Below are 72,089 nucleotides of genomic sequence, written 5' to 3' on the forward strand. Positions count from 1 at the left end.
GGCTGCAAAATATTGGTATCAGGCTCAAAGTAAGCAGATGCTGTTACAGCATGTTGATGCATGCCTCCAGCCTCAGGACTTTACATCTGCATAGTTTAACTACTTTCTCCTCCAAGAGATAAGAGATCCTTAAAGTAATTGGTTTTATCTCTACAATTAGAGCAGGTAAAAAAAGAAAGTCCCATTGTAACTTCTGGCTATATCTTAAATTAACACTGGTGTAGCTCACTCTCTGCAGGGAGGGAAAAGGGGTCTGTGTGCATCCAGAGTTTGGGTTATAAAAGACAGAAAGGTGAAAATCATTACCCTACCAGCACACCCACCAGCAGCCTGACGCTCCTTCCCCCACCACATGATGACTGCTCTTGCTCTAGAGGTGATCAGCCCATTCCCTCCTTCAGCTGCTGTTTGCAGGTTGCTAAATGAAATCACCTGGGAGAGAAAAAGCTCTTCCTGAAGTTTCAGGTGTCAGCAGGGGCACTGGCCAAGGCATAGGGGAGGGGAGTCTGGATGCTTACGAGCCAAAGGTGGTCAGATGAGAGCCCCGCTGCAGGGTGCTTTAAAAAAATGTGAAGCCAGCAAAGACTTATTGACCTCTGAGAGATGATGAGGAGATGATAACATGAAGGGGGAGAGGCAGGGGAAAAAAAGAATAGTTAACAGCACATTAAGCAGATGTTCTGCCATTGATGGCTTCATCCATGATTCCATTTCTCCTACTTAACCCCACCTACTCCAGGCTGATCCATTTTACCTTTTTATACAAAAGAAGAAAAAACCTCAAGTTTCTGGCTTATAACATCAGCACAAAGAACAGTAAAATCCCCTTCTAGATCAGGTTTGTTTGATGGAGTCTACCCCATACAGCTGAGAATATCTTCAGTTCTGAAGTTAAAGGGACAGTAACAGTGGGTTTTTTTTTGCTTTTCAGTGTTCTGAATTGAGCACAGATTTCCTCCCACTTTCCCAAGCATTTTCTACACGGACAAAGGGAAAAAAAGGGTGTCTGAGGAGAGCTGTGCATCGTGGCCAGCTTCACCTGCACTCCATCAAAAGGCAATAGAATCCAAATGGTGTCAGTGCCAAAGTCTTAGGAAATTCTGATCCATAAATCCTGTGTTGAGGACACCATCTGCAGTTCTCTCCCTAGGTCCCATCTCACCAGATGCACTTTTGTTTTGAAAACAAAGAGTTTGAACCATAATTAAAATGGCACATAAGGAACTACAGAGCTAGTTTCATGAATATCCAGCCATGGCTGCAGGCCAACAGCAAACAAGAGCAAGTGATGTCTCACAAAGTCTCTTTGGAGGAGCAGCCTTTAAGGTTTCATATTGAACTCTGAAGACATTAAACTTATGAATGCTCACAGAGGGTGCCATGCAGAGGGGGTGTTAGGGTAGCTTCTGCTCAAGCACTACTTGTGATGTCAATGCCAGGCTACGATGCACCATGGACAAGCAGTCTTTGCTTTTACTGGATTTTGTAAACTCAGAAAGATAAACCTTGAAGCAAACAGCAAAGCCAGATAGCGAGAAAGCCAGTTGCTTCTGACTGTGTGCCTCAGGGCTCCCTGATAAGTGCAGATGGAGATACAGAACAGTGAAGGACACATCCTTGGAAGGATAAGGGCAGGGAAGAAATGTTTAGAGCAAGGGAAGCAATGCACAGGTGGTGAGCAGGGATGCTATCAGCCTCAAACATGCACAGAGTAAATTGCAAACAATAGCCAGAAGCATCTCTGCACAGCACTCTGCTGCTTTGCTTTGCCCAGGCTGGCCCTGCCTCCTCTCACCAGAGGTAAAGGAGAGGTGACTGGATTGATGTTTTGAGATAGATTTTAGGAAAATGAAGCTCCCACTCTCCCCATCCATCACATTCAGGTCTGTAATTGTACTTTGAAAAGACTCAGACTACCCAGAAAACCCACACCAACAGCTTCCTGCAGTGTGAGATTTTCATAGATATGATTTCTGGACTGTGGGTTGCAAAGGTATTAACAGACTCCAGCGGGAGTCTGAACACCGACTTCACCTCAGTCCCTGTTCATCTGATCGCCTTTGGTGTGCACATCTCCCTCTGTTTTTCCTTCAAGGCCTTCTGAAAACATACCTAGGAAACTTGTAGGATGTATATCTGGGTCATAAATAAAGCAGCAGCATTAATACTTAAAGTACTTAATAACCAAGATATGGCAATAAAGTAAATTAATACTCCAACGTTCTGATTTGGATCTCACTTACATGGGTGTTACAGCACTAAAACTATTGGTTTCAGTTGTGTCATTGACACTCATAACTGAGGTTAGCCTGACCTTGCATTGCTCCAATAAATACATTACAGTAACAACAGATCTGGAGTCAAAAGGAGTTTGCCACTGCTTGCAACAGTAGCATAGTGTAAATAATACATGGATATTAGAAAAGCAATTACATTCCAATATCAGAGCCCATATCATGAGCACAAACTCTTCTCCAACACAAGCTGGCTCTACTGGGACAAATGCCTTTCTAAATTACAGCCCTACAGACCAACTATATGCTCACTTTGTTCCTGAAGTTATGCAAAACAGGAGGCTGCTCCAAGTTTAAAGTCAGCCTGATTTTACTTTATTTTTAAGGACATGAGTTCATCTCTCAGGGAAAACAACATCTAATCTTGGCCTTGGATAGGTGCAGGATGATGTCTCTGTTTAGCTCTAGTCCCTCCAGGTCAATACAGAGGAGGGAGAAGGAAGACAGGATGGGGCATGCTCAGGAAAACTGCCATCAGTCTGATGCTGTTTTGGAGGAACAAAAGTAATACCTGTCCTAAGGTGGTAAATTTGGAGTGTGTTTCTAGAAACAGAGCCCTGGCAGGAACTCTCCTGTAGGCTCCACGGTGGAGATCATAGAATCATATGATTCTATGACCTCCACTGTGGATTCTTAAAATTAGGAGAGATTCATTTTACTCCAAGTATTGCTTCTTTGGTTTTTTTGCAGGAGGTGCTGACTCAACTTTTTGCTGTCTCTGATTTGCCATCTGTAAACTGAGAAAACAAATAACAGACAGTTAAGTTCGTGAATGCTACTCAGGCTGTTGGACACCAGTGGCCAAAGAGACGTGAGAAATTCTCACCTCTCCATTTGTTAGGGCTTTATCACTTGTGGTTGGTTCTTAAATGGTCAATAAGCAAGACTTTGCCCTCATCTTTGAACACAGCCATTTGCTACTTGTCAGAGATCTCATTGCACACTGAGACAAGCCACATTCAATCACCTTGTGCCAACAGCAGGCTTGCTCTTAAAAAGAGATGGTCTGGGCTAACAACTCAACTAGACCCATTTATGTGATTTACAGTTGGATTATTGGGACATTTTTACACATAACTGTCCTTCATAGAAAGCCCCTTTAAATAACCAAAATCATGGTGTAAAATGATGTCATGGACAACTTTAAAAAGTCAAAACAATATTGGCTAAGACAAGGGGGCAGGGGCAAACTATTTTAAAGCCTTCTGAAGCATTCACAGTAAAAACATATCGTTGAATGCCTCATGAATGCAACGTGGTAAATTTTCTTTCTCACCATCAATCAAAGAGGCTACTCAATTAGTTTTTCACATAGTGAGACAGGGAAATCCATCATTGTTCCATGTCAAGCAAAACTTCTGGGAGAGTTACTAAGGCTGTGATTATAGAATCATAGGATCACAGAATGGTTTCAGCTGGCAGAGACCTTTAAGATCATCAGGTCCAGCCTTTGTCCCAGCGCTGTCAGTCACTAGACCATTTCCCCAAGTGCAACATCCACCTGTCTCTGAAACCTCTCCAGGGATGGTCACTCCAGCACCTCCCTGGGCAGCTGTGCCAATGCCTGACAACCCTTCAGTAAGGAAATTCCTCCTCACATCCAGCCTGAACCTGCCCTTGAGCAACATGAGGCCTTTTCCTCTTGTTCTATTGTTTGTTAATAGGGAGAACAGACCTGACACTCACCTCACTATAACCTCCTTTCAGGCAGTTGTAGACAGAGATAAGGTCTCCCCCGAGCCTTCTTTTCTCCAGGCTAAACAGCCCCAGATCCCTCAGCTGTTCCTCATATGAGACATGCTCCAAATCCTTTCCTGGCTTGGTAGCCCATCTCTGGATCCTCTCCAGAGAGCATCTCCAAGTCCTTCTTCTACAGAGGGGCCCAAAAGCGGACATGGTATTCGAGGTGTGGCCTCTTGCTGACAACACTGTTCCTAATCCAGGCCAGGATGCCCTTGGCCTTCTTGGTCACCCAGGCATGCTGCTGGCTCGTCTTCAGCCACTGTCAGCCAACACTGCCAGGTAGCTTTTCCAGCCACTCCTCCCCAAGCCTGTGGCACTGCTGCGAGTTGTTGTGGCCCAAGTGCAGGATCCAGCCTTGTTGAAACTCATGGCATTGGCCTTGGCCCAACCATCCAGCCTATGTAGATCTCTCTGTAAAGCTTCCCTACCCTCAGGCAGATTGACACTTCCACCTAGCTTAGTGTCATCTGCAAACTTACCAAGGGTGTACTCTATCTCCTCATCCAGATCATTAATAAAGATGTTAACCAGGAGTGGCCCCAGCACTGAGCCCTGGGGGACACCCCTCGTGACCAGCTGACAACTGGATTTAATTCCATTGGACCCAGGTATCTCACCAGTTTTTCACCCAGGGAAGTGTGTGCACATCCAAGCTAAGAACAGCCACTTTCTCTAAGAGAATGCTGTGGGAAACAGCATCAAATGCCTTACTAAAGTCAAGGTAGACAACATGTACAGCCTTTCCTTCATCCAACAAGTGGGTCATCCTGTCATAGAAGGAGATCAGGTTTGTTAAACAGGACCTGCCCTTCACAAACCCATGCTGACTGGGCCTCATCACCTGATTGGCCTGCATGTGCTGCATAATAGAACTTAGGATGATCTGCTCCATCAGCTTCCCGGGCACTGAAGTCAAACTGACAGACCTGTAACTTCCCAGATCATCCTTCCGTCCCTTCTTACATATGGGTGTTATACTGGCTGACTTCCAATCAGATGGGACCTCCCCAGCCAGCCAGGACTGCTGAGGAGTGATGGACAGTGTCTTGGTGAGCACCCCTGCCAGTTCCCTCAGCACTCTGGGATGTGCCCCATCTGGCCCCATAGATTTGTGCACATCAGTGTGGAGCAGCAGGTCACTGATCATCTCCTCCTGAATTGTAGGGGGAACATTTTGCTCCTCGCCCCTGTCTCTTGGCCTGAGGGGCTGACCTTCCCCAGTAGAAATGCTGCTATTACTAAAGTCTGAGGCAAAGAAGGCACTAAGCACCTCAGCCTTATCCTTGTCTTTTAATACCAAGTTTCCTTCTGGACCTAACAGGGGATGGAGGCTCTCTCTGCTCTTTCTTTTGTTGTTAATGTATTTATAGGAACACAGAGACGCATATAAAACAACAAAAAATCCATTCTCAGTACACAGTACTTCATGAAATACCCATAAGAGGAAGTCAAGAACGCCATTAAAAGGAGCACATATCCTTTATTTATCATCCACCACCACATGTTCATGGAAACACTGGAAGAGCATGGTGTTACAGGCTCAAGTATGTTATTTTATCACCTGATGGCATTTGCATTGAGCAGCAAAGATGGAAAATTACTTGCAAAATTATCAGCACCTCAGCACTTCTCGAGGGAAATGAAGTGCTTAGGAACACGGATGTTGCCAAGATTAACTTCCACTGCCTGAAAGGCATTTGCCTGCCTGACCTTACCGCAGCACACAATTTTATCAAGTGCTGCTAAGCAAACAGGCAGAGAGATGGAAACACTCCTGTGAAGCTCCAGGCATCAGCTCAGCATTTCATTCACCTCGTCTGGGAAAAGGATGAACTTCATTTTCCAAGAACTGGCTCTAAGTTCAGCAAGGCAGAAAGGCTGCTAAATGTCATGGTGACACAGCTGTGGCTGTTAGTACATCTGTCAAGATGTATTCCTTGCAAAAATAAACTGAAGGTGCCCTGTGAAAGGAAAACAGTGGATTTTAGCTCTTATTGTTTCTAAAGATGCAGAGAAGGCCAGAGAAATCTTGGTTTTGCTCATTAATTTTGTCATGCTCTATCAGACCAGTTCAACCTGGCCTGGAAGCAAACCTTGCATCTGGGAGACTTTTCATATACCAATGTGTCTGTAAGTCTCAAAAGGCAGCAGTGAATCCCAGGAATGGGGATGGAGAGGTCCAAAGATCCTTTTCCTTCCAAGGGAGGACCAACCACCCCAGCAAGAGGAAAGGACCTCTCTGTAACACAATCTGTGACCCACCCATGACAGATAATTCAGTGACTCTTCAGGAGAGCATTTCCAGTGCCAAACCCTTCCTACCTTTCTGATAAGTCCCTGCAAGGCATCGCCAGAGGACGTGGTGTTGCAGGCAAGTGAGAGAACAAAGATGTCCCCATCATCCCCGGGGTGGTGGATGTGAGCAGAGAGGGTTGAGCACCCAGAGGTGGGAGGATATCAGTGCCAAGGTGTTTTTCCACACCTCTGGGCAGAAAAGAGAAGGCCAGGGGTACTGGATCTCCAATCTGACCTCCACGAGTTGCAAGGAAATACAAAACAAAGCTCTTGCTGATGAGGTGAAATGTCTGCCCATTGATTTTGCAGCTTTGTGAAAGGATTTCCGACACATCTGAGAGAGACAAAGACTCTGTACAGAGAGAAACTGTGGGCTTAGGTGATAAGGGTAATTTGAGTGTGTTGGAGGATGTGTACATCACTCTTTCAGAAGCAGAGTAGCAAAAGGAGTGTTTTGTTAATGATTTCAGAGTTCTCTTTTGCATATCTGTCTTTCTGCCTCCAGATGTCAGGGCTGTCACAGTGCCCAACAGACACTACCGAGACTCTCCCTCAGCACTTCTGTTGATTCAGTGGTAGGATCTGAGGTCTGCATTTCTGTCTCTGAGGTCTACATTGCCTCAGTTTTTTACACCCCACCTCCAATGAAATAGTCACGCTCCCACCTCTTGGTTAAGACCTGAACTCGCTAACTCAATAGTTTTCAGGTGCAGAGGAAAAGCGTGAGTTTTTACACATGGGAAGCTTTGACACTGACATCCTCCTAACTGGGGTTTCTCCTCCCCCTGACCCACGGCAGCAGCTGTACACACATGATGGAATATGTTCCCTCTCTGTGATGAACAAGGTCTCTTTTATGGATTTAAATGGTTCATTTCTCTCATCAGATCCAATGGGAGGGCTTTAGGGATGACTGAAGCCTCAGAGCAAGAAAACAACAAAGTGATAAAAACTACCTGACTGGTAGCATTCATTGCCCCAGGAGCAGATCCCGGTGGAAGGTGCTCAGCACAGCTCTAGAACTGACTGGAAAAAAGAAGATAATTGGAGATTCATTAGCTTTTATTCCAAGAGGTGATGGCTGTGCTGGGAGAAGGTTCAGTATCTGCCCTGGCTCCACCTAGCACGTCCCACAAGCTGTAGACATCTTGCTGGGTGCTCTGGGAGAAAGGAGATGTTCCCAAAAGCAAAAAGGAATCACTCTGTCACACACAAGAGTGGAGGTAAAATCTGACACTCGGTACCACATAGCACTGCTGAGGCCAAACATACTACCTGGCAGTACGAGTCTGAGGGAATTCCAGCGGACGGGCCATTTATTACTCTCCTTATTTCTTCTGCTCTTTCCCTAAGTATCCACTCCTGGGCAGTGTGAGAGACAGACTGTGGTGAAACATCTCGGTAAATCACCACGGTTTTTTATTGAGACTCTCTCAGAGGAAAGGCTGCAAATGCCACTGAGGAAAATGACGGATGCAGCAGTCGTTAGGAAATGAGCCATTCTTTGATTGCTTGCTTAGCTGAGCAATTTGAGGTGGAATAGACAGCAATTATACCATCCAGTGTCAATTTGTCTATTCATTTTTGCTTCTCCACATGTTTCCTCATCTTGATTGAATAATCACTAACAATAATCACAAGCAGCTGGGGGAAGGAAGTACATCCATCAGTTTTGTCAGCAAGAATGAGAACTGATTTCTCCAGCATTCACCACAGCTCTGCATCTTTGAGGTCATTTACATTTTCCTTCTACCAGCGCTAATATCAAGACCATGTTATTTCTGTTACCCACTCCTATTTCAGTGTATAATCTAGGAACAAAAAAAAATGCCACAGGAAAACACCCAATTTAAAGAGAAAATGTGGTTGTTTCATCTGCCACTCTACACTCCTACAAATATTTCTATGTTTGGTTTTTAATTGCCCTGGTACTGAAAATATTGATGGAAATTTTAGTCTAGAAAAGAGGAAACTGAGGAGGGATCTTATTAATATTTACCAACATCTAAAGGGTGGGTGTCAGGAGGTTGGAGCAGTATTTTTTTCTATGGTATCGAGCAACAGGACAAGGGGTGATGGGATGAAGCTGGAACACAAAAAGTCCCATTTAAACACAAGAAAAAACTCTTTCACTGTGAGGTGAGGGAGCCCTGGCCCAGGCTGCCCAGAGGGGTTGTGGAGTCTCCTTCCTTGGAGGTCTTCAAGACCCACCTGGATATGTTCCTATGCGACCTCATCTAGGTGACCCTGCTCCTGCAGGGGGGTTGGACTAGATGATCTCTAAAGGTCCCTTCCAACCCCTACCATTCTGTGATTCTATGATACGTAACATAGACCAGACCCAAGGACCCTGAGTTTATGTGAAGGGTGAGGTCAGTAAGAGACAGAACTGTTAGGAAGGTATGAGCAGGCAAAGCCCAGGAATAACAGGATTTTCAAAGCTTGTCTGCATACAGTTTGCTGCTTCTAGCAGTAACTTACCTGCCTTACTGTGCCCATACATACATTGTAGGCTACAACCCAGAATGTAACACTGAATGTCTGATGATAAATTCTCAACTTATATCACCACAGAATCATTTTGGTTTGAAAAGATTTTTAAGGTCATGGAGTCCCAGCCCTCCCCTCACCCTGCCAAGCCCAGCACTAACCCATGGCCCTCAGCACCTCAACTCCATGGCTTTGCAATAGCTCCAGGGATGGGGACTCCATCTCCCTGGGCAGCCTGGGACAAGGGTTGACAACCCTGTGAAGGAAAAAGTTCTTCCTCACCACCAATCTAAACCTCTCCTGGTGCAACTTCAGGCCATTTATATATACTTCTACACATCTACATACATATATCATGTAATTCTACAGTGCTACTCTCTAGTTATACGAATCAGTTTCTACCAGCTGGGCTTCCAGCTCTCTCTTCAGGGACACAGAACAATAGAAAACACAAAAATGAGTCTGAAGGCGCAAAAAGTGGCCCAAAGTTTTGCCTTTCCCATAAAACTGTTAAAGTGGTTTATTCAATAGAATGAAATAATCTTTCAAACACAGTGACACAGACCAAAAAAAATACCCTGATTACTGTTTTAGTTATGGCTTACATCAATTGATAGGCTTCTATTACAACCATAATACAGCTACAGAAACAGTAAGCAAAAATTACAGGGTGACAGGTTGGGAAAAGAAGGGTGAGTCAACGGACACGATGGATTAACAACAGCGTGACACCACCATGACCCTGCCCGGAGTTCTCTACCCCCACCGTCACCACCTCACAGAAATAACAAACATGAAACAAGCTTTGTTGTTGTCATAGCCCAAGCTCCCTTAACGTGAAGACACATAGTTTTTCTCCAGTATTACCAAAGCATCTGTTTCCCACCACGTGAACACAGGGGATGTGTTCAACCAGCAGCAGCTCTTTGATACAGTTTACATGGGCTGAAGGCAGAGGTTTGATCAGGGACCTCCCAGCTGACAATAAGGAGGACCCAGAAACGAAGCAACAATCACCATGTCCCATCCCAGAAAGAGCAGGTACAGGCAGTTTTCCTTGTTTCTAAGGCTCTAGTGTCCACTTAAATGTGTATCACTTGGCCAAAACGAGGTTAACAAACAGGGATTAAGTCAATTCTGCTTGCTGCCTCCTGCCATATGGAGTACTGGAGATACTTCAGTGTCTTGGTCCATCACAGAGTTTCAGGCAGAACAAACATTTTAAGAACCAGCCAACAGAGCATCTGATTTTGCTAGCTTGTCACCATTTCACACGTTAACACATTTCACAGTGATTCACACACTTAAAAATGGACATCAACTCACCCAAAGTTCAAACACCAAGAACATTTATGGCTTCTAAAGGGAAAACCAGACAGGGTGGTAACATATTTACAGCTTTCAATCCTTGAAGCACTGAGGCAGATTTCCAAGTTTCCCACGGTGGCCCAGACCCTCGTTTCTCACATTTCTCAGATGCTCAGGGCTTCAGCAGCACTGGGGTGTTCACAGCCTGGGGCTCAAGCTCTCTTACTCCAACACTTATCATACATTTGGATTTCCCTTGCATTTGTTTTAAAAAGCACTTAAGTACAATTGCTTGTAGATTTCAAACACCACACAGACAACACAGGGATGCCCAGCAGCCTCATCCACATTAGACAGGACAATAGTAAGACATAAAATAGTCTGGGAGAGGTTTTTTTTGGGAGATACAGGTTATTGGCTTGATTCACAAGCACTTGACCTGTTGGGATTTTTTTTCCTATTGAGGCCAAACAGGAATGTTGTGCTGGCTTCAAAGGGAAATGGGTTGAATCCTGCCTTGAACACCTACGACTGAGGGATTCCATGCTGCTATTTTAAAGCAAGCAGAAAAGAACTCTTTTCTGGAGGCGTGAGGTTCGCGTACACAGGGTCAGGTACAGAGGGTTCAGCAGTAACCTCACACGGTGGGTCACACAACCACGATGAAATGCTTTGCATAGATGAGTTTGAAAAGATGAAAAGTGTCGTGATCTGGAAGGCAGAGTGGCAGTCACAATGTTTCTGCTTCCAGGTAACTTTGTTCTTTACTCACACCGTTAAAAACACAGTATTGCTACTGCACCTTGTCCACAATGCTTTAGAAAAACGTATCTGAAACCAAGTGAGTAAGAAACAAGAGGCTGCTCTTCCTGCCCACGATCAGGACCTGCTTCTGGAGGTTTGCTCTGAAGTACAATGAACTTCCCACAGACTTTGCTGGATTTCAGAAAAGGCCCTAAGCATAAATACTGACTCCTTTATCCCTAAAACCTCAGGTCCTTCCAGAACTTCCCAGGGAATCTAGTCCTTAGGGATTGCCAAGTGCCTCTGTGTCTTCCATTCTCACTGCCCCAGCTTGTGCTCTCTACAATCAGAGCTTTGCTGTCAAACCTCCAGACCTCAGAAGATTAAAACGGACAGATTCCCTCAGTGGTTCATCCACCTCAGTTCCCCTCCCCATGTAAACAAGAGACTGCTCCTCCCTGCCATGGAAAGCCGAGCATGGGCACTCGGCTCAGAGCTTTGTCACAACCACTTGCATTTGTCACAACCACTTGCATTCAGGGCTGATTCGCTGAACCCCCACGGAGTGGACTGTTTTAGAGACAACTCCCTTCCATTTACTACATCCAACCATCTCAAGTGATTACCTTTAACTTATCAATTCAATCTGCATGGGGAAAGTTTTTGTCAGGGATCAGGGGAGCTACTCTTGAGCACAGCAAGCTGTGAAGCTTTATCATTTCTGTTGTGTTACTGCGCAGTGTCAAATGCTTTGGATCAGAGCTGTGGCTATAATCTCCTGTACCCGCTTTACATCTCTTTTCCAGGCCACCACAGACCTCCTCACCACGGTGTGCCCCTGCCTGAAGTTACAGCGGGAGGAGCTGCCATGGCATGGCTCTCCCTTTGCAACTCATGAGCTGGCTTTGACAGCTGTCAGCACAGGAAACATGCTAAACTGTTTTAATGGCCCTATGACCAGTTAATCCACTCTGTCCAACAGCAAAGCTGGATTTCAGAAATCAGAAGCAAGCAGCTAAACCATTTCAACTAAATACTTCCTCCCCTTCGATGAAAGTGATGGCAGATCCATAAGCCTCCCCTGTTGACCTGACAATAAAGGAGAAGCAGTCCTAGTTATGTTCTTTCCCTACTGAATTTGCACTGCCAGTATATGCAGATCTCAGGAACTTCTTAAGTGATTCTCCTAAATACTATGAGGAGTTGGGTATTAAACCACAACAATTTTCTCTGTTTCTATCTCAGACTTCATATCTTCAGCAAGAGAGCTGGGATTACAGCTCAAGCTCAGGATGTGGTACCAGATAGCTCACAGCAGTTCCTCTTGGGCAGATCAGACTTTTGTATTGGGAGATTTCTCTGGAACCTGCAGCATTTTCTGTGGGAAAGCACAATGTCACATTTGTCATAACAGCATGCAGCAAACACATCCAGCGTCCTGACAGTCATTTCTTATCACTCGGGTAACTCATCATTCAAAGAAGGTTAAGATTGCAGTTAAGATCAAGAGGAGAGAAAACAGCCTCAAACACAGACTTCAATTCTTGAAGCATGGCAGAAAACAAGGAAGGTCTTTCTGCAACAGCCCTTCTTTTTGTCCATTTAAGCAGGACAGGCAGAAGCTCAGGCTGGCCAGTGCTGGCTCACCCACCACACAGTGACATTGCACAGGTACCTTTGTGTAACTAACAAACTCCTGGGCAGTATTTATTTGCCACCCATGGAGAACAGAGCAGCAGGAAGGGTCCATCCCCAGACCTTGCTCCTGCAAGTTGCCACCACAACCATTTCGGCTCCAGCCTCGGCCCCACAGGTGCTGCAGGACAGCAGCAGGAACCTGATTTTCTAGTGCCCAGTGCAAGGTAAGGAGGCCAAAAGATATCTGAAAGCTTCTGCATTTGGCATTTTTGACAAATGCCACCATTTTTCAATCATTTATCTGAGCAACACCTGAAAAATGAGTCTTAAAGTAAACACATTGCAACATGCATTTCGTCTCAAGGACTATTTTATATGTATTTCTTTTAAGTATCTTTCTGGCTTGCAAATCACTCCTTATATCTAACTATACACCTATGTACACCTTCACAGACATGCCTGGGCCTGTTTTTGCAGTCCCTACACAAATAAAATACCCATCCTTTTGAATGGGAACTCTTTTTCTGATAAATGTGGCAAGACTGGGCCTTTGGTGCATATGTGAGAGTATCCTGCACACACATTTTAAAATCACTAAAAAAATATAGTAGCTCTAGATCTATAACCTGAACACAATGAAATCTGAACACAGTGAAGCTGCACCCACTACCGTATAGCTTGGGTGAATTTACATTGCTCATTTATATGAAGCAAAGGAAAGCGAACATCTGTGACTCTCTAATTACAGGTTAACTGTAACTGCTTTTTGCTTATCTTTCTGTCCGTCCAAAAAAGTCCAGAATGATTTTTGCAACTAAAAAAGAGGGATTTTCACCACTTCTGTCCAACACAGGGATCTTTCTCGAGTGCTGTCCCATCTTTTTTGAAGTATCTCTCGCCTCACACCAGGCTCCTTTTGGTTGCTTCTGTTCACTTCAATCACCATAGCAAAGAAAAATCCCTTACCAAAGAAGGAAACCTTAGCAAAGCAGCAGCAGCAAAGCAATACTGAAGTCACTACTAGTTCCATACTCAGGCAGAAAAAACGAGCTAAGGCTCTAGGTACTGGCTTCAGCGTCATTCCCCTTATCATAAAGCTTAATGCACAGCAAGATGGCCAACCCATGGGGGTCACATTGCTCTCTAAATAGCACTTTCATTGCAGCACTTCATTATCAAAGCCCTTTGCACATAAATTTACAAAACACAGCAAAGACAAAGACCTCTTTTGCATATTAAATCAAGGAAACCATTTCATCTACAAGTCCATTCTTAGTGTGCCTGGTTGACAGACAGTTGACACAAGGTGGTGCTCACTAAAACACATAACTCCAACACCAAAAGCACTACCACAAAGATACACAGTGGTTAAGCGCAGGTCCTTCACCTACCCTGGGCTCCTATGTCTCAAGTGAGCTCTGAGACCTTTATCAAAGATAAGTGTTGCTTTTAAAGTAATCAGACCTCCGGAGTCCAGCTTATAGCGAAGGAAATACACTCTCTGTCCAGGTCACTGCTAGTCAGTAGGGACTTGAGATGGTGGCCATCATGCTTCACTTTCTTTTCCATCATTTTATCTGTAGCATGAACAACTTCCACAGCTCTCAGCATAGCCCAGGGGCTTTTAAAAGCAGCTTTGTGCACTCATGCATTACACAATCCCCACCCCCCACCCCCCAAAAAATAGAAGTATTCCTCATATAGAACTAGCACTTTAAACTCCAAACCCTTGATCAAAGATATTGTAATCTAAGTAAGACAAGACAAGGCACTGGACAACAGCCCAAGTGCTTCAGACTATGAACATAGACAAGGGAACTCTGTTCATTTAACTATGGAAGCACAGATGAAGCAGCAAACCTCAGCCCCCTGTGTACACAGCCTACTACACAGTTCAGCAGCCAGAAAAAACTCCAGTAATATCTGGCATCTTTTCTGCAGCAGGATTCTGACAATTTAACTGTACCAGGTGAAAAATTTGGCTTGGCATAACTGACAGAGCTACACTGGTAACTTTTTAAACAATACACCAGCCCTTTTACTATCCCAATAACATTCTCAACGTACAAAACCATCATATTAAGACATCTGACGTCTTGAGATGCTTAATTTTTTAAAAAGCATCATAATTCAAGCAACAAAGTATCTTCACTGTACTTCGACTTCATTTCCTGCCAGTACTTAGCACAGATACCTGAAAGTATTTAACTCAACCTGCACAACCTGCACAATCGACATTCAGACACTCCTGCCAAGTCTCTAGTAAAAATCAAAGAGGAAATACATTTTTCTATCAAGTGCTATGATGCTTGAGCCAAATAAAATCAGCTCAGAAAATATAATCTCCTCATTATTCAGACCGAGAAAGCTTGCAGAAGTACAGAGGAGTATGTTTCTACAATAAGGTCTCCAGTCTGAAGCAAGGATGGTCACTGTAGGAGGAAGTACACAAGTTGCTCATGCACTAGCTAAGAGGAAAGTATTATAGACAATGACAAAACACAATCAGTAGAGGAGATCAGAAATATGATACACAAGAAGGAAGATGAAAGAAACTCTAAAACAACTGCACACCATGATCAACACCACGATAAGTTATCTGTTGCCATGAGTGGGAGTTTAACTTTCTCTTCTACTCTGGCTGAAAAAAAAAAAAACTCACAAATTCATCATGTTTGTTCCCATCACATCTATCTCCTATTTTTCACCCTTTGTGGCATTGCAGAACAAAGACCCCAAGTTATATACTTCCCTTTAGAAGTATAATGCTAAAGAGTGTTTTCAAAAACCCGAATGTTAGAGAACAGTGTTTTCAATAAAATCTGGCAATGCCCCAAGGTACTCAATGCAGAAAACTATGTTGAGTAACACGGTTAAAATTATCCTCACAAGTTTGGTGCTTTTCTTCATAGTGAAATGATCAATATATTAATGTGCTCTGTTTATCCCTAAACCTATTGGAAATGTGTTTCTTGTCTGAATTGTTTTCCAGGGCTGTGAATGCCCTGGAGTATTCAGAGGAGTTTTACTTCTCTTACACTGTTATGGACCTAACTGCTAGCAGGAAAGATGCTGGTATCCTAGATCCTAGGGGATGCAATGCCTTGAGGAAATTTATATCAAACAATTATTGCATAATCTCAGGGTGTAATAAAACCTCCTACATCAAATACAGGCATTGACTTTGTGTTATGCTTTTGTGTTACAGGAAAAAGTGTCCATGTCAACAGCAGCTACAGGTTCCAGTATGAACCCGTAGGATCCCCTTGCTGTGCATGTGGAGGAAGTTAAAGATTTCTGAGGGCATAGCGTGAAAACCAGGGCGAGGTTTCACATTGTCATAATAGTGGTGAGTTATAAAAATCCCTGAGGGGTTCATGGGGAAGGCCCAGAAGCCAAAAAGGTGGACCTCCTCACAGAGCTCCAGGGCAGCGGTCACCAGGATTAGCCCGGTGCTAATCCGCTTGGCCCGCACCCCTTGGCCCAGCCAGTAGCGTGAGACATTGATGAGATACTGGGGATGAAAGTAATAAACAGCTTGCTGAGATTCAAAATCATCCAGAACGTATTTGACTCGGATTGAGACGTCCGTGTTGCGAGTGTTGTAGAAAGCTGGCAGCAGCACGGAAGCGTTCTCGTAGACCTGGAGCACGTCGTAGAAGGGTTTCCTCCATTTCTCCAGCTTCTGAAATCTAACAGGAAAAAAGTGCAAGTGCTGGTTAGACCAGTACAGACTTAGTTTGCACTCAGCAGACAAGAAACTTCCAATGGGCTTTTGCCTAAACATGGCTAATGGCATCCTGGGATGCATCAAGAAGAGTGTGGGCAGCAGGTCAAGGGAGGTTCTGCTCCCCCTCTCATCTGCCCTGCTGAGGCCTCATCTGGAGTCCTGTGTCCAGTTCTGGGCTCCCCAGCTCCAGAGGGACAGGGAAGTGCTGCAGAGAGGCCAGTGCAGGGCCACCAAGATGATCAGGGGACTGGAACATCTTTCATACGAGGAAAGGCTGCGGGACCTGGGGCTGTTTAGTCTGGAGAAGAGAAGACTGAGGGGAGATCTTATTAACATTTATAAATATCTAAAGGGTGGGTGTCAGGAGGTTGGGACATCCCTCTTTTCTGTAGTAGACAATAACAGGACAAGGGATGATGGGATGAAGCTGGAACACAAAAAGTTGCACTGAAACATAAGAAAAAGCTATTTCACTGTTGAGGTGAGGGAGCCCTGGCACAGGCTGCCCAGAGCGGTTGTGGAGGCTCCTTCCTGAGAGGTCTCCAAGACCCACCTGGACACGTTCCTGTGTGACCTGATCTAGGTGACCCTGCTTCTGCAAGGGGATTGGACTAGATGATCTCTAAAGGTCCCTTCCAACCCTACCATTCTGTGATTCTATGACTTCTGACACAGAGACTATTGGAATGATGTGTCAGTTAACAAGGGGACTATATCCAGATTTGTAGCTAAGGCATCAGTATGAAATGCACAGCAAAATAAAGATAATGCGTTTTGTCCTACTAGAGCCCATGGTCCTGTCAGGAAGGTGGTATTAAGGTATTAACACATTAAAATCACTCAGTCAATCCTGGCTACAAAGCTTAAACGGCATTTAAAAAAAAAAAGCCCAGCATATTACAATGTGTGTAACTTCATTCAAGCATTTAGGGTGGGATCCAGTTGCTTCCAACCTGAATGTTTCTGGGACATTTTCCTCAGGCTTGCAAGCATGATACACGACTTCCAGGGGAAGGATGGTTCTGCTGTTATAATTTTAGCTCATCAGCTTCTCACTTTCTATCCCCAATGTGCAGGTCTAAGTGTTTAACACTTTTATAAGTTGTTACTGATGACATATACCGTATAATTCAATTCTGAATGAAAGCTGTGATTCACATTGTCAGTTTAAAGTAATAATAGCGAAAAACATCTCTGCAGTAGTCAAAGTCAAAGGTAGATTTGGAAAAACAATAGAGATGAAAACACACAGAAAAACCCAGAAATTACCTCTCAGTAATTATACTGGGATTGACAGTCACCACATCTGTCTTTACCCCGACGTCCGTGAAGTATTTCTCAGATATAGGAGGCAAGTTGCATCTACAAAGGAAAGAAATTAGTAAGAAAGTTAAAAAATTCCTTGTGCCTTTTCAAGACTAGAAAGAAGAAGTGATTTAAGCACTTCTTCCAAGCAACAATTCTAGAAACAGATTGAGAACTTAAAATGGTATTAAAACATGCTGATGCCCAAACTGTGCATAAAAGTAACAAGTTGTTAGGGGCTGCACAAAGACCTCTCTTCCTCTCCAAGTCTGTCAGAGATTACCCCTTTTTGCAGACATAGTCAATGCTCATCTTTTTGCTTCCTCAGCTATTTACTTTGGCAGTTTAGGATGAGAAATTGGATGAAGCAACAAGGAAAATCAGCCTATAAAATCAAAGACTTCCTCAGCAACAGCTGAGCTGTATTCAATAATTAATAGGTAAACTATATCTACAACATTGCCTTTAACATGCTTTGGTTTATACTCAAGAGGATTCAAGAGAAATGCTCTACAAGAGACAAATGTGTCCAGTAAATTAATAAAAAACTATCTGGTCTTTTATTTTTCCCTTTATAAGTATCTCCCAGTATTGTGTAACAGCATCAATTCTGACTCTACAGATTCACCAGAGGCTACGAAAGGTATTAGCAGCAAATCTGTGAAGATCTGTAAACCTTGACTTTGACCATCCTCCACTCACCTTGGCCTTGACCTAGATTCACTGACTCACAAAATTCAGAGCATCCCTCAAGAGATGCTGAAATTACTGGAACAAACACACACACAGGCTATCACAGCAGCTTCATTTCACAGGAAACCTAGCTAAGAAATAAAGCTTCAGTGTATGTTATCAGGGGCAACATAAGTGGCCTTGCAACTGGTTCTAGCTCAGTTTAAGATCGTGTTAGATCCTTGCTGACATTTTGAAAATTCTATGAATAGAAGCTGCCATTGTTAAGATCCCCACATCTCAAAGATACTGCTGTGCCACATTCCCAAACATCTCTGCATTTCTGAGGCTGCACAGGAATTAAAAAAAAAAAAAGGTATTTAGCATAAGAGATGCTCAGTGTTTTCACAACACTGGAATTCAGCTGTCAGCATCATTTCTCAGTCACAGGGAAAAGGTGAATGGGGGAGCAGAAGAATATACAAAACCCCTTCAAAGTCCTTCTCAGACTTGGGAAGTTCATGTCTGCCTTCCAGAGGGTCCCTTTTTATCAGGTCAGAGAATTTTATTTTAGCCACTTCATCCTTCTCATAGGCAATTATATTTCCAGCACTTTTCTCTGCTGGGTCACACAATGTCCTTTGTGAAGTGTTCTCTAGCATCCTCAATTCCAGCTAGCACTGGGCACAGTGCTTGTTAGATTACATTTGATCATAGGTTTTTGTAACAGAATTATAGAATCATTTAGGCTGGAAAATACCTTTAAGATCACAGAGTTCAACCATTAAATCATGAGCCAGTTTCCTGATTCCTCTCCATCTGGGAGCACAGTGTTGAGGGAATCACTGAAAACCTAATCTACACGGGAATGCAGATAAGCAGGCACTTCTTTATCATGCAGCGCTGGGAAAACACAGGGGATAGCTCCTCCATACGTGCTTCATTGTTAGTTACCATTTTCAAGGCTTTTATACACTTATCAGTCTCTTTGTTTTAGTAACAGCTAAGGTAACAGCCAAGGTAACCTAACAAATACATTTACCAGGGTAGCAGATGCCTATTAGGTGTAGTATGTAACTCTTGCAGTCTGATCCTTATGTGATTCAAATGAATACTTAATCAATGGGTATTTGAGTTATTTGCAAGTGCTTAGCAAATTGATTGAACTATTACTAGGTGACTAACAAGTGCTTAACAGGTGCTTGTCTACTTACTGTGATGATAAGTTGTTAACTAAAATAATGGTGTATCTGCAACACAGGTTAGTGTTACTCCTCTGGAATGACAGATTACTGTGGGTGGGCAGAAAGCTGCTCTACATCCTCTCACCACTTGCTCCTCTCAGCTTCAATATTTTTGAACAGTGAAGTTCAACCAGGATTAAGAAAGACTGAATTTTTTGAAAGTGATAGTTCCTTATAAAAATTATATAAACTGTACTTTTGTCATAAGATCCAAGAAATCCATCCCTGCAAAGACGCATCTCCAAGTGCACCCAATGTTCCGTCACAAATCTCCACTCTGGCCAGTAGATGGAGATCGACAATAGCAACTAGTAAATGTGTGTTTTATGTCTACTTTTGTACTACAATTAACTGCCACCAGAATTTATTTGATAGGAAAAAATCCTGGTTGCCTCCTGCTAGCTTCAAGCCTCCTGACAAGAAGAGATTTCCCCAGGTATCCTAAAGGTATCACCGAACATTAGCCGTGCTCCATAGGTAGTTCTCAAAATATGTTAAAGAATTATTTAATTGGTGGCCAAGATGATGATTCCTGAGAGTTTGGTCAACCAGTGTGAAGACTGGAAAGTGGATGTGTTCAGACTTGACCTTAAACATAAGTTTTACTTTAAAATTGATGTCAGCAGACCTTTGTGTGTGATGCTGGTCCCACATGAGACAGTGAACCAGGGGTTTCCTTTGCACAAGTACTGATTATTCTTATTTCGATTCTCATTAAGCCTCTGTTAATTACTAGTAACAAAAGCAACCCAGTTTCTAGGTTCTGAAGTGATCTATCTGCTCTTTATAATCAATTTTGGTGCAGTTCAAGGAAGAGTAACACTGGTAAAAAGGGACCTCCACTCAAATTCTTGTATGTAAATGACAGCATTTACTGCCCATATTTCTATTTCCACACAACAGCTTGTTGCCTCTATGTGCAGCACATACCACTGCTTTCAACCATGCTGATAGCTGTGATCCAACACAATAGAAGGGAATTTACAACGATTATTTCATGCATGTGAGGTACACTAGGCCTTTAAGAAGCAAATAATGCAAAGTCTGGAGTGTTTCACAGATCAAAACTAAGAGAATAGTTTTCTATAAAATGGGCACCAGAGGCAGACACGAGGGTCTGAAAAACAATTAATAGTGAAGTTAGGACCTGCAAGATTTTATTTCTCATTCAATCCCAAATTAAAATAAGAACTCGGTGAGCCAAAATCTGACCTATTTTTTGTTGGTATGAAATCAGAGAGAGTAATTGATTTAAGCACAGTCATTCTAAACTGACTACAACAAACCCAAGATCAGAAAATAGGCCAACAGATGCAAAAAAGATTTCTCTTTTCTACAGAATAGGTCATGAGTCTGTGAGCTAGCTGTCATACCCTGTGACCCAGGCAAAGAGCTTAACGGGGTTTAGAGAGCGATTAGTCATGCATATGAATATTAAAAAAAATCCTTCCCATATATATTAAGGACGGTAAAAGTGCTGCTCCGTTATCCAGAGACAGTACCTACAGTACATACAGTCTTTTTTCCAGGCACCAGCATCCCCTGGAGGAGTTCTAACTCTAAGCAGAGAGAACTTGCCATAAACCATCACAGATCAGGGGTGGTGAGACAGAAATCACAGAATAATTACGGTTGGAAAAGACCTTTAAGATCATTGAGTCCAACAAGTCACCTCACACTACCAGGCCCACCACTAAACCATATCCCTCAGCAACTCCTCTCTATGTCTTTTGAATATCTCTAGGGATGGTGACTCCACCACCTTCCAGGCAGCCTATTCTAATGCTTAATCCAGAGATACAAGTCATGGAACATCCCAGTCTATGTAAAGCCTGGATAACCCCACATGTGGTGGGGAGCACAACATGGAGACAATAAATCTTTTAAGTTATTCAAGTGTCTCTGCACATCCTGGAGTCCACAGTACTGACTACTGCAACTCCCTTATCCATCACTTGGGGTCTGCCCTGCTTCAGAAATGCACCTCTGAGGCAGGTGAGCTATTAAGAGTTGGCTAAGCTGCTTGTCATGCAGTAGAGGTTGTACCCCTGGTTCAAAACTGCCCCATAAAATCATGGTCACATTCATAGCACACTGCTTATGCATAAACATCCACAGAAGGACAAATCCATAACCTGAGTGACAGGTGTCCTGAAACAGGACATCAAACTTTGTCAATGACTAACCACATGGAGCCAGGGAGAAATAACTTCTCAAAGCATAGTTTTTCAACAAATACTATATGTGGAGATGTTTTCTTCAAAACATTGCTTTTTGTGCAAGAAGCAGGCTTGATATGGCCATTTTAGCAAATCCATGTGGCATAGAATATCTTTGTGATCCTTCATTTGTCATTAAAATGAGCAAAAAGGAAAATGGTGCTGTAGTGATTACCGAAACACAAAGTCTGCGCTGTCAATCTCCCGACCACATCTGCTGTTCTTCAGAATCCCTCCGTTCCCAACTACCGCACACTTCTTAAACTGAGAGCGGTGGTATGGCATGTCCTGCAACATCACAGCACGGAAACAGATTCAACATCCCAAATACAGAGACAGCAAGTCTTTTTATTTCATTTAATTCCTCTTTTTCCCTCCTTTTTTGTGCAGCTGTACCTTGCTGCAGATGCACTAATCACAGGAAGCTGCCGCTGGTGCTGGCCCACAGTATTCCCATAGTGTACATAAATGGATAGGATTGTTCTCTGTGCAATTAGAGATAGTGTGGGCAACTAACTTGGGATGGGGGTGAGGAGGGGTGGGGAGGAAGAAATAACCTGGTTTTGTTCAGGTTTAATAACGGAAGAAGTAATTTTAGAAACTTGTTTTCCCTTCTGACTCCCACGTGAGGGCAAGAACCATAAAATCCATGTACCTAAACATTGCCACCTGAGCTGCCTGCAAACCACTTGCTCCTCAGGCTCTGATGTCCTGCTTCTGAGAAGTCTGCACACATAGTCCCAGGACAGCCAGTAAAGGCCAGGTCTCTCTAAGTCAGACATAATACTGCCTACTTCGTTTGATCTACCAGCAGTGTCCAGAGCCTTTGGTCAGACACCTTTTCAGACTTGTACAGGGTGCACCTTTCTGTTACCTTTGGGCAAAATTCTGCCTTGTGTGGAGACATGCAGCTGCTGCTGAAGCCAGAAGGAGTGAAAAATCACATCTCTGAGAGCAGAAGGGGGCTGTTAGGGTGACAGGGTTGTGACGCAGAACATAGCCACGCCACGCCTTATGAATATGTAGAGATGTGCTTATATAAGCATGAGAGTGCTCATTTTGGTACATACATATTTTATCAATAATTTCATACTGCAAGCTACAGTAAGATGAGACAGTGACATTTCTGGGTGACTATTCCCAGGATCTTCCCTAGTGTTCATAGCCAAAAGGACATGCAATTACACCTGTCAGAGAAAAGCAGCAGCTGCCTAGCAGAGAGGCCATATAGAGTTGTCTGTGATTTATCTAAGGATTTGTTAACACAGAATGCCTCAGTAGTCCCGAAAGGGAGGTCAGAAGACAGTTCTCTGCACTCAGCATAAGGCTCTTGCCCTTATGGTCTTGCTCCTGTGCTTTTAGTTCTTATCTCCAACATTTGCCACAGAATCATAGAATCCTTTTGGTCAGAAAACAGCATTAAGATTATTGAGTCCAGTCACCAACCTCACACTGCCATGGCTACCACTAAACCATGTCCCTCAGCATCTCCTTTAAAGATCTCCAGGGATGGGGACTGCATCACTGCCCTGGACAGCCTGGGTCAGTGTTTAACAACTCAAGTTCTTCCTCATCTCCAATCTAAGCCTCCTCTGGAGCATCTTGAGGCCATTTCCTCTTATCCTGTCATTCATTACTTGGGAGAAGAGACCAACCCTCACCTCACTACAGCTTCCTTTCAGGTAGTCGTAGAGAATGATTGTGTCTTGCCTCAGCCTCCTCTTCTCCAGGCTGAACACCCCCATTCTCAGCCCCTCCCCAGCCCCCTTGTGCTCCAGCCCCTTCCCCAGCTCTGTGCCCGGCTCTGGCCACGCTGCAGCCCCTCAGTGTCCCTGTGGCAGTGAGTGAGGGGCCCAGCACTGAGCACAGCCCTGGAGCTGCGGCCTCACCAGGGCCCAGCACAGGGGGACAATCACTGCCCTGGCCCTACTGGCCACACTATTTCTGATACAGGCCAGGAGCCCTTGGCCTTCTTGCCCCCCTGGGCACGCTGCTGGCTCATGTTGAGCCGCCTGTTGATTAACACCCCCAGGCCCTTTCCTGCCAGACACCTTTCCAGCCCCTGGTGCCTGGGGTTGGTGTGGCCCAAGTGCAGAACGTGGCACTGGGCCTTGTTGACCCTCTGACTTTCTGAAAGGGATAAATTTCAGTTGTAACCTGCCAATATGCCAGTTTAAATTCATGAGGTGTGCCCCATGGTAAATCAGTAGGTGCATCAGTAACTATATGCAATAGCAATTGTCTCCTGGTTCTAACTTTGAATGGCCCTTGGGTCAAGGATTACTTGCTGGGAGGGTTTTGGAGAATCATTATGATGAATATGTTTTAAAATTATGCAGCCTGTTCACAGATAATCTGCAAATAGGAATAAGTATAAAAATAGTCACTGTGAATATGAATTACTAAACACTCATGCCCCTAAAAAAGCAGACCTACCCCAAATATTGGATTTATTCTATATGAACCTCGTATTTTTCAAAAGTTCTGATCAGTAAGTGCCTCTTTTATTCAGCTTTCTTATTTCTTTAGCCATTTTGCTGATAGGTCAGTAATATTCTGCAGGAAATATAGATATATTTCATAGATGACCACCAGAAAATAGGATAATCAGCTAAAATATCATATGCAAACGTTTTCAAAGTATAAGCATTTAAGTCTTTAGAAATGTCAAACAGCCAACTGCTTAATGCTCAACTATAGCTTAGTATGTGATGCAACAAGTAGAGTGAAGTTGATTCTATAAATGGGCAGAAGTACATGGTACCTTTGGAAACATCTTGAAGATTTCTTGGTTGATATGGAAGATCCCACTGGTATCCACTTCATATTTCAGTTTAGTTCCCAAGGGAGTATTTTTCTGGGTGGTGAACAGAAAAGCAGGGGCATTGCAACACCTTGACAAAGTAGACCTGTCAAATGAAAAAGAGAAATGAGATCGAGGAGCTGATGACAAGCTTCAAGATTTACAGTTACTATTACTCCTAACAAGACACCTTTCAGCAAAAAGAAACTTTTTAGCTGTAGGAGGGGTAAAATGGTGGGATTTCCCTTAGAAAAGTTCAGACTCAGTGAATTTTTCCTTGATTGAGGAACTTACTATAAAAAAAACCCCAGCAAAACAAAAGAAGGGATGTAATCCCTGTACCCATCTCTTCAACACTGCAGGAAATACACGTGCAAATTCTGCCCTGCTCCAGGCCCTGAAGCTGAGCTTCTGCCCTCAGTATCCCAGAGAAACGATTCTAATGAATTATCTCCTCTCTGCTTTAAAGGTCCTCCACTTCTTGTAAATTATTTTCTCATCACTGGGCAGAAAACACAGTGGTTAAAATATCCATCTAGGGGTGCAGAAGCTTGTCAAGGCAGGGACTTAAGCACGGAAATACCTAAAGACACTACCTCACTCACCAGATTACTGTGGATCACAGGACACTTGATTGACAAAACTAAAATTGCATATGTGAATCAAGAAGACCATAAGCCCTGACAGATGGGTGCCAAGAAGACTGGTCAGGGCTACAACCCCAAAATCTCAGGCAAATGGCCAAAATTTTCTTTGTTTCTGGGATAAATGAAAACAAGTTTTGAGATTTTGAAAACGGCATTCATGGCATGAGAGGACAAAAACCATTCAGCTCTCCAAATAGAGGTCCATTCCTTATCTCACATCCTTCCCTGAATGCTTTTCTCCTTTTACTGGTGGAACTGAAAGCTCTGGCTTCAGCTTACTCTTACTTTAGAGCCAGTTTGTTTCTCAGTCAATGCATCTTATACATTTAATGAAAAATATATGTCATGGCAAATGCATAAACATGAAGACAAAGCCAAATGGTTCTCAAATAATCTAGATTAAATATGTTGCCTCTGGGGTACATGGGCTGATTATGAGCTAGAAGAATAAGCCAGTCTCTCTTACGGACTTTGTTATAAGCACCAGAAAGCAAATACAGAATCATGCAAAGATTTCCACAATGTCCAATTTATTAACATATTTGGCTTACACAGAAGGACACAATGAGATGATCAGATCAAGGCAGAAAATGAGACTAAACAAGTCAAGGAATAATTGCCTACAACAAAATCATTAAATAATTACAAGCAGGTAGTGGGATTGCACTGGTACATCTGGGACACTAAAAAATCTCTTCATTAGTTTCAGATTAAAGAATTGAAAGAGATGTTTTTCTTTAATGTCCAACTGATTTTCCAGAGGCAGGTTCCTCAAAATAAATGTCTGATAGCCGAAGGAGGAAGATTGTCAAGATAATTGCTTTCCTCAGTCTCCAAATACAAAAGCTAGCGTGGTTTCTATGCTTCCTTTCACTGCTGCTTAATTAGCTGCCATTGAACTTTTGCAGAGTGCTCTCCATCTTTTATGACGGTCTGGAACTGACAAAGTTCAAAAGCTCACAGCTCAGTTCTGTTAGACCATCACTTTTTTTGCCTCCTACTAGTCTATCTACAAACTCAGACACTGGCCTGCTTAAAAGAAACAACAGTTTCCACACACTCACACACTGAAGTCTCTGTCCCATAAACCAAAAATGAAGTAGGCTTTGAACCTTTTTTTCCATGACTAACATGATTAGTGTTCTGGAACCAGCTAATCAAGGTTAGGTTACATCTAGGTGCTCATGGGAATTTCTGAAGCAGTGATCTGTCAGCTAGCTATAGCCAATGGCAAAGAGTCTTTCTTCTTTCTCTCAATGCACTGTCTAGGATGGAGAGGGGTTCTTTGCTTGATGTGCTGGTGTTGGTGGCCTAAGAGAGAGTGATGGTCCTTCTGATGGTCTTTAGATAGTCTTTTCTCATTGCTCCCACCTCTAAACTGGCCTCTATACTCCAATGTACTCCACGTTTCAACGTGCTCCTTGCACTCTGGGTACAATCATTAGTACTCCAAGCAATCTTAGAGATAGTAGGCTCTAATCCTGAATGTCTCTCATCTTCAAAATGGGCTCTGATAATTGCACATCAAGTAACATGAAGAAAAAAATATACAAAAAAAACCCCTAAACAACTTATCTGTGGAGCTCACATTGGAAAAACTGCTGTGAGCCTGAGACTAACAATCAGTTCTTTTTAAAGATGTTAATGACTAACTCAGTACACACATTCTCACATTCTCTCATTAACTCGTGACAGCTGTTTCCTGGAATCATGCATGAGGATTTGGGTGAAAGTTGTGGGGCATTATTCTAAACAACAGCTCTGAATCATGACAGTGACTTACAGATTTAACCATATCTACGTTCCACTTGCTCTGCAATAACGTGTTTTCTCTAGACCTACTCAAATACAGCCCTTGAACATATCAATGTACAACATCCATTGTTTTGGCTTCATTCTGCTATTGCCCTCACAAGATCAATTTCAAAAGCTGTGTCTTGAAAGTACCAAGGGGTACACAGCCTCATTATGAAGAATAAGCCAGTCTCCTTTATGAACCTTCTCAGAAGCACCAGGAAGTGAATACAGAATTATGCAAAGATTTCCACGATGTCCAATTCATTAACATATCTGACTTACACAGAGTGACCTGGAAGTCTTTCCCATACCAAATTCCTTGCCTTTCCTGGGGAGATCTTTCAACAAGCCAGAGGAGCTCTCTTTCACTCCTGCTGTTGTCTTTTTAAATTAGAAAAAAAGCCATGTTAATCCAGAAGGAAAGTACTCCAACAGTAACAGTGTTTTAAAGCTTAACTCTTGTTATCCATATGAAGGTTTGACCTCTCTGCAGGAAGCTAAACTCAAACTCAAGTAAATCTTACTCAGTCTCATTAATGTGCACCATTCTTACTTGAATAAATTAGCTTCTGTGATATTCATCTCCCACTTGCACATCTGTAGGCTCTTCCATCTGTCAAACAATTCCGTTTGTTTCACCCTAAAAGATAAAGGAAGAAAATACAAATATAAATAAAGATATAATAAATTCAAGGGCTTCATGTCCTAAAACAGCTGTAGTCAGAGCACCATGCAGGAGGATTTTGACAGGGTGAACCAGTCAGTGTTACCAGTGCAGAATTTATCGTTTAATCATTTTTATTTCCTTCTCTGCTCAGATATAGCAGCTCTAAGCCTACACACAGGTACTGATAGAACTCTTCGGATATTTAGGACTGATTTCTGTTCTCTGATATGTATTATCCATTTCTTCAGGATGAAAACAAAAGAAAGTGATACTGAGCGAGAAGCATTCTACTGTACCAAAATCTATCCACAGTGTGCTAGGAAGCTAATGAGTCTCTGACGAATACAGCGGCTTTGAAGGGGAAAGGTGCACCCAGCAAAAGGGCCCAGTAAGGGGATATCAGACAAGAGGATACTTTGGATAATTTACCAATTAACTGTATAATTTGGTGAGGAATCTTAATCTCTGAGATTCTACAGAATAGCGCTGTTGGTGAATCCAATTAATCAACTGCAATAGCACACGTGTAGGGATAACCATGCGCCAGCAATGTGCCCTCGTGGCCGAGAAGCCAATGGCATCCTGGGATGCATCAAGAAAAGTGTGATCAGCAGGTCGAGGGAGGATCTTTTCCCCTTCTACTCTGCCCTGCTGAGGCCTCATCTGGAGTCCTGTGTCCAGTTCTGGGCTCCTCAGCTCAAGAGGGACAGGGAACTGCTGGAGAGAGGCCAGTGCAGGGCCACCAAGATGATCAGGGGACTGGAGCATCTTCCTGATGAGGAAAGGCTGTGGGAACTGGGGCTGTTTAGTCTGGGGAAGAGGAAATTGAGGGGTGATCTTATTAACATTTATAAATATCTAAAGGGTGGGTGTCAGAAGGTTGGGGCAGCACTTTTTTCTGTTGTATCTAGCAACAGGACAAGGGGTGATGGGATGAAGCTGGAACACAAAAAGTCCCATTTAAACACAAGAAAAAACTATTTCAGTGTGAGGTGAGGGAGCCCTGGCACAGGCTGCCCAGAGGGGTTGTGGAGTCTCCTTCCTTGGAGGTCTTCAAGACCCTCCTGGACATGTTCCTGTGTGACCTGATCTAGGTGAACCTGCTTCTGCAGGGGTGTTGGACTAGATGATCTCTAAAGATCCCCTCCAACCCCTACCATTCTATGATTCTATAAGCACCTGTGACAGTAAAAGGGCATGAAAAGCTCCTTACATAACAGTCTCTCCCTCCCCTTAATAAATATACATTCAGTTACATTAAAAAAATGACACTATTTCTATTAGGCTGATACAGGATGGCATTTTTTGGGGTGGTATCATCAATTTCAACCACTTTTGCCTTCGAGCTCATACATATGCTTCTGCATTTGGACAACAGACATCACAAAGACCTTGTAGATGTCTAGAGCTAGGAAGCAATCTCATAAACTGGGAAATTTTTAAGCCTCAGATTTCTTCAAGACTCATAGGTCTTAATGAGTTCTTTCAGGCTTTGGGGCTTTGAATGTTTGAATAAAGCACAGACTTTTAAGATAATTATATATTTAAAGTGAGTGGAACTTAGGATTTCCTAGGGTGTGGAAGTTACAGGAAGGAATTAGGTCACATTGTACTTTCTGTAGCCCATCACAGCACATTGACTTGTAAATCTTCCATTACTGTAAGGACTGACTTAGAAAATACAGCACTTTGGGAGCAAGCACATCAGAAGAACCCAGAACAGTAAAAGAGCTTAATGACAAATCGCATTTATTGTAATTGCAAGGCAAACTCTACCCAGCTGGGTCCACCATCTTCTATGTGCCAATGGATAAAATGAAGAGAAATTAGTAATTGTCTGTGCTGTCTGATAAATATGCAGAAGAACTATTCAAAACTCCCCATCTTCAGCAGAACACTGGCAGAAGTGTCACTTTCTCACCCCTCCTATTTATTTTTAAGCACTGTAAGTTAGCAAGTAAGCAGTGCAACGTCACTGCTCATGTATCCTCCAGCCAGTACCAAAGATGGAAGACAAGGACATAACCTACATTTTTCTGTACATAAACTCAGTGAGGGAGACATGCTCAAAATTCATACAGACCCGGAACAACAAATCGTCTTTGCTGTAGCCTTGATTGCTCTACACCATCCACTTATATAGCTGCACTTTCAACTGAGCTTCTCAACACACTTTGCAGAACTTAATAAGCCTTGTGGGTTGTCAGAAAGATTACTAAACCATTAGGTTTAGATATGGTAAGGGATTAGGTATAATATAAGCACTTAAATTCAGTGCAACACTGAAAATGTAACACAAAAATACCCTGCTGTGTTCTGTCCAGTGAGTTCCACTGGCAACTCCTCTTTCTTTTGCCCAGTTCCATCTCTGTGGTGTCATGGATACATCTCATGCATCTCATCAGTTCTCTCATGTACATGTAGGACCATCAAAGACAAATTATAGATATTTTATTGTTTCTCAGAACCACACTTTCCTACATTTTACTGAGTGTAATTTAGCTGTGAAACTCACTGCTGACTGAGGAAGGCAAAAGTAAAAAAGGTCTGAGAAAAGAATGAAACAAATTAATAGACAGGTCTATTGTCCACTCTAATCACCATAGTCTAGTGACCACCTACCACTCAGCAAGTCCTCATGCCAGTATTTGTTGTCAAGAAGGGCTAGCCTTTTTTCTTTGTTTCTTAGCCTTTACTGTAAGGGTGAGTGAGCCCTGGCCCAGGCTGCCCAGGGAGGGTATGGAGGCTCCTTGGCAGGTTTTCAAAACCCACTTGGACACATTCCTGTGTGACCTGATCTAGGTGGACCTGCTTGAGCAAGAGGGTTGAACTAGATGATCTTTATAGGTCCCTTCCAACCCCTACCATTCTGTGATTCAGTGATTAGCCTTCACTACTGGCCACTATCAATGACAGTGTCCTCCTTAAGCTAGGAGGACACTTGCTATGAGTCAGTCTGGCTTCAGTTATCTGGAATACAATATTACAAATAATATTACAAACACTGTATTTGATTCCAAACGATAGTGGGCCTGAACAAAATGTCTCAATACATGTGAAAAGAGTACATTTTTTCCAAATGGTCCTCAGATCAAACTCAAATGTCACAAAAGAGAACCTCAGGAATCCCTGAAAAGATCCCCATTGATGGGATCTCCTGAGCCTTGCATCTTTTGAGGATGTCATTCTAAGTTATCATTTTTATCCTATCTGAAAAGTAACCTTTTTATCAAGCATTCAGTTATACTTACATTGACAAAACCTTCACCTCAATGATGTCCTGCCGTAATTCCAGGCATTTGGTAGAGTTGTATTCCAAAGGCCCTTCATAAAACTCAAAATACCTGAAGAAGAACAAGAAAAAAATGTTATAAATACGGCTTAGACAAGAATACTTGTCTTATACATCAATGGAAATTGGCTTAAAGTTGTCATTAATGATTTCTGCCTAACTCAAGATTAAACTCACTGGCCCATAGGCAGGTTACTCCTTCACAGGAGAAGACAGATGTTATTTCTGATTACAGAACAGCTATCCATGAACCCTGCAAGGGTTCCTCTATTTTATAGGTATGAACATGAACCAGACACCTTTTCCAGCAATAGCCACAGTAGGGAGAAAAGCATTGATAACTTAAGGAACATTGTTCCCAAACTTTGGATGTCTGAAAGTGCTGAGAGTTTAAAAACCAGTACCTTAAATGTTGCTCTTAGGTGGACATGAATGTTCAGACACAGCACAAATGACAGTGGTATTCTTCATTATAATATAGACATAAACATTTATAGTTTTGGTTAAATTCCTCCACCTTAGCCATCAGGCTGGAGTAAAAGGGGAATAAAATAGAATGGTAGCTACTCATGTTTGAGGGACAGAGAAAGCTCAGGCTGTCCAGTGAATTCAGTAGAGACTGTACTGAAATTTAAAAAAAAAATATTTAGACTTTAAACCAAGCTCTTGTCATTAGAAGCCTGAATTAAAACCTAATACCTAAGAACTGAGCATACCTATACAGCAGTGACCCAGAGGGATAGGTATTATGGCCAAGGCCATAAGTTACTTTGATGGATCCTATGAAATCTCAGAACACATGGGATTGTGACTACAAACTATCTTTTGAATTCTCAGTATGAAAAAACCCCACATGATTCCTGAAGACCTTTATTTAAACCATCGTGTAATATTTCCAGTTTGTCTCATTTTAAAGTAACACCAAAATTCCCATTTGTTCTGAATGTCTGTTCAGTTCTGAACATATAACCCTTAATTAGGGGAGTCTTTTTAGTTTACTAAGTAGTTTAGTAGTAGGTGTAGTGCTAAGCACTCACATCTTCCAGAGGAACTGTAGGAAGTGAGTGTGTCCAGAAAACATGTCCAGGTATCTACAACATGGCTTCCAAAGGGCAGAAGCATCTAAAAGCCAACAGCTTCTGAATTTTGCCTTGTAAGCACATCCAGAAATCAGTCTGATAAGGCAGGGAAGAGAGAAACCCTTAGAAGGGAGAAAGGGACTATAGTGACTTGAAAAAGCCCAAAAACCTCTCAAAGCAATCTGCTACCAACTGGGAAGGTTTCAGTCTTATCCAATGTTGCTTTAGAAAGTGTCTCCTTCACCTCTGCCTGAGGTATTCACCACCTCAGCTTTGCGAAATCCCAAACCAACCATTTCTGTGACCCAGAGAGGGGCACAAACCTTGAGACTGAACAGACGAAGCCTATGCCTAGAAGATGACAGGAGCAGAACATCATAAATTCCTAACAAGGAAGTAAATTGATTACCGTCAGAAAAAAAACACAACAGCTCAGCAATCTTTTAAAGATGTAAGTATTTGGAAACACGTTTGCATAGTTAGCATAGTCCTCAAGGCCACAAATGGTTTGAGCAGACTTCAAAGCAACAAATATCTTTTTATGAGTTTTGTAGAAGAAATCATGTATTTAAAGCACTCCATAAAACAGTGATCAATCTGCAAAAAGACTTCCTCAGCCTCCAGAAGAGAGTTATTGTTCTTGTAACGTGCATCTTCACCTGGTCGCTCACCAAAAGGCTTGGGCTCTCCTCCCAACTCAATCGCTCACCTGGACACTCAGCCTCTACTAAAGAGTAGCTGAAATCCATTGCACTGGCACATCTGTGTGCCTGGGTTGTTAAGCTGGAGCTCAGCAACTTGTGTACTTTGAAAGCTGCTCCAGCTGAAAATGGATTAAGAGCTCACCTGGTTACACCAGATGGATGTACTCCAGACCAATCTCCAAAACTAAAGTGAATTTTCTCTCTCTGGAGCCAATATCACAGGGCTTCTTGCTGGTCACAGAATTTTACAGGGGTTAAGACATCCCTTCTATCTACCAGTCCAGACACTTTTTTCATCTTGATGAAATGCTAATTTTTCTTACTGTGTTTTGTGGTATCTATTCTTTATTTTGGTTCTTTGAGATAGATAAGACTAGAAGCAGGCATACATCCCCACGCAAGACTCAGCACGTTACACACCACTCCAATCTCTTTGGGCATGAGGAGGACAGCAACAGCTAAAAGCCTCATCTTTGCCTTTCTCCTAACACTGGCTTTCACTACCTTGTATATGTCTCATGACAGATATGAATGGCAAAAAGCTAGATGAATGTGTACTTTTATCTTTCCTATGTGCTTCTGGCTCTGCTGCTAAGTTACAGAGAATTTCAGCTCAGATGTCAAACAGTGCATGCTGTCATGTAGGAACTCTGCAGTAAGGGAAAGCTGGCTTCAACCCGTGGCACTGGAGACAAAGATACCATTTTATGAAGCAGAGATGAAGTTTCCTGAGTTCCAGCCATTCCCTTTGATCATTGCCTGGTTACTCAATCCACAAACCAAAAATAGAAGATGTGTTACCAAAGAGGCAGAAGGGTAGGGAAGAAAGGGTCTGGTGAAAAACAAACCACTTCTGGATCTGAAAGGAAATGCCTGCGGCAGAGCTGCATTTGTAGCAGTTACTCTGTTAACCCACAGCTTTGAGAAGCACAGTACTGTCCTGTAAGTTGCTGACTCTCACAATGGCTCCAGCTTTTCCAGCAGAGTCACTGAAAGTGTTGAATCCAACATTTGGGACCTTATGGAAGTGCAGAGGGAGGATCGATGGAGCAGGCCAATGGGATGGTGCAGATGGGACATCCATCTACCTTCCACTGCAATGGCAGTGTCATCTCTGCACCCAGTGGGATGAAGATGCTACTGACCATGGGGTGAGCTCGATTGAAACTAATCCATCCTGCCTGAGCTCATGAATAATCATCGTCTGAGCTGTCATTCATAAGCCTTAAATCACATCTGAAGCAGACAGACAGGCCTCCTTAGTGTTGATGCTACTGATACTGTAGCGCTTAGTTTGCAAGTGTTAATGAGGCTACAATAGCATTAAAGAATTTGAGAGGCAGTATCAGGTCAATAGATTAAAAAAATACAATGAAGTATTCCCCTCTTTCTCCCAGGAGTGTTCATGATACCTATTTGCTTCACAGCAATTCCCTTCCTGCTACAGACAAGAAGGCATATTAGCATAGGGAGCTTCCTAGAGCATCAACCAACCTCTTCCCACATAAGTGTTTCACACTGTACTTTCCCAGGATACAGCTATTGCACAACTCTAGCACATGGAACATGGGTTCCCTCAACCCCCACAGATGTCCTTTAAACCCAGCTCCTCTGCTCAGCAAGGTCTGGTCCTGTCAGGAGTGTTTGGATACCAGCCCCACACATTCTCCCAGAGGAAGCATCAGTCTCACCCACTCCCTGGGCTCTGAGTGCTGCATCTGCCTATTAACTCCCACTCTAAACCATGTAGTTCACTGCAAATGAAGATACATTTGCCTGTCAGAAAGCTTAATTAGCACAAATGGAAACTGTCCTCCTCATCATCTTCCTCAGTCTGATACTCAGCTAAGGAGCAAGTGCAGTTTATTGTGTTTTATGATCTTGATAAATGACAAGTGACACACCTGACGACTCTACTCCTTTTGCCACAATAGTGTTGCAGCTTTATGAGAATGACAGTCATGTTTTATATCCATAAAACAGAGTTGATGTGTCACCACCAGATTGTCCTCTCCCTGCATTGCCTTTAATTGCCCTGATGAAATCTAAATAACTTTTATCCCTCAAAGGTCACAAGTCTATGGAAAAAAAAAAACCAAAACAGAAGAATTTATGATTTGTTACAACTGGGAACACAACTACAACCAAATCACAACCAGCAGCACCATTTCAGGGGCACTGTGTTTTCCCAGGGTACCCAGCACTGCACACAACTCACTGCTTCACGTCCATGCAGGTCAATTGCACCTTCCAAATGTACAATATTTTTTCCAGGATCAGATCCTGTATCTGAACACCACACAAGCTGCAAGCACTCAGAGAAGACTCTTTTTTTTTATGGCTCTCAGTACTGAATGCCCAGAAATGACATGCCATTCACTCTGTAATTTTCCATTTTTGACTGAGACTTTCTTCTCTTCTAACTTTCATGTCTCCCGTTACAACCTCACTTCCATCTGAGCAGCTTACTGAGCTCGCTAGTGAGAAGCAGATTTGGTTTCCCAGTACCCCAGCTAACTCTTAGGTCTTTGATCATCTGCAGTTGGGCTGCTCCTGCTTTGATCAAAAGTAAGCTTTTTCAGATCATGCTACATGAACCGAAAAGCCTGAGACTTCAATCCTGCCTTCGAGTGCCACTTGGAGTGAGGCACTGATTTGTCTGATGTACTAAACAAAGGTTTTAAAATATAATTGAGTGTAATTGCCAGGCATCTTTTAAACAAGACCATTTTCTCCTGCACAAACGGTCTTTCCATCTTGCTCGCTCACTCAGAGCCAGCTCTGCACTGTTTGCAGAGAGGCTGCAGCACTTACGCTGCAAGACCGCAGAGTATCACAGGAAGGATTCCACCTACCCTGCAGGAAAAACAAAGATCTTTCCAAAAATATACATTATCCAGTGACTAAGAAATGAGAATAAATGAGCCAAGCCCTGCAGGCTTCTACTAAATACTTATTAAGAGAATCATTCAATCAGTAGGGCCTGTACTCATCAGTATGGGCACATCTATGGCCAGCCTCGGGTCTAGATTCACCTTCCCTACTCAGGAATCTTGCAAAGCAAGGTCATAAAAGCATACAAGGACTCACATTCATCTAGCAAGGCCTGATGAGATCTTCAGACCCTTGTAGCAAAACTGCTGCTCAGAGCATATCATGGCTATAGGGGCTCTGGAAAACTCATCCAGAGCAGACCAAAGTAGGTGTAGACCTCATCAGAGACCCCATTGTGAGTGACCAAATCCCACTAGCCTTTGTTTCTATTAACATTTCTATGTGACAACATCAAAAATGATGATATTTGGTCAAAATGTCTACGGGCCTGACACTGATACAGTGGGTTTTTTTCCCTCAAAGAGTGAATCCTACCAATACACACGGCATATTTTCCTATGATGACTTTGATCCCATTTTGAAGGCACAATCCCTGTTGGGCAGATAAAGAAGCTGATGTAGAGGCTGATTTGACAGGTAAAATCATTGCAGGCAAGAACTAGGACCTTGGGCTCTGCTCTTATAGACACTGCCTAGACTACATGATTATCATCAAGGACAAGAGCAGTCTCTGAAGTCAATGGAAATCATAACGACCTCCAATTAATTTATACTTCACTAGGGCTGTGGCACCAAAAAATCACATTGCTGCACGTGTTGTTTCTGCTGTTTGAGAGTCCATGTTGACCTCTCCACACGAGGATGGTGCTTGAAAGAATTAAGTGAGAGAGAAGGTGTTGTAGGCATGAAAGAAGACGGGGGAGATGCAATAGTCTTCACTTACAGGGTTTGGTGAAACTATTTGACTACCTCCTTCTCAGAAGCAACAATTAAAAGAGGGTTCACATTCCTCATGGCTATTCACCTGCTGAAGTCAATGTTGTTGGCATTAACCAGTTTAAATTTGTCACCATGTTCACCTCTAATGTTACTACATGCAGTAATGTCTTACTGATCATGAACTTTTAGTTGGTGGCTGTAGCCAGGAACAAAGTGTGTCACTGCAAACTGTGTCATGTAAAAAACTGAGAAGTGAAGCAAGATCCTACATCTTTGCATACTGTGCAATCCTAGCTCTTCTGAATTACTGGATCCAGTTCTGATATCTCATACACTGGCAAGAGTTACAAATGGACCTGCAGAAGTGGTTTGGGTTCCTAAAAGTACAAGAGGTGTATGAAGATTAATCTAAACATATGTCTACCGAGCAGGGAGACACTGCAGGAGGACACAGTTTCTAGCAAGCTTCTCAGGAAGCTTTTCGGTACGGCATAGCAAGGAAGGGAAAATAGTATCTGATGCCTGGAAGCTGAAGATAGAAATTATATCTGTAGTTCAAGGCTGGTTTTCTTCCTAGAAGAACCAGAGTAACCACACGGAAGCCAGGAGATGGATCCTTGTACTCAGTCTCGTGGTTCCCAGAGGACTCGTGTAGCTGAGGTTAAGAGCTATTAACTCATGAACCTCATGAACCTCTCACCTAAGACATTTTGAAATATTTGGATTTGTCTCCTTACAGCACCACAAGTTTTTCTGATTTTTGGTAACAGATGGCATTGAAAACGTCCATCTCCAAAGACAAGGGCAGTTTCCCAAGGTACCTTGCCTTTCTTCCAAATTAAAAAGATTTACTTTATAAAAGACCAAAAGTGCTGCCAAGAGCCATCTCTAAATGCCTAAGTTTGATCTTCCACAGAAGAGAAGTGGCTTTTATATTTCTATCCTTTACAAGCAGTTCATTGATAGCTCTATGTATCTCCCCAGCAGCCTTAGAAAAGTGTACACATCCATCTGTCATATCTCAGAGATGCCCCTTTTCTGGATTCCTTATTTGATCTGGTCCTGTGACTTCACAGGCAGTTTACACATCTGCACAGTTAAGATGAGAGCTGTAATACCCTGAGGATATGTTTTTCATCCTGACTGTGAAAGTTCCTGGCAAACTGGCACTAGCTATTCACTGCTATTCTGATTTTCATCTGTCCTAGTGTCTCTGCACACAGATACTTTAGAACTGCTTGGCTCTGATGCCCAGTGTCGTATTAGCAGTGTGAATGGACCAAATATCCACTCCTGCCAATGTCATGTTGTTCCCTTCTTATGTATCCACTTATCTGGGATTCAAACCTCTCTACAATTCAAGCCTAATATACTACCCAACAAAGCTACTGCAACAGATGTCGATGTACCAGCAGAAACTAAGGCAGAAATAGCCCCAAATGACATAGAATCATAGAGTCAGTTAGGTTGGAAAAGACCTTTAAGACCATCAAGTATAACCATTAACCCAGCACTGTCATGGCCACGACTAACCCATGTTTGTGCATCCATCTGGGATAAGCCCACCTTGGAGACCATACTTCCAAACCAGCACCTCTACTCCCTGTCCTTCCTTGGTCTTCTCACATAGGCTGCCATCTGTCTTTGTCCAGAGGTTTTCCCACAGTACGTCACCTCTAGAAAGAGTATATGGGATTCTAGTTTTAGGGAAACTTTGGTCATTCTTTTCTTTGTCAGTCACTGTATCAAAACAACATTGTCTCTGAGACGAGCAGCAGTGAGGTGTGCTACAGTAAGTTCTGTTTCTAATGTCTTTAACTCTGCAGTTTTGAATAAACTGCTGTTTGGCTGTTTCAATAAAGCTCATTTCCATCACCCAGACTGAAATAAGCTGCTGGTGTTGTTACCCATATGACCACCTGGGAGGCATAACAAAACACATGACAACACTTTTACACCCATAACATCTTAAAAAACACATTTTAGTTTAGTGCAAGCAATGGCTTCTTCCCCCAACCCCCTCCCCCTTTCTTGTGGTTCTTAAGATTTTCGTATCTTTGTGAGAGGAGTTTAGCACAAGGACTTAAAAAACATCCTCAGCTATTGCCCTGGACAATGAGCTCTGATGACTCAAGCCAGGGCATGCTGGATGAGGCTTTAAGCAACCTTTTCTACTGGAAGGTGTTCCTGCCCATGGCAGAGGGGTTGGAGCTAAGTGATCTTTAAGGTCTCTTCCAACCCAACCACTCTGTGTTTCTATGACTCCATATGCCATTTAAATTCACTCTTGTAAAATGTGTATTTGATTATACTTTCTACTGTTTAGTCAGCAGGGACAAAGCTCCAGATTCGTCACACTGGAGAATTTAGTGTGCTAGCTGACAGGTCCAAAAGTATAATGCTCACACCTTCTCTCGCCTGTAAAAGGCTATCAGGTCTCACTACCTAAGTCCTGCATTGAGCCTTATCTTCAGTTCACATAGACTGAAGGTGTCAGAGGACATCATAACCTAACCAACGCAGCGGATAGATCATCATATCATTAAGGCAGCTTCTTGGCAATGATAAATGTTTCAGGCTCGAAGACTCACAATCCCAGTAAGTCGCAAAACACATTAGAAGGAGACAGAGCAATCAGGGCTCTAGGAAGTAGTTGCATGTAGTACTTCTCACAACCATCATCACATAGAACCCTTTACCCATAAGGATGACATAAGGTTTATAATACTTGGCACAAGATAAAAGGCAAAAGGTGCCAATCTGAGCAATGGCTGATACGCAAGAACCAAAAATAAGGCAGTATTTGACAACTGGATGACATTGCATCTGAGTGGGTGTTTCAAAGAGCCTGCAACTTATCTAGTCCTCCTTTGGTTGAAAGCACATGTCCCTATGGCTTTGAGGAGCTGTTAAGTGTTTCACTTTACTCCTTGCAAGTATTCACAACTTCTCTGCTACCCAGAAGACCTGCAGCAAAGCAATATGCATCAAAAAGAAGTTTTTGCTGTCCAAAAAGCCCCAGAAAATAGAGGCCTCTGTCAGACATCTACCCACAGCAATATCAGATGCCACAAACATGATCCACACTCTCAGTTGCACCACATACTGAGCCAAGCTCGTGATGCTTTTAACTCCATGAACTGGTTCTATGCAATCTGAAGAAGTGTCTTGTGCACTGGGATGAAAAGCATGAGTTGGCTTGCTTACCCCAGCACAGCGGAGCTCTCTGCAATCAGAATAAGGCTCATTTTCTGAAACTGTTATGAACTGCCTTGGACAGTAAAAAATATTCCAACTGCAAGTCTCACTTTAACTTCATACGTAGCAGAGGTCTGAATCAGTTTCTGCTGAAACCAGATACCATGACATTCTTTGTTTCTGTCCTACATGACCATTTTCATGCAATGTTTAATCTTCACTGTTCATTGGTTTTGATATGGCCACGACTCTCGTGAAGTCTGGCTGGCCTGCAGTTCTAATGCACTTATTCTCTCAGTGTGCCTTTGGTTTGGAAGTCCTACATTTTCACCTAATAAATCGCCCCTACAGAATGAATCATCAATGTATCTACACCATGTATTAAGTTAAATAATTAAAAGACAGAGTAATTATAAAATGCACATAGAATCATAAAATAGTAGGGGTTGGAAGGGACATTTAGACATCATCTAGTCCAACCTCCCTGCAGAGGCAGGTTCACATGGGTTAATACTACATGTGTATAAATGAACATCTAAATATATATGTGATATAAGCTAATGAAAATCACGTTAATATCTCTTTCAATTAATACCTTTAAATACCAAACCTTTTACAAGGAGGTGATAATGCACAATAAACTGCAGAACCATGCAATTAAAGGTATTTACTGTGTGGATGCTGACATATAATTAGCTTTGTGCATTTCAGATGTCTCTCTGGAGACCCATAAATATGTAGAAGTAAAATCAGGTCAGTAAAACATAGTCTACGAGTTTTCCATTTGGTGGAAAGAATTATTCATTAGAGAAAGGCTTGTTTTCGATGTATATCAACAGCCTGAAGTTGGGTGTCAGATTAAGACTCTCAGGAGATGTCTAGTGGTAACTCTGAAAAAAAGGTGATCAAAGGTGAACAGTAAACAATTTATGACATAGCTCTGCAGTTACTCATCACACAGTCTCACCTACACATTTATACAATCATTTTTTATTTTGCTATATTCTCAGCTTTCAGACAGTAGAGAAATTAATAAATAATATCTATAACACACTTAAGGGTTATATGCAGCAGCTAGACATTTCTAACTGAAATTCCCAGTCTTTAACACAACATAAACTCTGAAATTTTCACCTCTTGTAGCTATTACAACCCTTGAAATGTATGCCTAACATGTGCAGTTTGAGCCTGTTCATATAAAAAAACACTTCCATCCTGAATCTCCCAGACTTTGAAGAGGCTTGAACAGATTGAGAACAGTACTGTTCGGTGCCTCACAAACAGTATGTATTTTGCTGTCGGGGGTTTTGGTTCTCTGTGCTGGAATCAATGATGGTTCAATTGTACCTGTCAAGGGTGCCTGGAGAGGGAAATCTATATTTATTAATTTCGCATGCCTTCAGGAACACATTTGGTTTTGTGCTGCACACAGTTCTTTTATATGCCAGCAATGTGCCCTCATGGCCAAGAAGCCAATGGCATCCTGGGATGCATCAAGAAGAGTGTGGGCAGCAGGTCAAGGGAGGTTCTTCTCCCTCTCTACTCTGCCCTGGTGAGGCCTCATCTGGAGTCCTGTGTCCAGTTCTGGGCTCCTCAGCTCAAGAGGGACAGGGAAGTCCTGGAGAGTCCAGCGCAGGGCCAAGATGATGAGGGGACTGGAGCATCTTTCATACGAGGCTAGGCTGCGGGAACTGGGGCTGTTCAGTCTGGAGAAGAGGAGACTGAGGGAGGATCTTATTAACATTTATAAATATCTAAAGGGTGGGTGTCAGGAGGTTGGGACATCCCTTTTTTCTATAGTAGCCAGCAACAGGACAAGGGGTGATGGGATGAAGCTGGAACACAAAAAGTTCCACTTAAACATAAGAAAAAGCTATTTCACTGTGAGGTGAGGGAGCCCTGGCACAGGCTTCCCAGAGGGGTTGTGGAGTCTCCTTCCTTGGAGGTCTTCAAGACATGTTCCTGTGTGATCTGATCTAGGTGACCCTGCTTCTGCAGGGGGGTTGGACTAGATGATCTCTAAAGGTCCCTTCCAACCCCTACCATTCTGTGATTCTATGATATGCCAAGTGCCTAAACTAAAGACTTTGCATATACAGACCACAGATGCATACACACAAAAAAAAGGCGACAAAGATATAGGTAGATAGATAGATAGATAGATAGAAAAATACATAAACACATATACATAGAATGAGCCATTTTTCCCATGCCTCATCTGAAAGACTGCAGCTTACATTGGTTCTTTTTATGAAGAACCCTAACTAGTTAAACCAGCCGGGTGGTGGGTAGTGCTCGCTCCTACAGGATCACATTACAGCCTTAACAGGATTGCTGCAGTTGAAGGAGACTGGATGATTTTTGGCAGGTCAGACTCCCTACCTCAAAATGCTATCATCTCCACAGCTGTAGTGGTGCATAGTTACCAAAACGATGATGTTTTAAATAAAATATCCAGAGAGGGTTTTATTTATACACAGGTATTCAATGCAAGCTGTTTTGAACTCATTTTGTTTTTAACTTACAGTCTTTCCAAGATTTCCCTGATACTTATCAAACTTGATATTATACATGGCTCAGGATTTTTAATCTCTATAATAGAGGTTCTGGGAAGATACCCCAAATATTCACCCTGTGACTGCACCGTGGATTTATGCCGATGGTCTGCAGTAGCTATGGACCTCTTTAGGAACAGCTGCAGTCAGTTTTATGATGACGCACAAGGCTCTTCATGACCTGTATGAAGACTGGATGATGAGGGTAGATATGTATCAGTTAAAAGGAACCTACCACAAACCAGTAAGCACAAAAAGTGCAACGGCACATCTTTGCTTCTTGTATTTCCAAAACAGTTTGTATTGAGAAAAAAACTCCAGATTTATCTTTATAGAACACTTTTCTCCTACTAGGCCCTGGAAAGATTTCAAGTTAGATTATGTTTTACTAGAATATACATTCTATTATGAAGACAGCTTTAGGCTATATTCTCTGGTGTGCTCTGTGTGTATCAATACTGTTACGTTGGGACATTCTACACACAAGTCTGACTCTCCCACGCTGCCACATACTGACATATAGCATTGGTGGAATGGTAAGAGGGTGACAGAAGTCACCCTCCTGCATTCTGCACAAATGCTTATGGTATAATCCAAAATGGCCCCAAGGTCTTGAAGGAGGAAAGTGGCACTTGGGTATCCTTGGCATCTTGTGTACCAATATCAAACAGCCAAAGCAAACTGGAAATCTCTTTTTTTCGTACAGTTTGTGCTAACATTTGTGATTCATACAAAGAGAGGTCTCTGCAGTAATTCCCTCGGGTGTTGGTACCTGGTGCCTGTGTCACTGCCACTCTTCACTGCTCCGTCCTCCGTGAAATTAAGGGTGCCGGTCCAATTTGCCAATTCCTCTCCATTCTGCCAGCTAAACTGCAGCCCTCTAGCAAGAAAACGAGGCAGTTGATATTTTACATCATTCATAAATTAAGTCTATCAGCATGAGTTTTCACGTCCTTTTTCTTGACACAGAAATACAACTATGATACATTCATCAAAAACAATAAAAAGATATCAAGAACCACAAGATATCATGTTACTAGCAGAAACAATTAATTTTCACTTCCCATAGTTTCTGTAAGTCCTGAGCTGAAAACAATGCCAAACTGGAATGCCAGTAGTCATCTCTGCACATTAACAACATACATATGTGTGGAGCGGAGCAAGGTGGAAATTTCAGACGGAGACATGTGGAACCCTCGCGGCCAAAGAGATAAATCCTCCAAACTCCATTTTTATCTCTACAGTAGTTGCTAAATGTGGTGGGCAATGGGTCCTTACTCTGATATGTTGGCCATGCTAGTAAAGGATTAGTCATTTGACTGCTTCTCTTAAGTTAAGCCACATCGCTCTTTGCCTGGTTTGGGAAAAGGACATTTTTTTAAGGTAATGCATATCACAATCACCACCACTCTTTTTTTTCCACAACTTACACAAATTCATGATGCCTGCAGTATCCTGGGAATAACACCTACAGCTGGGTGAAAATCTCACATGCAAGTAAAAAAATCTGGGTCTGAAGAAATATTCGACACCAAGAGTCAAATATTTCCCTTAGCTCAGAAATCAAAGAGAAGTGACCTTGCAGATTGTTATTTTTCATCTTCTCCATTTAAACCAAATTTAATGACTTCAGAAGCCTGGCATCTGAGCTGTGAACCCTTGGGGCTGCCAATACTGAAAGGTAACTTCCTGGCTGAGTTTCGTGGGGACAGCCAAGAAGGAATCTGCCAGCCCATTCTGCCTGAAAGAAAGGGCAAACAGGACCCACTGTTTTTTCTGGTCAACAGGCGTATTACACAGACTGGAGAAATTCCGAGACCACCATCCACCTCTAGTCTAATTGAGAGTTAAACACACAGGAAATTGAGAAGGAATCAAATGAGGTGTTAAAATAAGGCCTTTCTGCTCCCTGCAGCAGAAAAAGGGAGTAGCTCTAAACAGCTCCAAAAACACATAGTAGAAGATTATTTGTTCTGTGTTGTGGAAATGTGTGCACATAACTTCTCGTTGCCATAGTTGTTTTAAGGCAACCTTGTCTAACTTCAAGTATCTGCAGTGCAGGCATTTCCACATGAACTATTTCTCTTCATTCTTAAAAATCAGTAGAGATTGCCTCGCTACAGTTAGTTGAGGGAAGGACTCACCCAATCAAAGGGTGGCCTTCACCCTAGAGTGAACTGATCCATGCCCCAAACTCTCCCCCCAACAGCACTACAGGCAGCCCAGGGTTCTTGTAGTGTGGGGGTGGATGACAGAAGGACCCTGCCACCCCAGCACAGTGCACCACACCACAAATGTTTTTTCTGACCTAAATCCAAGACATTCTGAAAGAATTTAAGAAATTAAGAAGTCAGTTATTGTATGTTCTGTGCCTTTTAATCTTTTTTTGTTTGTTTTATTGAAAATGGACCTTTTGGTTAGGCATTTTGAGGGAGAACCACATCAAAGGCTGTATAGGCTATCTATAAGGTAGTACAGTGCTGCGACTTGTCAGGGAGTCCCAAACCTGCTGTGCTGCTCTGACAGTTTTTAATCAGCTGAGGCTGCCTAAGACATGATTTCCAAGTAGAATATCAGGTGAAAAAAAAATATGGGAAAATCCTCAAATCCACTAAGACACCATCACTTTTAAGCTTGTTGAAATAAACACTTGTGACCCTCCCTCATGTGTCACAGCCTAACACATTTTTCTGCCACACTGATAACTGGTACAGAGACGTGTCTCCTTTGAACAGATTTGTCTTTGTAAAAGGCATCTAAATATATGACCTTAAAAACACATTTTAATTGCTAATGGCAGCACTGAATGGTAAGTGGGGAGAGTGGAAAGGTGTGGGAAAACACGGTTGGATTTGTATGTTTTATTTGGATTTAAATCAGATAGTTTGTGCTTAGATAGTTACTTGCAAACTGAAACAGAGAGTACCAATCTAGATAAATAGCTGGTGTCAGTGTGTCCTTCAGAGGTGATCTCTCCTAAAGCACAGCCAGTATTCAGGTAGATTAAATGAAGAATTAAAACATTCAGTGAAGTCCTTTCCCTCTGTGAAACCTCATTCCACATGTAGCAGCTGGAAGGACAGCTAAAGAAATGCCCCAAAGCAGAGAGGGGTGAATTTGTCTATAAAGCAAAAGAAATGATAAAACCACTTTTTAATGCCCTCCTCTGATCAAGCTTTTTTTTTTGGAACAGCGTGTACTGCAGCTGAGGCATCAAGTTTAAAGGAGGACGTGCACATTTTGGGTAAGATCCAAGAGGAGATCAGGAAGACTAACACTGAGGAATGGTAGCTATGTCTTATGATGAACAGCTTAAAATACTTAGCTTTGAAATGGCAGAATGAGAGATCTAATTAAGGTACAAAAATATCTAATGAGGGCAAGCAAGGGACTGGGAATGACACTTGTACATGGTGAGGACCAAGTGCAAAGTTGTGAGCCGAGCCTAGGGTTAGGAGCAAGCTAAGTGTCTGACCCTGAACCAGACAGGGAAAGGGACCACGCAGTGCTCTTCTTCCAACAACTCCTCCCGAGGTTAACAGCACGTAGACTGATATATACGCAAAACACCCACTGACGAAACATTTCACAGCTCATAGGACTGCGTGTCTCACTGTGAGTCTGCAAGACTGAGGCCAAGCTGCTTTATGGCATTTGCTGGAGTGATGGCACAACAAATGTCTTCCGCCCCGTAAGAACAACTCCCATGAATAATGTAGTATTAGGACTGAGTAGAAATCAAGGGTGAGGCATTTAAAAACACCGACCTGAATTAATTCTGTTCCTAACAGGACCACGGAGAGTTTTACCACTTACTTCAATCAGCCTTGAGTTGAGAGATTTAAATTTTAATAATGTAAACTTTTCGAAACCTCTTAGTTGTGAGTTCTAAGTGTTCACAAAAGCTGTCTAGCCAAATCTGCAAACAGCCTGAGAAAACAGAAGAGAGACTTGAACTGTTCCATCACCATAGAACACAAAAGTGGGAGCTGGAACACAAAAAGTTCCATTTAAACATAAGGAAAAGCTATTTCACTGTGAAGTGAGGGAGCCTTGGCACAGGCTGCCCAGGGAGGGTGTGGAGTCTCCTTCCTTGGAGGTCTTCAAGACCTGCCTGGACATGTTCCTGTGCAACCTGATCTAAGTGAACCTGCTTCTACAGGGGGTTGGACTAGATGATGTCTAAAGGTCCCTTCCAACCCCTACCATTCCATGATTCCATGATTCTATATATCTTTGGCATATTACTGTAGTTAAATTCTACCATGTTCGCTCTCAACAGTAATTACCTTTAAACAGTTAAACAAAGAAGAGGTACATTTACCTTCTGTGAATAAGAACTGCAACAGAAAAGCACATGCAGGATGGAAACACAGAAAGAAGCAGAACAAAAAAAAGAGGGTAAGGAAAGATTAAAATAAGGAAAGCTGAGGAAATGTCTTAGGCATAGAGGTGTGCTGTGTAATTTAAGCAGTTCATGTCAAAGAGGTTTCTTTTAATAAAAAAAAAAAAAAAAAAGAAGTTAATTCTAAGCCTGGGATCAATACCAATGATTACCAATGGTGGAACTTTGCCATTTGCTCACTTTGCTCTAATGTTATTTCCTTCTAAAATTAGTAAGTTTCTCCAACGCACGATGCTGATGATGACAAGGGAAGGCTTTACCATAACCAGAAGTACTCTTAGTGCAAAGATGTGATGTTTTGCCCATTCACTGCAAGTCAATTTCTCAACAACATTTATGGACATCGTTGATCACAGGACATAACTCTAGCAAATAAGAGCAAATGTGAGCAATGTCATGCCTTGCATTAGAGAAACACTGTTAAGTTGGATGCCTCAGCAACAAAGAAATTGAGTTTCAGGTAAATGTCAAAGCAATATTTTGATCCTAATTGGTAACTGTAATGTTGAATCAGTATGTGGTCAAATAAACACTGGCTTAATGTAAGAATAGCAGAAGGGGGTGAAAAACCAGAAAATTAACAAAGCAGCAGTAATTCTGAAGGGCTTGTCAAGACCAGCTTTCAAGAAGCAGCAGGAAGCAAAGCAAAAAGCCTGTTTCCACAATCGAAACAAGAAACAACTCTGGCACAAGCGGAGGTTTTAATAGCAGAGGATGTCAAATAATTACAGGGTTTTTAAACTATAAGACAAGAATGAGCAAATGGATAGATTGCAGCAAGGAGCCTGGTACCATGCTACCATCACACTGAGGTCCCACCCCAGGGGTGTTCCCTTGCATTTATAAAGAGCGACGGCAAGATGAAAATTCATCTCAGATAAGAAGGCAAGGCTTTTAAAAGGGAGCTATTCTACATCTAAATGGTGAAGACCCAAAAGAGTTTAAGCACAGCTGGCAGACCTCTCTGGGCTCTAATCAAGGAGCAGGCCACGATCATATATCCATTAGAATTTATTCAGGGGAGACCCATGTGCTTTCAAGGCAGAAGAGCAGTTAGGCACAAGTGGCTGAGTAACGCTGTGATAAGCACGTGTGGGCGATGAGGGCTGAGAGGCAACAGGGATGTCACATAGGTGGTGAGAGGAAAGGGCATGGAAAAGCACCTGCCACTTCAGTGCTAATCCACTCCTCCAAAACCATCAACTCATCTCATTTAATCCCAGCCATCGGGCTATTTCCAGTTATATTTCAAGGTGACAGCTAACACTATCCCTATGCTGCATCTACATGAAACCAAAAAGCAAGCAAAACCAGACAGAAAACAATGTCACATCAGTGAAGCTAAGCCAAAATCTGACTCAGCTTGCTGGCCAACCACAGATGGTCAAGCAAGGGGAAGCACAAGAGTTTATAGACTCCTTGTTTGAAGGGGTGAAAGGAAGACATGAACGCCATCAAGAGCAAGGCAAATTACTGCATGTTCTCTCTAGAGCTCCCTTTCTTACTTGCCTCTACTTTCCCTGCTCAGTCTTTCTAGCAGTTCTCCTATCTCTTCTCTATATGCATTCTCCCTAGCAGGGAGGCCATTAGGACATGACAGCAAGCCCAGCTTTTGTGACTCTGGCTCTTGTTTAGTTACAAGCTAATACTATACACATTAATTCTGTACATATCATTAACAATGTTATAACCATATGCCTCCAGGCCTGGTGATGTTGCTACGCTAACCTGTGACATACTATTCCAACACAGAAGACATATACAATCCCTGCCCTGACAAACAGACAGTCAAGGCCACATGTACTAAAGTCAGTGGGAAATAACTTACTTTCACTGTACCCCAGTTTCTCTATTTCATAGTTCTTGTGCCCTTGAGAGGGGGAACTGAATACTTCAGTGTTACATTACTCTCTTTGAAAATGGAAAGTGGTGCCCTTAGTCTCCTAACAGGGATGTCACAGAGGTACTGGAAAGTCTTATGGTTAATCTTGCTGAAGATCCAGTTCCTTCCTTCTGTGAAATAAGGAAACTATGACTCACTGTGTCTGCAGGGTGTATGGAAAAGAAAATTAAAACAATGTTATGCATAAATGACCTGCAGATAAGGGTGACTGAAAACACTAATGTGGATCAGAGAGTAAGAAGAGGCTGGGTAAGAAAGGGCAATATCAGGAGTCTCCGATGTGACAAAGTGCTGCACAAGTGAAGACAAGAATAGCAGATAACAAGCAACAATTAGAGGAGTTTTGGAGAAAAAGCAAGGATACGTTTGTTTTTCATGTAGGCCAGAAACAGGAAGTTTATTTACACTGCAGTTTCAAATACATCAGGGGTGCTTGGAAGGAGTAACCAGGTAACAACAAGAGGCTCAGATCAAACGCAACCCATTAGAGTCAAGCCAGATTAGTCTGTGACTCAAAACTCTCCTTTCCTGACAAAAGGGCCGGACTTAGCCTCTGAACAAAATGAAATTAGACAAGAGAAAGGCGAATGCTTACTTGACTAGTTTAGTATCACTTCAAACACTCAATCCATTTTGAAATAAATATTCAAGACACAGCAATCTAGAAAGACACAGCACAGATGAAAGAAAGAAACACAAACCTTCCTGTAGCAGTACAGGTCCAATTCACCTGTGTATAGTGCCAGAGAACTATCATGTATGCATTGACTTCTTTCAGTGGAGCATCCACTGACACAACTCTACCAGGCATTGCACAAAGAAATGAAACGTTTTTGGGGCCAACTCATGTGCTTGAGTAGGATATTCCCCTTCTTATGTGAGCCTATAACTCACATTTGCTTTCAGTGGAAGCAGAGTTGAATGTGATCAATCGGGTTTAGAAAAGTAACTAGTTCTTCAGTAAAATTAGCAGAATGCAAGTTTTAGTCTGGATGTATACACTCATTGCTCACTCCATCAATAGAGACCAATCCTTGCCTCAGCGACCTACAGCAAACCAACTGACATCAGGGAACTGCTGAGCTGATTGTTTGCTATCTTATCGAGAGAAAACCATTAGAAAAGGTTTTGAGAACATGAAAATACCTGGTAAAGCAGGGACAGTATATTGACAGCAAAAAGGAAGGAATTAAATAATACAAGTCTCATGAAAAGCCAAAAAAATACAGATGGAGAACGTGGGAAATGGACACATTTGGCTACACCACACACTTGGCCATACAGTATTATACCAGGGACAAGCTTGGCTCTACATGTTAGAGGCAAATGGTTGTAATAAAGTGGTGGAGGAGTATATTTTGACTAGCAGAAAGAGCAAAATTGGAAACATAGGTGGGAAGCTTCTGGATTATAACCACTATCGCACAGAAGAAGTTTTGTTTCATGCAGCACATTTCACATTCAGGTTAAACTTTGTGTCAGGTATTCACATGCAACATTTGAAAAACCTGATCCAAAGTCACTTCCCAAGAAAGATACAATAGACTCAACGCCAACATTTAAAGAGTCTGCTTAAACAGAATGAAGAGCGGGCTAGGACGTCAAGGACATCAAAGGATACCTTTCAAAACAATACAATCTTTCTTTTTTTCATCCGTGGCTGGAAGATAAACACTGAAGGAGTACTGCATGACCTGTGTCAATTCTATTTATAACAATTACTCACAATTAAAATATTGTTATTTGTAGTAATTAGAGGCAACACGAAACCCACAATAGAATGAGCTGATGGTGAGGGAGGTTGTTTTCCAGAAAAAAAAGGCCAGTCAAGCCCCCTGCACAGAACACCCACAGGAAGTCCCACAATGTTTAAGATATCAGAAAATTCTGACACTTGAGATGGTAGCTCACTGCAAAGACACCTGACACAGCATGGGTACCACGGCCGTCTCACCACAGCATTAGAGATCCGGCTGAGCTAATTGCTTTGCATCTCATGTTTCCAAAACTAATATATTTAGCACCAGGTCAAGTGTCCCTACATTGCACTATATTCTTCGGTGTAAACATACCCACAGAGGCCCATTTGCACTAGGATTCATGGTGAAGGTGACGAGCAAAATGCCCTTTAAAGTCAAGTGAATGTATCTGTATCCAGTATCAGCCAAAGCAGTAGGAAACATTCCCTCTCTCTGTGTGCAGGAGTGGATGTTACAGTCTCCTCCTGCCATTTGCGCAAACCCTCCAAATCGTTTACTGCCCAAGAATTTCAGCTGAGGCTGTGAAAAGCCTAGCTTTGGCTGGTTTTGTTCTTATGGAAAGTGCTGTGAAACTGCGAGTGACAGAGATTGGTTTTAAGGTTTTCATCATGAGAACTAAAGCATAAAATTAAATAAAGGGGACATGGAAGGACAGTGACTATCAGGGCTGATGAAAAAGCAAAACAGATGCAAGGAATGGAGGGCAAGGATGCCTCAAAGAAATGAGAGGTTAAGTCCACAATTTGCCTGAGGGAGGCACAGACTGCTGAGCAATGAATGCACTTGAATTAAAAAATGAGGAAAGAAATGAAAGAGCAATCAAGGGTAAGAATGAGGCACAGCGAAAGTATGAAAATACAGAGCTTTGCACAGAGATGATCTCTGAACCAAACCCAGCAAGCATAAGAATGATCAGAAAACTCCAATCAGATCAAAACCAAAAGACCGAATTACTAGGAAGTCTGCAACAGCAGACACTGAGGTCAGTGGTTGAGGATGTGATTGCTCAGAGTTGGGGCTGTGGGGGACACAAATGTAGCACAACTCAAAACAGGAAGACTGGGCTCTGGGTCTGGCTTCCTACAAAGATGGGTGAAACTCAACTTTGTGCTTGCTCATACACACAGAAAGCAATTTTTCAAAACAGCATAAAACAAGATGATGGCAGACTGTAACAGAGGTGTTTTTGAAAGAAATGTCACAGGGTTTAACCACTTGGGACAAAAGGGCTTTGATTCACAGCTGTTAGGATGCTGGGCATTGACAAAACTCAACCATTGCTTTGTCATACTGAGGCAACTCATCGGAGTAAAGTGCAGAAAGTGGAGTTAGCCAAAGCCAAATACTCAAAAAGAGCTGTTTGCTTGGACAGAGGGAGGCCCAGATCCCCACACAACAAAGTTAGACTCAAGCAAGCTGCTATTGAATAGTTTGTGAATTAGAATTAGGATTTAATTGTCTCTTGTGTATTAATCATCAAGGATAATGGTCACATTATGGCTGGTAAACGGGACACCTGTAATTCACCATGCCAGAGCAAGAAGCTCTTGCAGAGCTCTTACAGCCCAATGGGATTCAACAAGTGAATCATTCCTGTGCAGAGTGGTCTCATGAGAACTGGTTTAGGGACTGCCAGGTGGCCATTGCCACGGAAAAAAGGGGTAAGTGTCTGTAAGTTGCTCTGTAGTGACTCACAGCCACCGTGGTTTAAGTTCAAGGATGGACCGTGGGGAATGACACACTCAGGATAATGCCATTTACACGTGTAATATGATGAAATACCTTCATCACCTTAATTAACTTTCATTTGTTGTTCAAGCTCATTCTCTGGAGGTCTTCAAAACCCACATGGACGCATTCCTGTGTGACCTGATCTAGGTGGGACCTGCTTTGGCAGGGGTGTTGGACTAGGTGATCTCTACGGTTCCCTTCCAACCCTCTGCCGTTCTGTGATTCTATGATTTGGGGAATGGAGAAAGACTAGCAATTCCCAGACTAGATCAGCAAGTGTTTTTATCATCTTAACAGTAGAGGTGCAACACAATGATACTAGAAATCAAGCAAGTCTAGAGGAAGCATGGATTCAAACCCTATCTGTTTTCTGCATGAGAGCCAGAGAGAGCACTGCTAGGGAGCAAGAGAGGAAACAAGCATACCCTTATGCTCTGGTACTAAAAATCTCAGTCACTTGATGCTTTTCTTTAAAAGCAAATTAAAACTGTGGGTCAGGAAAAAAAAACCCCTCCAAGTAGAAGATGATTTTGGCTTTGGGACACTTTGCACAATAAGTCTCTGGTTCAGGCTGTGGTAGAGCTGTGTTTGCAAATGCTTGCAGAGCTTTAATTCACATGCATATACTTGTAAGCTCTCTCCTTTTATTTGATATGGGAAGACAGGAGCATTACGTAAAGGAACCAACACTGGCAATGAGAAAGGGAATGAGATGACCAGTGGGGAATGACCTTGCAGGCAGCTGAGTTATCTATCAGCTTCCTGTTCATTCTATCCCCTCCATCTCAATGCTAGCTCTCCCCTGAGTTCTCCCCCAGCACGGGCTCCAGTGCTCTTCTGACCTCTTGGGGCACTCATTCAGCCAGCTCCTCTTTGCAGGATTAGTCCTCCATACACTTGAAATGCTCTGGGAGTACCCTGTAGTAAGAACAGCATGGCTGGATTCTTTGCTTCTCCTGCTATGCCAGGCTAGATCCAGTCACTTTAGGATGATGACCATATCCCATACATATGCATATTGGAGTATGCAGCTTCAAAGACTTTGCTGTCTTCTGATGTTTCCAATACTCTTCAAGAAAACCAACCAATACCAAGACCTGCTCTGAAGCCACATCTTGGGGTTCAGTGAGGTGACTCACGGGTCACATGTCAATTCGTTGGGATAATATTTCACTCTGGTTAGAAACAGAGTGGGCACAGAGCTTTGTGTTAGAGAGGTGACTCACTAGGTGACCTTCAGTCTATGTCTCTTGGGAAAAAGTATTGAAATGCAAAAAGACTTTTAAACACTGGAAGACATTCTTAGGTCATGGTTAACATCTCCACAAAGTGTTACAAATGGGCCAGAGGGGCACAAGACAGGGACAGGGAGCTCTCAACTGGCATGAGTTGGCTGCAGATCTTCCAAAGCCCAGCTTCAGACAAAATACACATGCACATGGCACATGCAGCCTCCATGTCCACATTGCAAGCACTGCAGTTGCCGATATAAGTAAGATCTGATCTTGTCTTGCAGCATGGTGCAGAGTAAACGACCTCTCAGAACATAGTCCAGGTTTATTTTCTGTGGGTTTATTCCTTATTTGCCCATGCTGTGCAAAAGATTATCGTAAGCTATCTTTCTTATGCAGGTGAGGAAAGATGACTGGGGACTGATTGGCAGCCGTTGAATAAAAGCTGCTTCAGAAATAGTAAAATGATTGTATAACCTTAAGTTACAAAAGTTTTATATCAGTTATATTGTACACACATGTAAGAGTGATGTTTTATTCTTGTTTAAAAGATGTAAACATTTCAGATAACACAGGCTGCGTGCATGGGAAGGTTTGCTGTCCCTTGCTGTGTGATTCTGTGTGTTATTGTACGTGACCCCTCTGACTGACCCCAGGGTAAGCTTTGTTTAAAGTCTTCAATAGTTTAGAAAATGTGTTCTCACTTTTCTGGGGGAAAAAAAATTGTTTTAAAGGGGCAGATTCCTTTCTTCACCTCATGCAAAAGACAGGCTGCTAAAAGGAAAAACACCACAGTGTTTAGTGAAGTCTCTGCTAATAGAATATTGGTATATAGGAAAAGTATTGTTCTGATTATTTTCCCTTTCCCAGAGAAGGCAAGGACTACAGATTGGGAGTTGAAGACAGGGACATTTTTTTTTACTGTAGTGGCAGTTTCTTGATGTAATCCAGGATTACTCCCTGCTGGCCAAACAAGAGTTCTCAAAAAAAGGCCAGCCCTCAGCTCAGTATCTGATTCAAAAGAAAATGCAGCTGAAAGATGAGCATTGAAAAGATGAGTCAATACAAAAGCAAGCGGCAGCTTTGGATTTAAGCAGAAGACCACAGCATTTAACCTACTTTAGCAGATCAATGCAGTGGATTTTTAATCATCACATTAATCCTAAAATAAAAATAATTACCCCAGAGATCCGTATTAAAGACCCTTAATTATATCTCATTTCATCATCCTTTTTACTCGGGATCAGGAGCTACAGAGAGCAGAGCTTCCCCATGTCATTTTCCAGCTTGCAGTTTAACTCTCGTGTTAGGACTTTAGCTGCTATTGTGGGGACAAGGCATCGGCCTTTGATTCTGCCTTCCAACAACACGGTACAAAACAGCAGGGGAAGGAGCAGAGAACACTATATGGTGGGTGAAAAATGTATGAATACCAAGAAATTCAATCTCTACGTTTTCCTCTTCTTCCAGCAATGCCGGGAGCTCATTAATGTCTTATGAAGGGGAAAGCAAGGACTTGACTAGAGGCTCGGGCTCTTATCAAATTTCACTGAGCAGAGGTTCTTTCCTGGAACACCATCTCCTACCTGCAGTCCTGCCATTCCCACAGCTAGCCTTTGGAAGCATGGCTGTGAACATACACAGGACTACAAGCCTCCAAGGCACCCTCTATGGAGAGCTTCACCGGATTTTTGTGGCAATAAACCCAGCCCATACCCTGCTTGTAAAGGCAGGAGGCATGGCATAGCTTACAGCCATACAGTGAACTTTTCCCTCTTTCTCCCAGAAAAGGGTGCTTTTGTTCACACTGTTTGTTGGGACCAGGCCCTAGTCTCTCTTGCCCCTTGCATTGTGTCCAAGCTGCTTGTTTCCAGTCAGATTGCCGCCGTCTCTACCCATTTCCACCACCTTCCTGCAAAGAAACAAGCTAGTCCTGTGTTATATTTAGGATTACTGGAGTAGTACTGCAGGGCAATTTTGAAGGTTTCTCTAAATATACTAGAGAATTTCTTCCCACTCCCTTGGGAAGAGGCCTAGAGACCTGTTACCGTTGCAGATGTTGGGAGGCAAGCAAAGGCTATCATAAAACAAACAGCACATTAAATCCTGGGTAGTAAATGGCTTTAGGTTTAGGTAAAGTCCCCGAGCTACAGCTTGGCAAGCAGCACCAAAGCTATAAATATCCCACTTCCCCTCTGCAAGGATGCTCTCCAAATCCACCAGCTTCACTGCTGGTCCCTGGAGGTGTAAGCTATAATGTGTCCAAGGAACCTCAGAGAGAGCATCAGCTTCTAACACGGCACTTGACACCAGAGGTTTGTGAAAGAGAAGAATAGTTAAAGCTTCCAGCTACATCTGCATGGAGCAGGCTGACAGTCAAACTGCCTGGGAATGGCCACCGTGATGTACTGCAAGGCATGAGAGTGAGAGGGAGAGAAAAAGTGCTTTTGTGATAATATTATAGTAACAATGAATGTAGGCCGTACGTAAATCACTTTTCCATCATTAATAACTGACAGCCTGAGGCTGCCACATCCTGCATTTTTATTTCCATCAGAGATGGGAACGACTGCTTCCCGGCAGAAAGGAGACAAAGTGCTTTTGTGGGGAGGAACCCTCTTTGAGACTCTTCCGTGTGATTTTAAAAAAAAATAGAAAAGGGAAAAGAAACAAGGTATTACAAGGTGGGATAAAGGGGAAAAAAATGAATAAACAATGTTTTCTAGCCAAAGCAACAAAATGTGTGCACAGCTTGCCTGTTGGGACCTCTTGATGACAGAGTGCTCAGAGCCAGACTTTCTCCTGGGAAAGAGAAAGCCTGGCATCACCCTTTTTTCATTCCCTGTTGCCTGCTGATGACAGGAGAGTTATCCAGGGCACGAGGATGGACGGACAGTGGGCACAGAGGTCACTCAGTGGAAGAGGTTTAGTAGCATCTTCTCATCATTTTATCTTTACTTTGTCATTTTTCATTTCAATATATACTTGGGATTTATTTTTCATTGCTCTAATCCTGTCGTAGTCATTTAAACTTTGAAAAGCCAGTATTGGTAGGACTGCAAGGCCTCCCAGAGAACAGGAAAAACTGAGAAAATAAGGCAAGGTGAGAGCTCAACCGGTCATAAAGTCATCCTTTCAACACCAAGGCAGTTCAGTACCACCTTTGTCTACCTAACAGGTTTCTGAAGCCCCTGAAGATGGAGATTTTACAGCTTTTCAGGTAGCCTTTTTCTTTAAAAGTTTCCCTTTATGTTTAAATCCAAATCTTTCCTGCTGCAAACTGAAGTCTATGACTCCTTAGCAAGTTGAGAGTCTTTACAGAGGTGTGTTTATTATTTTCTTGGCAGAAATAATTTGGGTACTTCAAGACAGTTATAAAGTCTCCCCTTAATCTTCTCCAAGCCATACAAACACATTTTCTAAACCTCTGCTTATTCTTGCTGCTTTCCTTTGGCTACTTCCAACAGAGTCACACCTTCCTGACATGAGATGCCGAAAAGCAGACAGTTCCCCAGCCAAGGCCTCACTGCTAAGCAAGGCACACAAATAGCTCTGTGGATAAACTACAACGCTCCTGTCTATACATATTAACCTCAGGCTTGCTGTTCACCCCCAGAAAGAAACATTTGCTGACTTGTCAGCATTTTGCTTGCTCTTGGCACAAGGTAAACAACTACATGAGTTGCAAACCAGGCAATAACTAAACCATTGATCTCTACTGGCAAAATGCTGCTAAATTCCAGTAAAAAAAATTCCACACCAGCTGCCTACATTACTGAAACCCACTTACCTCAAAGCATGTAAGAGAAGCATTCCTCTTTATAAAACCATACAAGCTGTAACACCTCAAACTAGATTTAAGTAAAATAATCTCTGCATAGTTCAAGGTTAAACACTTGAAGATCCCCACTGGTATTTGCTGTAAAAAGAGCAGTACCATTTTCAGATCGAAGACTGATGTGCCCTACAACAAACCAGGCTCAGCAATAAATTCATGAGAATACAGCAGTGAGAAAATAAAGTGCTCTCTCTCTTATTGGGAACACTAATATTGACACTTTGATTTTAAGAATTGCATCCACATGTTTGTTTTCAAAAACATTAAAGTTTAAACAACGAGCATGCTACCTCAGCTCAAACCTCTTAAGCCATCTCATCTTGAACTCACAGCGGGTGAAAAGCCTATATGGCAGGGTCTGGTCAGGGGTAAATACTCAGGTGGTACATGTCAGCCTAGTTTAACTTAAGTAAGACATAGGTTTTTACAACAGCTGACAATTAAAACACAAGCTAAGTGACAAACAAATCATTACCTTCTGCCTAATGTTCTCTTTTATTAATAAACCTAACAGACATTACAGATGCTGGATGCACCTTCCCAGACTGAACAAGATATTATAGTATCAGCACAACAGCGAGAAGCAGTTTGAACTGTTACAATGCTATGGCTGGATCTTTATCTCCATTCAGTCCGTTCAGACAACTTTTAACTGTTCCCTCAAATCCCTCCTTACCTTTTGAGATAGTTTCTCCCGTACAGGATCTGCTGCAGCAAGGTGACCACGGCAAAAGCACAGATGAATATGAAGAACAAAGTTCTGTTTCCCAGCAAATCCCTGCTTGAGGAAGGATCAGTGTATCCCATCCTTCTTACAAGCCACTGCAGCTCCACCAGGTAAAATTCAGTCCATTGTCACCTTCATGCCCTTTTTGCTGGGAAGCAGAGGGGAACGCTTGCTGGCTTTTCTCTGAGCAATCCAAGGACAAGGTATCCCATTGTTTGGCCCCGCTGCCCCTTCCTTGCCCCTTTTGGATGTTAGCTCTGGGATTGTGTGCAGTGGCTTGCTTCCACGGCAAAGTTTCCAGGAGATTCAGACGTGGGTAACATCTAAAATCATCTCTCAGAGCTCTTCCAGTGCAGGCAGCCTGTGCTGTGTGAGAGGCATTCTGTTCCCTCTAAGCCTCTCTTGAAAACCTGCTGCTAGCAATTATCTACTTCAATCCCATTTTCATATTCCAGATGGGGGAAGCTGCAAATAAACCAGAAAACTGCAGCCAATGGCAAAGACGGGGCTCCAGCAACCCGTGTTGGAAACACATAGTCGTCAGCTCTTCTTTGCTTCTGCTCAGTGATTCCAACAAAATGTGCTTGCGAGGAGACGTGACTGGGGTGTGCTATTATTGAACAAGCATCTAACAATCATGAGGATTTCATTCAGTCTCCTGCAAAAAAGAAAAAAAAAAGAAAACACAAACCCACAACAAGCCAACAGCAGCAGTCTGGTCAGACTAGCAGGAAAGCTGCATTTTGTGTAGCAGCCTGCTGCCCGTACTGTAGTGTTTGCATGCAGAATGCAGTGCCTTTAGTCATACACCACTCACTGTTTGGACTCCTAGATATCCCCTGGTTATTCCTCCAGAGTAAGCACAAGCAAGGTCACTGTGCATCTCTTCAAGGACAGAGCTCTCAGTTCCTGCATGCTGATTTATTGGAGGCTCTGAGTAGCCTCACAGCCGCAGAGAGGAAGACTGCCTCTCAGTGCAGGCTCTAAGAACCATTCATTTAAAGAGACAAATTTCTGATTGTTCCTCCACCAGAAACAGTTCTCTTTTGCAAAGGCAAAGGAACAAGACCTTGTCCACGGCCATCATAAGTCCTCTAAAAATCTCTCTATTATCAGCAGAGGCTCGATTCAGCTCACAGGGAAATCAATGGGAGTTTTGTTGCTGATTTCACTGGGAGTGAAACCTGCCCCCAGCCCTCAGCTTCTTAAAAGAAGTTCAAACTAAAACTTTATACATGAATCAAATATCCTGGCTGGGACACTGGTTTTGCCCAAATAACAGATGGGAAAAGGACTTTGACAACAAAATGCAGGGGGAAAAAAAAGTCCTTTGTCTATGAGAATGGGAAGATTTCTGCATTAATTAATTTTCCAACAGTTAAATTAGCATATGCAAACTATTCTAGTGTTCCAGCAGCCCAGCTGTGTGAAGCAACAAATGCAGGCTGTTTCTGGACTTTGTCTCAGCTGTAATTGGTGCTGAATGGGAGGAAGGGCCAAAGGTAACTTTGTGCAACCATTTCAACCGAGTTCTTGAAGCCAGGGCTAGTCGTTACCAGGACCTATAGCAATTCAGGCAAGAAAATCCAGGGCTGAAGTAGGATTTGCCTTACCTAATTTTAAGTAAGAAAAGTAACAAAAGTTTTCAAAGCCAGAACCTGGTCAACCTTTGAGGAACTCTCAAAGGAGACCAGCCCTTTAGACACCTTTGACATTGGTGAGGTGTAGGGATCCAGCCTCTGATGTGTCCTTTGTCAGTCCCTTTTAAAGCTCACACACATGTATTTGTGAACCCCACTTAATGCTTCCATTATCACTTGTGCAGATAAAAAGAGTGATGATCCTGGGTCATATCAAGGATTATCCAGCCCAGTGCTTTGTCCCTGACAGCGGATAGTGCTGGATACACAGGAAAAAGGAGGAGAAGAGAGCAAGGACCTACTGATACTTTCTCAGAAACACTCTCCTATCGTTTCGTGGCTCAGGGGAACCAGGGGAAGAAAAACAATATTTTGGTTCGAAAAATAACTGAGTTGGATGCACTAATTTGTACTGTACTGGGAATAACACACATAACAAGAGACTGCAAACTAAATGGCAAAAGCTGCTTGATTCCTTCCTGTCAAAGTCATCAGCGCCAGGGCCAAATATATTTAGCTATCTGTTCATATAAATATGAAAACATTTCCATGCAGGAACCATACCATTTAGTTGAATCTAACTACATATCCTTCTCAGTAACAGGAAAAGCAGTATGGCCATCAGAAACCCCAGGCTAGGACCCCCACGGATTTGCCCCACGGGCAGATTTGTATGGAGACACTGAGAGATAAGCCCAGTAAGAACAGATGTGAAGGAAAAGGTACTTAATGCTTTGGTTTCTTGGATTTTGGTTGATAGCTTTGAAAATCCTCTCTGAGAAATTTGTCTTAGCTGCTCCAGGAGTTACTTCACAGGAACAGCAAAGTATTAGAGAGTAAAATCTGGTTTCTTAAGACCTTCAGCAGATGCTGTTTTTGCAGATTTTAGAATCACCTAGGTTTTGGCAGAAACACTCCCATCATTTCTTCCTCTGTTCTCCTCTATTCAAAGTGGGGTTTTTTTTTTTCTTGAGATACCTGTGTTATACTGCACCAAACTCATGGGCTTAGGAGCAATTCTTTCCCCTGGACTGATGGTCAGCCTGAGCTGCAGTAAACAGCCCAGAAGTGCCACGTGCTCTCTCAGTCTTTGATTTTCTTTGTCCTCATTCTTCTCTGCTATATCAGAGCTGGGCAGAAGATACAGCACGTGAGAGGCTTACGTACAGGACAGGCACATGCCTAAAGCAAAAAAAGCAAAGTTCAGAGATATATACCATAAGAGGAGAGAGTTTTCTGTGCCAGATCTTGCGCAGACACTGTTCCTGATGTCACATCTGAAAGAAATCTGTTTGCTGCTTTCATCTCAGTGCAATAACACTGTAGAACTGGATGCAGAGCAGCTCTCCGTGAGCATAAAGAATCAGGACACCTACCAACGAAGTTTCAAAGGATACTCAATGTTCCCTGCAATATTTGAGTGAAGACAGTCATGAAGTGCATGCAGAAGGGTCGAACATGCAATGCTAGCACTCATTCCCAGGACCCCTTTGAGAGTTTGACTTGTCAGCTACAGGCCTCCTTGAAAGCATCAGGCCTCTGCAGAGAGCAAATTAATTGTTTTTTAATGATTTTATACCCTGCACTTAAGCAAGAAACAAGCAGTAAAGAAGCCACCCCAGAGAAGGGCTTGGGGAAAAGGACATTACAGTAAGTTGTGTTGCAAACACAGAATTGTTGGGCATGACTGGGCCTCAGGTGCTGTGTACAGAAATGACTGTATGTATTGACCCTGCAGTGAGTAACGAAGCTATGGTGGTACTGGTAAAAGTACTGGGAGTCCAGTCAGCACCATGCCAGAACCCAGGGGCCCAGTAAACAAGAATCTACTCAAAATACCTCTTATGAGATGGCAAGAGAGAGATGTATAAGCTGCATGATATGCACAAGCTCAGAAAGAGTATTCCTACATCATTTCTTGGAGTACAGATTTCAGAGGCTAAGGCAACAAGCCCAGGGAGGGTGTGGAGTCTCCTTCCTTGGAGGTCTTCAAGACCCGCCTGGACATGTTCCTATGCGACCTGATCTAGGTGACCCTGCTCCTGCAGGGGGGTTGGACTAGATGATCTCTAAAGGTCCCTTCCAACCCCAACCATTCTATGATTCTGTGATCCTGGGTGCTGTCTCCAGGCATTTAAAGGACACGAGGATCATTGGGAGCAGTCAACATGGCTTTACCAAGGGGCAGTCGTGCTTTGCCAACCTGACAGCCTTTTATGAAGATGTAACCAGGTGGATAGATGGTGGCAGTGCAGTGGATGGGGTTTACATTGATTTCAGTAAACATTTGACACTGTCTCCCACAGCATCCTCACAGCAAAACTGAGAAGGTGTGGTCTGAATTATCAGGCAGGGAGGTGGATTGTTAACGGGTTGAAGGGAAGAAGGCAGAGAGTGGTGATCAGTGGGCAGGGTCTAGTTGGAAGCCTGTATCTAGTGGAGTCCCTCATGGGTCAGTGCTGGGACCAATACTGTTCAATATATTCATTAATGACCTTGCTGAGGGAGCAGAGGCACTGTCAGCAAGTTTGCTGAGGATACTGAACTGGGGGGAGTGGCTGACACATCAGAAGGCTGTGCTGCCATTCAGTGAGAGCTGGATAGGCTGGAGGGTTGAGCAGAGAGAAATCTGATGAAATTCAACAAAGGCGTGTGTAGAGTCTTGTATCTGGGAAAGAATCACCCCAGGTACCAGCACAGGCTGGGGAATGAACTCTGAGAGAGTAGTGTAGGGGAAAGGGACCTGGGGGTGCTGGTGGGCAGCAAGATGAGCATGAGCCAGCAACGTGCCCTCGTGACTAAGAAGGCCAATGGCATCCTGGGGTGTATGAGAAGGGCTGTGGGCAGTAGCTGGAGAGAAGTTCTGCTCCCCCTCTACTCTGCCCTGGTGAGACCACATCTGGAATATTGTGTCCAGTTCTGGGCCCCTCAGTTCCAGAAGGACAAGGAGCTGCTGGAGAGAGTTCAGTGCAGGGCCACAGAGATGATGAAGGCAGTGAAGCATCTGCCTTGTGATGAAAGGCTGAGGGAGCTGGAGCTCTTTAGCTTAGGGGAGATTGAGGGGTGACCTCATTAAAATTTACAAATATGTAAATTACAAATATGTAAAGAGTGGGTGTCAGGAGGATGGAGCCAGGCTGTGCTCAGTGATGGCCAATGATAGAACAAGAGGCAGTGGGTATATGCTGGAACATAAGAGGTTCCAAAGAACACTGGGAGCACTGAAAGGGGCTGCCCAGATGGGTTGTGGAGTCTCCTTCTCTGGAGACATTTAAAACCCACCTGGATGAGTTCATGTGTGACCTGCTCTAGGTGGTCCTGCTCTGGCAGCGGGGTTGGATGAGCTTTCAATGTCCCTTCCAATCCTTAAAATGCTGTGATTCTGTGATCTGTCATAAGGCACTCCTCTGGCCTGAGCCCTCTAACACAAACATGAATATGCTCCAGACAGTGATACTCTCCAGCAGGAGCTCATTGTTTGCTCTTCAGTTCAAATGAAGCAGAATTAAACTTAAAAAAATAATGGTTAAAAAAAAAAAAAACAACAAACATTGAATCTCAAAGACAATGACATTTTGCATAGCCACCAAGGCCATGTTTCTGAAGATCCACACAAGGAAAATTGAGCTTGCAAAAGGACAAAACCTGGTAGGAGTCAGACTCTACTTCTCTCCCCCTACTGAAAGAACAATATGCAGCCCTTAATTCAAAGTTTCAGTTATGTTTGTGATGCAAGTGAAACAGAAAGATTCACTTCTGATGGGCAGGTCTGATGATTGGGAATTTCCTTAAGTACTTCTTACTGAACTTGTCATTTGATTCAGTGTTTCAGCTGAAAGCAAAGCATTTAATGTCTCGGATAGCAGGATCAGTCCATTGGTGGTTTAAATCACAGTATACATAACCAAGCATGCTAAACTCACACTATTTTACAGGTTCAGAGCAAAGAAAAATGTGCTTCATGTTCCCCTTTGTGATTTTTTCTCTGCCTGCTCAGCCACTTTCCACTCCACTATAAAGAACTTCACGCACAGTGTCACACAATACTTTGGGCTGTAAAACGTATCAGTGGAAATCTTTCTACACTTCCTTTCCTCCCCAAATTAAAATGAAATCAAGTTGATTTACAGCTTCTATGATGCTAGTGTCAACTGCACTGGCATATAGGTATATGCCTGGAAGATTCTTCTGAATATGAAATGCATAAACATATGCTTATCAATATTAATTCTTTTGCAGATATAAAACATGAATTTATTAACATAATCTAGTGCTTAACACAATGTCTAGTCCCCCATCACTGCCACAAATCCATATGTCTCAGACTGGGATGCTGAAGGAAGCTGAAAGGATTGGGCTAAGATGTAAATATTTATTTCCTTCTGAGTTGGGCAAGGGCTAATTTGGCACCAGGGCTCCTACCTGTGGAGCTGCCTGAATTAGAGGAAGTATCCTGAAGATAGCATATGGTCTGTATACTGGATTTACATCACATCATCTATTGAATCATGGCCAGGTTCCTTCTAATTATAGGTCATGTAAGGCACTGACCCAGTGCATCAAATATCCCTTCCTTAAACTGCTGACACCATCTCCACTGGAAAGGACTGAAACATAGAATCACAGAATCCTTTATATTGAAGAAGCCGTTTAAGCTACTCAAGTCCAACCATTCCCCCAGCACTACCACAGCCACCACTAACCCACGTCCCTCAGCCCCACAGCTATATGGCTTTGGGATCCTTCAAAGGATGGGGACCACTGCCCTGGGCAGCCTGGGACGGGGCTGGACAGCCCTTTGGGAGAGAAACTGTTCCCCATCTCCAATCTAAACTTCTCTTGGCACAACTTGAGACCTTTTCCTCTTATCCTCTCACCTGTAGCTTGGGAGCAGAGACCAAATTCCCCTGGATACAACCTCCTGTCAGGGAGTTGCTGAGAGCAAGGTCTCCCCTTAGCCTCCCCCTCTCCAGGCTGAACACTCCCATTCCCTCAGCCCCTCCCCAGCACCCTTGTGCTCGAGCCCCTTCCCCAGCTCTGCTGCCTGGCTCTGGCCATGCTACAGCCCCTCAGTGTCCCTCTGGCAGTGAGAGGCCCAGAATTGTACATGATTGAGGTCTCCTTGCTCGTAGGATGCTCTAATGCAGAGCCTGCCATGGGTATAATGCTGTACACCTACATTTCTTTTTAGCAGGGCTTGTTAAAAAGTATAGCAAAGTGCAAAACTAAACTGGGCTCCATGCTGGGGACAGCTTTGCTTTTTCAGCAGCATTTCCAGATTCCTAGACAATATAGGAAGTTTAGTGTGATGACTACAATCATGGAATCACAGAATCACAGAATGGTAGGGGTTGGAAGGGATCTTTAGAGATCATCCAGTCCAACCCCCCTGCAGGAGCAGGGTCACCTAGATCAGGTCACACAGGAACATGTCCAGGTGGGTCTTGAAGACCTCCAAGGAAGGAGACTCCACAACCCCTCTGGGCAGCCTGTGCCAGGGCTCCCTCACCTCAACAGTGAAATAGTTTTTCCTTATGTTTAAGTGGAACTTTTTGTGTTCCAGCTTCATCCCATCACCCCTTGTCCTGTTGCTAGCTAATATAGAGAAAAGGAATGCCCCAACCTCCTGACACCCACCCTTTAGATATTTATAAATGTTAATAAGATACCCCCTCAGTCTTCTCCAGACTAAACAGCCCCAGTTCCCGCAGCCTTTCCTCGTATGAAAGATGTTCCAGATCCCTGATCATCTTGGTGGCCCCGCGCATCAATCCTGAATAGGCTGACAACAACCCTGCAAACCATTAAGAACAACAAGAAGCTCAGTTTCTCATCAGGGAAAAAGATACAGGACCACATTGATTTTACAGGAATCATCTGTTAAAAGCACTAGTTTGATTTTGGAGTACTCCACGGGAGCCCTGGATTGATCATCAAATCAACGGACTGAGCTGCTGGCAGAATCACAGTGGGGTCAAAGGATTTCCATGGCCAATATTTGCTCTCAGAATAGGAACATGATCCTGCCTCTATCTCAAACAAGTCACAACTTCCACCTAGTTCATCAAAGCCACACTTAAAACCTTCTAGTGAAAGCCTGGAAAGTTCTGGAGTCAGTGGCACTGACTCTGCAAGTTCAATGGCAAATGGAGATTTTGGTGCTTCCTTTTGATGAAAATTAACACTAGAGTGAACAAAAATTTCCCATGGTTAGAATAAGGACAACACTTTATCTAATGCTGAAAAGCTGAACTAATAATTAAGAAATTTAACAATACATTTTTACAGCAGAAGTAAAAATGTTAATCTGAGATACAGCGTGGCATATCAGGTTAGATTAATTCTCAGAGACGATGAACTGGATCTTGGAATACATTTTCCTATGTCTGTGAGTGGTACTAATCAAAATGAGGGTAAATAAGAGAAAGAAAATATTCTCCTGAATAATCAGCTGAAAAAGTACTTAAAAATGTTACATTATGCTTATAATCAAGGTGTAGGAGAGAGCCATTATAGAAAACTATTTAGGAAATGTTACCTTTTCCATCTTATCACCGTTGTGCATTGGTGTTGCATTCAAAGGAATGAAGTATATCCCTCCTGAATACTCATCAGCTTAATTCACATGAACTTTCAAGCAGCCCAGATATTCATCTTTAGAAGCATTCTCCATTATGTCCTCATACAGCTCTGCTTACACGACTGGCAACACATTGTAGGCAACATGTGTTGTCCTGGGTAGTCTACCTCTTCTAGGTAACAGACACATTATGATTTTTAAATAGTCCATGTTAGTCCACGCTTAGTTCAGACTAAGAATGAAAAACTAATCCAGGTGGCTTCTGCAGTCTTCAAAAATCCTTTCTCCTCCTGAAACATATTTTATTTTACTCATCTGGCACTGTAGAACCTTAAAGAAAGAAATCCCTATCCCTGCAGTACTGTGACTTAGGCACATCTTTCTAACCCTGCTGTGACAGTGTGGATTCAGCTTTTCAGCTCTGCACAGTGTCCGATCTGACCTGCATGCGGTTACAGAGGTGGCTATTAATAAAACTGGTGACCCTTTCGAAGTCCTTCCCTTGGATTTGTCATCTGCCATCAATTCTTGGGTCACACTTATCTGTATTAGGGTAGCAAAGAAAGACCAGTCCTGGACACAGGTCATTACCAGAGCCAGTTCTTGCCATGAGGATTTATCATTTAAGCAGGCAAGAAGGAAAGGCGAGAGAGGGATTTATCAACCCCTGTGACAGAAAGCAGGAATTGCAGTCTAGAGGTGATGTTTGACAGCATGCAGCTTGTTCAGCGTGCAAACATGTACTAGGAGGCAAGTAGGTGATGATGGTCCACTGTCTGACAGACAAGTCTGGGAGTCCCAATGAGACAGTCAGTCTCCCAGACCAAGAACTCATCTGTAGACAGGGTCTGGCCTGCTCCTGACCTCTACCAGCAGGCTGAGCTTTGGTGGTTATGTGAATGTTAATAATTTTGTTCAGGAAAGACCTTTAAGATCAAGACCACTAACCTAACACTGCCATGACCACCACTAAACCATGTCCCTCAGCACCTCATCCACACAGCTTTAAAGACCTCCAGAGATGAGGACTCCACCGCTGCCCTGGGCAGCCTGGGCCAGCGTCTAACCTATGACGACGAAAAAGTTCTTCCTCATCTCCAGTCTACCTAAAACTCCCCATGGTGCAGCTTGAGGCCTTCTCGTCTTGTATCACTTGTTACTTGGGAGAAAAGACTGACCCTCAACTCACTACAACCTCCTGCCAGGGAATTGCAGAGAGTGCTCCTGTCTGCCCTCAGCCTCCTCTTCTCCAGGCTGAACACCCCCATTCCCTCAGCCCCTCCCCAGCCCCTTGTGCTCCAGCCCCTTCCCCAGCTCTGTGCCCGGCTCTGGCCACGCTCCAGCCCCTCAGTGTCCCTGTGGCAGTGAGTGAGGGGCCCAACACTGAACACAGCCCTAGAGCTGCAGCCTCACCATGGCCCAGCACAGGGGACAATCACTGCCCTGCTCCTGCTGTCACTCCACTGCAGTGGATGTCCTTGGCCTTGGCCACCTGGCCACATTTCTGGCTCCTGTTCAGCTGCTATAGACAAACACCCCCTACCTTTTTCCACCAGATAGCCTTCCAGCCACCCTGCCCCAAGCCAGCAGCATTGCCTGAGGTTGTTGTGTTAATGTCACAACACTATCATAGTCAGTGCTGTCATTGACAGGGAGATTCAGCTCATAGTCAAAATAATATTTAAGCATCTTCCTCCTCTTGAAATACTGAGAGTTAAATGAAAATCCTTATTTTGCACTTTGCTGCAGTGAATTGTGCAGAACTCTGATCCAGATAAGGACTTACAGTGACATCTTAAACTCAAGTGAAGCCTGGGGCTAGCCTGGGAGTTGTTCTGACCTGAACACAGCGTAGCTCCTGGGGAAACTCCAGCCACCCGTCACCCATGAGCCTCATTATACTGGCATGAGTCTAAAAATACTCCCAGGCTGAAGGTAGTGAACCACACTTTCCCTACTTGGACACCTAAACAAGTCATGAGCAAGGCTGACGTACCTTTGTAAATATCCCTAGCAATCACTACTGAACGTCTGACCAGACTTCCATCCTCCGCAACACACTGCCAAGACGAAATCCCATAAACAAATCCCATTGACATTTGCTATATTCCACCTAATTCTAGTGCTTATTTCTCTCCAGCATAGCAACACCAGTCCTTTCTATTAGTCAGAAAGCTTTCCACAGTTATAAACAGTCTTTAGTGGTGGTGTGGACTTTTGCTCAAGAGCTTGCAACAGGTTATTTTGTTTAAATAGCCAGGTACAGCCAGTTGTTTGTGTTTTTTTCTTGAAGAATGGGGAAAACAGAGCCTATTATTATCCACAGCCTATTATTAATCTCCAACACAGAGAGATGCAACAGCATCTGGCCTACGGGATCCAGTGCTCTACAAGTAGACATTAAGGAAATGCTTTTGACACGGAGAGACATTCCCAGGAGAGCTCTCCTCTGAGGAAAGGGAAGCACAGCATGGCATTTAGCCAGAATAGGGTGTTTTTTTCTGTAGAACGTTCCCATCATCATCACCTTTATTTAAACTTCACTTTGAATCAGTTTTTCTGTTTTCTTCCAGGTGTATCCAGCAGCTCCTCTGGAGCAAATACATTTGTATGTGGGGTTTTTTTCCATCCAGTGTGGGTAGGGAGGTATGTGGGAACTGCAATTCAGTCACTTTAAATCACATGAAGCTGAAGCTTAAAAGGAAAAATAATAATAAATGGTTCAGATTGTCAGGCTCAGTGCAATTCTCAATCAATTAAAGCTTATTTTAGCCTCCAGGCAGTTTATTTTTAAAAAGTTCTCCTGGCACTTTGATGCTTTCATGTTACTGCGCAGCTAGAAAGGTCTTGCTGGGAACAAATTACTCTTGGTAGAGCATTTTCTGAACTGCATTTTTAGCTTCTGTCAAATGACAATAAATAAGATCCACATGAGCGAACAGCAGCAACAAAATAGCTACTGGCAGCGACAGACTAAGTCTTTGGACCTAAGTAAAGGAGGAAGATAAATCTGGGGCTCAAGCACAGTAAAAATATGGTTGTTTGGGCTCAGGGTCTACAAAGCTGTTCCTCAACACATTTCACTTCCAATTGTGATTCAGTACATTGGAACATTAAACAGCAAAAAGCCACCAGTGAAGACGTTCGACATCAGACAGTTGGGTTTTTTTCACAATCAGTTTAAATGATGCATCTGCATTTTGGATCTTCTGTCTGTGATGTTATCTTGATTCCCATTTCACAGATGTGGATGACACAGGAACAGCCAAATCAGTACTCCTCTTTTGCAATCCCTGCAGCACTGAAGAAAACGAGCCAGAGTGCCAGATTCACACTAAAGGTTTCACAGGTCCAAAAGTTGCATAGTTGATGAGGAAAGCTCTTCCCCAATGTGATAATAAAAATCACAGCTAGAACACTTTGGGAGTCCTTGAAGTCTGTGAGAGTAGCTGGGTAACAAGAACAATACTGTGAGTTCTTCTCCATTGGAACCACAGTCAAAAAATTCGCTGAATTAAAGGGGCAATAATCACACTAAATTCTCCTTTTGTTTTTTTAATGTGACAAGGACAGATTATGGAGGATACTGTGTATTATAATCTGATTAAACTTTTACTCAAAGGTCTAACAGACAAGGAATTTAAAAGAAAGGTGGAAAAGGTGTATGAAAACTGTCCCTTATGCATTTTTCATTTATGAATTTCTAGCTTCCCTCTGCCTGTGTGTCCCTGCTTTCACTTGCTTTTCCTTCTTCGGGCCTGTAACACATAGCACTGGGTAGTGTTTTTCCATTCTCTTTTCCCAACTGGAAATATGCACCATATCAAATACAAAGCAACAGAGAACTGAAGGCCTTTCAGCACAGCAGGGAACCATGGCACGGTCATCAGTTTCCCTCTGATAGCTCATGTTTGCATCCTATTCCTTTGCCTTGGAAACCACTACAGGTTTGGTTTGGAAATCCAAGGAAGGTGTAATCCAGGTCTATACATCTAGCACCTGCCTGCTTTGGACAAAGGAAGGACATGCCTTTTTCTTTAGCATTGCTCCTTCCAGTTGATGAAGCGGAGGAATTGACTGGCATTGCAAAAACAAACCCCACAGTGTTTTCCTTATAAACACTTATAAACATGATCTCTCTTTAGATGATCACCAACTTCACAGGAATACATACCTTGCCCTGGGATACACACCTGATAAATCCCTGCAAGTTCTGACCAGCCCTCCACAGAGCAGGGCTTGACTTTGAATATTAAATACATACTTGAATTCACCAGCTGCTGCCTGGCACAAACACATCGTCCTTCCCTAAAGTATGCCATTATTGAAAGCCATTAGCACTGCATTTTGTGTGTGTTGTGTTCGTTTGCCATCCCCACTCCTGTCATGGCGTGCCTGTGTTCCAGAACTTAGATGTTCCTGTTAAAAGCAGCATCTTCCTAGCAGCTAGTGAAACGTTACAGATCTCAAGAAAAAAACTTACAGCTCAACAATATCCATCCAAGCTGACTTGAAACCTCAGCTCCAAGTGTTTCATACCCCGTTGGTTTTAATAGGTTATTAACATTAAAAGTAAGAGATTCAATTAAAAAATCATTAACTATTCCCTAGTTTGCTATTTTTGCAGAACTATCTGGTCCTATTTTAACATAAAACCCTAAACTTCCTCCCAGCAGGCCAAAAGCCAAGTTCATCCTTATCCTCATCCCAGGGGGAGACAACAGCCCTAACTATCATTTGTTAATTAGGAGAAGATTTGGGCTGAGCTCCAAGTGTCACCAGGCTTCCTTCTTGACTTCAGGTGGAGTTACACTGCAGTGCTGAAGTCTCTGAGCTGGCTCAGGAAGGCAAAACAGCACTCCTGTGAAAGCACGGCTGCCTTGCAGCACTTGAACTGTGATTTCTGCATGGCACAGTAGAGTCATCTGCTGCTTAGTCACCTCACCTTACACTCCATATGCCATGCAGATGAGTATCTTTACCCTCCTCAGCATCTCTTCCCTCATTTCTGAACTAGTCATAGCATTTCTTGGCCTTGCCAGGTGTATTATGAGAGTAACAGGGACAACTTTACAAAGCTTTCCGCTTACTTCACAAGGGAAAAAAACTCCTCTGCTTTTTAGCATATGATTTTGTCAGTCTGAGGACTGCAAGAGCAGGATCTCTGCACAGCATTTAGTTCTCTAAAGTGGTGCCACCCTGAACTACTTGACAAGACTCAGGATCATCTAGTTAAGACAGACGTTTCAAACCCTGGAACAGACTGTCCCCATCCCTGGAGGGATCCCAAAGCCGTGCAGCTGTGGGGCTGAGGGACATGGGTTAGTGGTGGCTGTGGCAGTGCTGGGGGAGTGGGTGGACCCAATAAGCCTAAAGGGCTTTTCCAGCTCAACAATTCTGTGATTCTGTGACAAGTACACACAACTCATGGGAACCATAAAATCTAGGTATCAATAGCACTAAATGCAACTAGATGTAACATAAATGCGCCTACAGCCTACCCACCATGCAGTCAGAACCATAGAATCATTTCAGCCAGAAAAGACCTTTAAGCTCATCAAGCCCAATCACCTACCTCACAATGTAAAGCCCAACTCTAAACCTCAGCATCTCACATATGTCTTCTTTTAAACATTTCCAGGGGTGGGGACTTCGCCATCTTCCTGTGCAGTATGTGACAGTATGTAACATCCCTCTCAGTGCAAGCATCTTCCTAACCACAGAATCTCAAGGGCTGGAAGGGACCTGAAAAGATCATCTAATCCAGCCCCACTGTATGGCTTGGTGTAGCCCAAGTGCAGGACTCAGCTCTTGGCTTTGTTGAACCTTATCCCATTTGCCTCAGTCTGGCCAGGGCCCTCTGAAGACCCTTCCTGCCCTCAAGCTAGTCTACACTCCTGCCCTGCTTTGTGTCATCTGCAAACTGACTGAGGGTGCACTTGATCCCCTCATCTAGATCATTCATAAAGATGTTAAACAGGACAGGCCCCAGAACAGAGCCTTGGGGCTCAGTGAGATGAGATTTAGCCAATATACTCTATGGAGGTTAGCAATTCTTTTCATCTTAAAGTAAAT

The 72,089-nt window shown here is 43.0% G+C and overlaps 1 protein-coding gene across 3 annotated transcripts; it reads right to left on the reverse strand.

Annotated features, from left to right (window-relative positions):
* Positions 1 to 15,735: 15,735 nt before the first annotated feature.
* On the reverse strand, positions 15,736 to 57,874 carry ST8SIA5 (ST8 alpha-N-acetyl-neuraminide alpha-2,8-sialyltransferase 5). Of its 3 annotated transcripts, XM_062018767.1 has the most exons (8): positions 57,744 to 57,874; positions 42,971 to 43,078; positions 30,848 to 30,940; positions 27,483 to 27,569; positions 24,447 to 24,591; positions 21,858 to 21,970; positions 17,512 to 17,604; positions 15,736 to 16,204 (listed from the first exon to the last, which is right to left on the reverse strand). In XM_062018767.1, exons 1-8 carry the CDS (start codon positions 57,872 to 57,874, stop codon positions 15,736 to 15,738), a joined length of 1,239 nt encoding a protein of 412 aa, XP_061874751.1. The 3 variants fall into 3 exon arrangements, with proteins under 3 accessions (XP_061874751.1, XP_010200259.1, XP_061874752.1); XM_010201957.1 differs by lacking the exon at positions 42,971 to 43,078; XM_062018768.1 differs by lacking the exons at positions 30,848 to 30,940; positions 42,971 to 43,078.
* Between the last annotated feature and the right edge of the window lie 14,215 nt (positions 57,875 to 72,089).

The sequence above is a fragment of the Colius striatus genome, chromosome Z (assembly GCF_028858725.1).
Source record: "Colius striatus isolate bColStr4 chromosome Z, bColStr4.1.hap1, whole genome shotgun sequence".
NCBI classification, from domain to species: Eukaryota; Metazoa; Chordata; class Aves; order Coliiformes; family Coliidae; genus Colius; species Colius striatus.

Excerpts from the sequence above, each read along its gene's own strand:
- ST8SIA5 (XM_062018767.1), bottom strand. The coding sequence starts at position 57,874 with ATGGGATACACTGATCCTTCCTCAAGCAGGGATTTGCTGGGAAACAGA. Across the intron at positions 17,605-21,857 it reads AGCGCAGACTTTGTGTTTCG|ATGCAACTTGCCTCCTATAT; the intron begins GTAATCACTACA and ends TTTCCTTTGTAG. Across the intron at positions 16,205-17,511 it reads CCCAGTATAATTACTGAGAG|ATTTCAGAAGCTGGAGAAAT; the intron begins GTAATTTCTGGG and ends TTTTCCTGTTAG.